The sequence below is a fragment of the Canis lupus genome, chromosome 2, assembly GCF_011100685.1.
Source record: "Canis lupus familiaris isolate Mischka breed German Shepherd chromosome 2, alternate assembly UU_Cfam_GSD_1.0, whole genome shotgun sequence".
NCBI classification, from domain to species: Eukaryota; Metazoa; Chordata; class Mammalia; order Carnivora; family Canidae; genus Canis; species Canis lupus.
The window spans coordinates 18,142,985-18,195,565 of record NC_049223.1 but is presented as its reverse complement, the minus strand read 5'-3'; the positions used below and the strand labels follow the sequence as shown (position 1 = coordinate 18,195,565).

At 36.6% G+C, this 52,581-nt stretch overlaps 1 protein-coding gene and 1 long non-coding RNA gene across 3 annotated transcripts; both read left to right on the top strand.

Moving 5' to 3' along the window:
• Positions 1–7,673: 7,673 nt before the first annotated feature.
• Positions 7,674–45,706, top strand: TMEM236 (transmembrane protein 236). 2 transcript variants are annotated; one of them, XM_038529989.1, is made up of 5 exons: positions 7,674–8,021; positions 8,494–8,597; positions 23,259–23,331; positions 27,311–27,449; positions 42,570–45,706. In XM_038529989.1, exons 2-5 carry the CDS (start codon positions 8,500–8,502, stop codon positions 43,151–43,153), a joined length of 894 nt encoding a protein of 297 aa, XP_038385917.1. In that variant the 5' UTR covers positions 7,674–8,021; positions 8,494–8,499; the 3' UTR covers positions 43,154–45,706. The 2 variants fall into 2 exon arrangements, with proteins under 2 accessions (XP_038385917.1, XP_038385916.1); XM_038529988.1 differs by lacking the exons at positions 7,674–8,021; positions 8,494–8,597 and adding an exon at positions 12,797–13,393.
• A 3,567-nt stretch (positions 45,707–49,273) lies between these two features.
• LOC111094515 lies at positions 49,274–50,126 on the top strand. The gene is made up of 4 exons (XR_005354940.1): positions 49,274–49,334; positions 49,461–49,597; positions 49,775–49,803; positions 50,068–50,126. It is a non-coding gene; the product is annotated as an uncharacterized LOC111094515 (long non-coding RNA).
• The last annotated feature ends 2,455 nt before the right edge of the window (positions 50,127–52,581 follow it).

The following is a 52,581-nucleotide window of genomic DNA, read 5'->3' as shown; positions in this document are numbered from 1 at the left end:
CATGAACTTCCCATATCTCTCTCCATGCCCTGATAACCACTATTCTACTTTCAACTTCTGTAATTTGACTATTTACTTATTACATTTTTCTGTTTTTAAATTGAAGTTTAACATGCAGTGTTGTATTAATTTAGGACATAAAACATAGTGATTTAACAATTCTGTACATTACTCAGTACTCACCACAATTGTAGTCACCATTTGTCACAGAATGTTGTTACAATATTATCATATTCCCTATACTGTTCTTTTCTGTGTACATATTTACAATATTTTATAACTAGAAGTTTGTACCTCTTAATCCCTTTTATCTATTTCACCCATCCCCACTACACTTACCCTCTGGCAACTACTAGTTTGGTCTCTGCATTTAAAAGTCTATTTTTTGGTTTGTTTTTGTTTTTTAGATTCTGCGTTAATGAAATTACGTGGTGTTTTGTCTTTCTCTGACTTATTTCATTTAGCATAGTGCCCTCTAGGTCTATCTATGTTGCTGTAAATGGCAAGATCTCATCTTTTTTTATGGCTGAGTAATGACGTAGGGGTGTGTGTGTGTATGTATATATATATTTATATACCACATTTTTATCCATTCATCTATTGATAGATACTTGGGTTGCTTCCATATTTTGGCTATTGTAAATAATCCTCCAATAAACATTGTAAGGGGATGGTCTAGTTTCATTCTTTAGCATATAGGTGTCCAGTTTTGCCCAACACCATTTGTTGAAGAGACTGTCCTTTCCCCTCGTGTATTTGTGCTCCTTTGTTGTGGATTAATGGACCATGTAAGGATAGGCTTATTGTGGGGTTCTCTATTCTGTCCCATTGACCTAAGTGTCTGCTTTTGTGCCAGTGCCATCTTGTTTTGATTACTACACCTTTGTAATGTATCTTGAAATCTGGGATTGTGATATTCCAGTACTATTCTTCTTTCTCAGGATTGCTTTAACTGCTCAGTCTTTTGTGCCTCCATACAAATTTTTGTCTTCTTGATTCTAGGTCTGTGAAAAATACTTTTGATGTTTTGATAGAGATGGCAATGAATCAGTAGATTGCTTTGGGTAGTGTGGACATTTTAACAAATTAATTCTTTTAACCCAAAGCATGGAATATCTTTCCACTTATTTGTGTCATCTTCAGTTTCTTTCATTAGCATCTTATAGTTTTTAGAGTACATGTCTTTCATTGCCTTGACTAAGTTTGTTCCTGTGGGGGGAAAAAAGTTTATTCCTATGGGTTTTTTTTTTTTTGGTATGATTGTAAATTGGATTGTTTTCTTAATTTCTCTTTCTGATACTTCATTTTTAGTCTATACAAACACAATAGATGTCTGTATATTAATTTCATACCCTGCACATATACTGAATTCATTTTGTAAGTTTTTTGGTGGAGTCTTTAGGATTTTCTTTATTCAAGTATCATGTCATCTGCAAATGCTGACAGTTTTACTTCTTCCTTACCAATTTGGATGCCTTTTATTTCATATTATTGTCTGACTGCTGCAGCTAGGACTTAAGTAGTCTGTTGAATAAAAAGTTATAAGAGCAGGCATCTTTGTCTTATTCCTAATCTTGGGGAAAATCTCTGTTTTTCACAATTGAGGATTATATTAGCTATGGGCTTTTCATAGACAGCCTTTATTATGTTGAGGTATGTTCCCTCTAAATCTATTTCATTGAGAGTTTTTATTATTAATAGATGTTGTACTTTGTCAAATGCTTTTTCTGCATCTATTGAGTTGATCTTATGACTTTTTGTTTTATTAATGTGGTGTATCACATTGATTTATGAATATTGAACTACCCTTGCATCTCAGGAATAAATACTACTTGATTATGATTAATGATTTTTTAAAGTATATTGTTGGATTCAGTTTGCTATTATTTTGTTGAGGACTTTTGCATCTATGTTCATCAGAGATACTGGCCTGCAGTTCTTGTCTTTTATACATCTTTAACTGGTTCTGGTATCAGGGTAATGCTAGCCTCATAGAAGGACTTTGGAAGTTTTCCCACTTTTCTGGGTTTTTTTTTGTTTTTGTTTTTGTTTTTTTTGGATATTTTAAGAAGAATAGGTATTACCTCTTTTTAAAATGTTTTGTAGAATTTGCCTGGTGAAGCCATCTGGTCCTGGACTTTTGTTTGTTGAGAGTTTTTTTGATAATTGATTCAATTTCATTGCTAGCAATCAGTTTGTTCAAATTTTCTGTTTCTTCTTGATTCAGTTTTGGAAGATTGTATGTTTCTAGGAATTTATCCATTTCTTGTCCAATTTGTGGGCATATATTCTTCATAATATTCTCTTACAATTCTTTGTATTTCTGTGGTATAGTTCTTTCTCATTCATTTCTGATTTTATTTATTTGAGTCCTCTCTCTTTTTCCTGATGAGTCTGGCTAAAGGTTTATCAATTTTGTTTATCTTTTTGAAGAACCAGCACCTGGTTTCATTGATCTGTTTTATTGATTTTCTTAGTTTCTGTTTCATTTATTTCTGCTCTAATCTTTGTTATTTCCTTCTTTCTGCTAGCTTTAGGCTTTGTTCTTCTTTTTTAGCTCCTTTAGGTATAAGGCCAGTCAGTTAATTTTGTTAGGAGCAGAGGTATGACAGACTGGACTGGAGTAGGAAAGAGAAAAGGCACCAGCTGGCACTTTTATTCTTTGAGAAATCTCCTGTAGATCTCTTCCCCTATAGGGCATGTTCTGAGATTAGTAAATAAATCTACTTCATTTTTCAAACTTCTCTTTCTATGCTGTCTCAGCAGGGTTATTTATTATTTTAGCTCTTTAAGGGCAGGGACTGTTTCCTCTTGCTCTCCCTGGTCTAAACACACTGGTTTTTAAAATGCCTGGAATTAAACTTCACCGATTGTAAAAGCTCAAGAGGTTAAGCTTCACTGGGTCTTAAACTAAATATGGGGACTTGTCTTCCCAGTGTAGGTCCCCAGTGCCTGGGGGTGTGTGGTCTGAACCTCTTCCTTCGCCTGGTTTGTAGGTTCCCTTCCATTTGTGGTTCTAAACTGTGCCTTCCCCTTCCTACTCTTTTACATGTGGAAGATTAATTGTGGAAGTTCTGTTCTGCCAGTTTTGCGGTTCTTTTCACTGTTAGTTGTACAGATGTAGCTGTTATATTTGTGTGTCCATGAAATAAAGTGGGCTCAGGATCCTTCTCCTCTGCCATTTTCCTCTGAACTCTCCTCTATATTTGATTGTTTTGATGCTTTCATGTAAGAGGAATCATTCAATATTTTTGTCCTTCTGCAATTGACTTATTTCACTTAGTATAAAATTCCAGGTCCACCCATGTGCTGAAAATAGTAGGATTTCCTTTTTTTTTAAACACCAAATAATATTCCATTGTATGTATACGTGTGTGTGTGTGTGTGTGTATCTATATCCATTCGTCTGTTAAGAACACTTGGGTTATTTTCACAACTTGTCTGTTGTGAGTAATGCTGTTGTAAGTAATTCATTCGGATGTATACCAGAAGTAGGATTGCCTATTCACATGGTGGCTCTATTTTTAATATTCTGAAGAACCTCCATAATATTTTCTATGGTGGCTACACCATTTTGCATCCCCACTAACTATACAAAGTTTCCAATTTCTTCATATCCATCATTATCAGCTGCATTATTTTTGGGCTGTGTGTGGAATAATAGCCATCCTAACAGGTGTTGTCATGTTCCAGATTTTAGGGGAAAAGATTTTGGCTTTTTACCATTAAGTGTGATGTGAGCTTTGGGCTTTTCATATATGGGTTTTATTGAATTCAGGCAAGTTCCTTCTATACCCCTTTTATTTATTTATTTTTTTAGAGTATCATGAAAAGTACTGAATTTTATCAAATAATTTTTGTACTTATATAAATGATCATGTAATTGTTTTTTGTCTTTCATTTCTGTTAATGTGATATGTCACATTGTTTGATCTGTGTATGTTAGTCCATCCTTGCATTCCAGGGATAAACCTCACTTGGTTATGGTGTGTGAATCCTTTTAATGTGCTGTTAATTTTGCTAACAATTTGTTGAGGATTTTTACATCCATGTTCATCAAGTATATTTGCCTATAGTTTTCTTGTGGTGTTTTGTCTGGTGGCATTATGAGGGTGATTGCTGGCCTATGAAATGAGTTTAGAAGTGTTCTCTGTATTTTTTGGAAGAACTTAAGATTACTATTAATTATTTTTAAGTGTTTGATAGAATTCACCTATGAAACCCAGGTCCTGGGCTTTTTTTTTTTTTTTTCTGGAAGTTCTTGATTATTGATCAATCTCTGTATTTGTTATTGATCTGTTTAGTCTTTCTGTTTCATCCTTTTTTTGAGAAAGAGAATGTGCACATGCATGTGAATAAGGGAAGGGTCAGAGAGAGAGAGAATCTTAGGCAGTTTTCCTGCCCAGTGCAGAGCGTGATGCAGGGCTTGATCTAATGACCCTGAAATCATGACCTGAGCCGAAATCAGGAGTTGGACACCTAACCAACTGAGTCTCCCATGTGCCCCTTTTTGTTTTATCTTGATTCATTCTTAGGTTTTATATTTTTTAAAATTTATCCATTTTTTCTCAGTTGTCCAACTTTTCATCATATAATTGTTCATGATAGTTTCTTATGATATTTTTATTTCTGTGGCATCAATGGTAATGTCTCATTCCTCTTTTCGGATTTTATTTATTTGAATCTTCTCTCTTTTTTTCATACTTAGTCTAGCTAAGGTTTTGTTGACTTTGTCTTTTAAACACCAACTCTTAGCTTTATTTTTGTATTTTTCTATTCTTTATTTCATCTATTCTCTGACGTTTACTATTTCCATCCTTCTAACTTTGGGTTTAGTTTGTTCTTTTGCTAGTGGCATGTATAAATTTAGGATGCATGTTTAAGATCTTTCTTATCACTATAACTCTTAGTACTTTTTTTTGCTATATCCCTTAAGCTTTGGTATGTTGTGCTTTTGTCTTCATTTGTCTCAAGATATTTTAAAATCTCCTTTGATCTTCATATTTGAGTATTGTATTTCTGTAGCTAGACTACTTTCTTGAGCACAGAAAATGTACTTCTTTATTCTGTCAGGAATCTTTACCTGAACCTCCATGTTGCTGTCCTCTTTGCTTCCATATGACTTGGGTATACATGTCTCCTTGCACTTCTGTTGAAATCACTTGTGGAAATGTCTGTCCATTCAAGTAGACTGTAAGCCTGTAAAGGCAGAGAGTGTGTCTTGGTCATCTTTTTACCCCAGCATAAGCACGAAAGCTAGCATAGAGAGTCCACTCAGTTCATTTGTGAATTCATTCTGCCACTCAGCAAATACTTATTGAGATCTTACCATATATCAAGCACTAGTCTAGGTTTGAATATATAACAGAGTCCAAAATTGGTAAGAGTTTCTGCCCTAAAGAAACCTAAGTTTCAGTTGAGAGAGCAGATAATTTATATAATAAGTCAAATAAATATTATGTTATTGTTAAGTAATAGGAAAAATAAAAGAGGGAGAAGAATAGGAAATTGAGGGGGTGGGTATGTCGAAATTTTGCATAAGCAATCTCACAGTGAAAGTGTAATTTATGTTAAGACCTAAGGAAAGTGAAGTAGTTGACTCTGTATGTTTTGGTGTGGGAGCGAAGAATAGGAAGGACAAAAGCTTCATAAAGGATGAAGCCTCCATATCTGGTATGTTTGGAAGACATTGAAGAAAGAGAGGAAGAGTAATAGGAAGTTAAGTTACAAAGGTGGTTGGGGGGATTGTGGGAAGCCTCAAAAATTTTGGTAAAGCCTTGGGCTTTTACTCTAAATGAGATATGAAGCCACTGGGGGGCTTTGGACAGAGAAGAGATAAGTAAACTTACTCATGAAATGTTTTTGGAACTAAATGGGACCAATAAGCATTGTACAGGAAGACATATAACTTGTATGCCTTTATAGTCTAGGTTTTAAAAGGAGTAATTTAGGGATCCCTGGGTGGCGCAGCGGTTTGGCGCCTGCCTTTGGCCCAGGGCGCGATCCTGGAGACCCAGGATTGAATCCCATATCAGGCTCCCGGTGCATGGAGCCTGCTTCTCCCTCTGCCTGTGTCTCTGCCTCTCTCTCTCTCTGTGACTATCATAAGTAAATAAATAAAAATTTAAAAAAATAAAAAAATAAAAAAATAAAAAAAATAAAAGGAGTAATTTAGGTTAGAAGACTCCAAACCTGTAATATCTTTAAAAATACTGACTTAAAATCTATGGTTGAAACAAAACAAAACTTCCACCACCCAGTGGAGTTAGGGAGCACTACATTTAAGCAAACCATTTGGAAATTTTATCCTTTATCTACATTAAGCAAAATAACTGAATAGTTGTCATTTCTGTGTACTTTGCAAAAATATGGCGATGTCTAGTTATTTTATCTTAAGTAAAAAAAAAAAAAATTGAAGAGCCGCAAACTTATCAAGTCCTTAGCCGCAAAGATTTAGGAAATATAGGTTAAATCATTTTTGTGAACTTTGGGATGAATATACAGTAATTAATTAGGGCTGCATCTACATTTAAATAGGATTATTTCTTGGCTGAAATTTGTTATTTTGGAATATTGAAAGGCTCGCCCAGATTGTTGTAGTCTCTTAAAATATAAAATCTGAGACTACGTTGTACAGAATGAAGTGACTTCCTCTTTTCTTTAATAGTCTATTTTTACTTACTAGCTCCCACTTATGCCACTACACACAATTTGTGTAATGGGAAATCTTAAATCATCTTCCTTCCTTCCTTCCTTCCATCCTTCCATCCTTCATTCCTTCAAAATTTTGAGATCTGGACAATTTTTTTTTTAAGATTTTATTTATTTATTCGTGAGAGAGGGAGAGGCAGAGACACAGGCAGAGGGAGAAGCAGGTTCCATGCAGGGAGCCTGATGTGGGACTCGATCCCGGGTCTCCAGGATCACGCCCTGGGCTGAAGGTGGCGCTAAACTACTGAGCCACCTGGGCTGCCGGAGATCTGGACAATTTTAATAGAAAAAAATATTGCAGGGGAGCATGATTGTTTTAAAAAGTAAGGACGTTCTCCCAATTTTGTTTATTTCAAGAATAGAGCACTAAATAAATACCAGATACTAAAGGGTTGCAGAAGTGAATATGTTATTGTCTTTGCTCTCTTACAAAGTTGTTTATTTAGTAGCCAGGAAGATGAAACTATACTTTTTTCCCTATAATATAAATTGAATGTTATCTGGACTATGATCGCATAGCATTGGTAAAAGGTAAAAGGGGCATAATCAGATGGTAACATAATCTTCCTGAATTCTTCTAGTTTGTTTGGTGACACTTGTTTATGAGGATCAGTACTGTATTTTGGAAATATTTTTTGGAAATTATAAATTAGGCCCAGGAACATGCTTTCACCTCTTCCCAAGAATCTCCGTAGATCCAGCTTGATCTGTAGAGCAGTTTTCTTGCCAGCAGCGCCGGCCTTTCTGCACATCAACCCCATACGATCACAGGAAACAAGCCACAGATATGCCAGAGCATTCCTGGCTGTCTGTACATTTTGTTTCACAGACCCTACACTGAAAACAATGAATAAGCCTTGAGATTACAAATGATCTTACTAACAATTTAGGAGACTTTCAATTTTTGACTTCCTGTGGGCAGGAAGGAAATGACAGTTGGAAGTGTGGAGAACAGGTGTTACCCTGAACAGCGTGATATCTTCTGCTTACTAAAATAAAAAACACTGCATCAACATTCCTACATGGAAGTGAGTTCTAACCACAAGACTCAGTCTTTCCACCACAGACCCAGCTCCAGAAAACCAGATCTGTTTCCTACCAGGAAGTTGTTAAACCCAGCATTAAAGAGCAGAGTAAGGGGCAGAGTTCTTTGAATCAGTCTTGGATGAATCCAAGTAAAGAATTTGGGGGTGTGAAAATGTCCCCTTCCTTGTCCTTTCAGTTACTGGCAGTGCAATTGCATGGAGGACTCGTCAGGGGACTTAGAAGGGAAAGAATCAGGATTGGCATAAACTGGTCTCAGCTGAAGGGTAGGTGATTTCAAACCCTCTCACATCTCTTTTTGTCTCTTTCTCCAAGTTGGGGGTCTAGCATTATTTCCTCCCAGTAGCTAAATGCTGCCATAATGGCATTCTTTTTCTTTGCCAAGCTAACTTGTTGCTCTATCCCTGGTGAAGGAATCTACCCTGCCTCCCAAACTGTTATGGACATTTTAGACAAATGGACACTTTAGAAGGGCTGAGGACTCTGAAATAATTGAAGGTTGTGCCTTGGTCCAGACAAAGAAACAGCCAGTTTTCTCCAGCCTCCTTTGTTAATGTTCAAATCCATGATGGAATATGCACTTTTGAGAGCATATGTACTAAAAAATGTTGGGAAAGATTATTTTTTAACACTGGAACTTGAGTCTTTGTGAATGCTTGGAAAGAGGTCTTTTCCTAACCTGCATCTTGAGATGAAGAAACTGCAATCCCCAGAGGCTTTGTTTCCTCTCTTCTCTAGAAAGCTATGGAACCATGGGTGCAGATGAAGGAGACCTGGTGGCTGTATTTGGGACCATACAAGGAAACTGAAGCTCATAGGCTGAGTGAACAGATTGTTTTGGGGTAGGTAATACATGATTTTTCCTTCTGAAAGATTAGTGTGAGAGCCAGGATTCCCTTGGAATAAAAGATGAGTTAGCTATTATCAAAGCTTAGTACATTCCCCCAACTGTCTACCACTTCTCTTACCCTTCATCTCCATCCATTCCTTCCACAAATTCCTATTTTTTGATAGATACTGTGCTGAGATATGATGATACAAGCAGTCTTTGCCTCCAGGGCGCTTCCAGTTTTGTAGAGGACCCAGTGCACAAACAATACAGGGAGGCAAGTGCTATGGTGTAAGTGTGGACAAATCCAGGAGGATTCAGAAGGTGTTTTGACTCAAAGGAGGAAATGCTTATTTCTGTTTTTCTCCTTCTCTAAAGGAGAGCAAGGAAGGGTTTCAGAGAGGAAGAAACTCTTAGAGTGGAGCCTGAAGGATAAAGGCTATGCTTTTCCCATTCTCTTGTGAGATCAGAAGGTAATAAAATTCTGCCCTCATAACCCATTTGGCAAACAGTTATTCAAGTTTCTCCTCATTTTCTCCTTGCCTCTTGGTTATTTCATTGCTCTTTAGTGCTGCCATTTAAGGGATAAGTAGAAGTGAGATTTATTTATGTTGCTTTTGCTCAGAAGTGAGGGAAAACAAACTGATGGAGGAAAGATTTAAAAAATATAACATAAAATTTTTATTAAGCCAGAATTGCTTTGCTTAATTGATTTTTATTAATCAAAAATTATTTCCTAATTTTTATACTGGTGAAATATTACAGCTTTGCAAATATTAATAAATCAAAAGTGAAAACCCCTTCAACCCATTCCCCAGGAGGAGCACTATTAACAGTTGATGAATGTATTCCTGATTTTTAATTTATGCTCCAATCTACAACTCTGATATTTTAAAACAAAAATGAGATTGTGCCATTCACATTGTTTTATGTAGCTTCTGCAACTTGCTTCTTTCCTACCCCTCTCTCTCTTTAGGTTCACTACATCATGAACATTCTTAGTACTAATTTCCAAAGAAAATGTCATTATATGACACAGAGAAGGTTGCTGTAGTAATATATGGATATCGCTCTGAGTCAAAAGAAAAATCAATTTGGCCAAAACTTAACTCCTTCGGGAAGCCCTCTCTGATCAACTCTACTTCGATTTTTCTCGATACTTTCTTCTGAATCATGTAGTCTTTACATATTCTTTTGGTATAATGTTTGGCTCCTGCTCATAAACATATTCCTTTCTTGTACTCAAGCCCTTTTGGTTGCCAAGAACAAAGAGCCCATTTGTAAGAATACACATGAACTGGAATGTTCAAGAACCGAGGGACTGGTGTCTCTCTGTGTGCTTACATCTCCCTGTTCATCCCTTCCAGTCTTCTCACTCTCTGGGTTGGCTTCTTTACTGACTTTTCTGTTCCCTCACCACTTGGCTTCCATTTGTTCATCCATTCATTCAGCAAATAAGTACTGAAAGTCTCAACATAACCAGGGTAGTTCCTGGGTTGCTTTAATCCTGACTCCAAATCATGGCTTCCTTTTGTTCCACTTACCAAATTCTCCTTGTGCTTCTCAGTTCAAGGTTCTAAGCTTGGGCAAGTGGCCCAGTTTATGGAGGGATATTCTGTGGCCCAGGGCCTATTCATCCAGATGTGGCTAGAGGGGGGTGTGGAGGACTGTGCTTAGGAGAGCCCTTCACAGCCCTGACATGCTCAGCTCATTCCCTCAGTGTTCTCAGGTCTTACCTGTGCATCTGTGACATCTCCCTAACCAGAATGTAAATCAATACTATATCTCTATCATGATCTGCTCATACAAAGTGTTCAATAAACAATGTTAACACAGGCACTCTTTCCTTTACACGGAGGCGGGCTTGTTGTGGATAGAGGGTGAGAATCACAACCTCCCTCCTATTTAGAGAAAGCACAGCTAATTTTCAGAGAATTCTGTGCTGTAAGAACTGTGGGTCACATCACACGAATGTTGTCTTTGAAGGTAAAGGTGAAGACATATTAGGAACTGCTGGCAAATTATATCTGAGAAATATAAAGCGAGTGCCGTTTTAAAATTCCCATATTTGGGGCAGCCTGGGTGGCTCAGCGGTTTAGCACCGCCTTCAGCCCAGGGCCTGATCCTGCAGTCCTGGGTTTGAGTCCCACATCGGGCTCCCTGCCTGCATGGAGCCTGTTTCTCCCTCTGCTTATGTCTCTGCCTCTCTCTCTCTCTCTCTCTCTCTCTCTCTCTCGTGTGTGTCTCATGAATAAATAATAATCTTAAAAAAATAAAATTCCCATATTTGGAAATAAAAATTGAGTACTTAAAATGGAATTAAAGACCCAGGCCAGAGTCCTTTTGCTTGGAGCCAGGCAATTTTATTCAACAACTATCTTCAACTGCCCAAGTCACAATTCCTATTAATACATAAAATTTGTAGAAGAAATTATAACACAACATAGCACTGATGACTCAAGACAGAGGGCTAGGAGGTTAGAGTATAATTTGTACCTAGCTTCTCTTAAATAGAAAATTTTGTCAGGGATGATGTGATATAGAGAATTAATGACAATTATATGGTATTAGAAGCAGTTGGTGATAGAACTGCTGCTCAGATGGTTTTTCTACCCTGTCCTTTCACATTCTTGTTACCTGTCTTCCAGGTCTCTTCTTTCATTTGAGAGGACTTCTGCTAAACACCATCAGAGTGGAGATTCTGGTTCAAGTAAAATAGATAGCTCGAGAAACAAACGGGCTAATTCTGTTGCAGTAGGAGGGCAGGAGGCATTAATCCTCAAGCCACTACCAGAGTCCCAAGTGCACCGAGGAGCCAGGCACACAGAGCCCCTTGTACAAAGGGCCTGCCTGGGGAGAGAGGAACCCAGGGAGATACTGGTGTGCCTCAGGCTGTCAGCAGGCACAGGAAAAGCCATCTAAAGAAGCAAGCATATGGAAGAGTCAGAATCCGTATCTGTTGATGCGGTGCTCCCCTCATTCCTCTTTTTTGGTTGTAGCCAAGGCTCTCCCTCCTGTCCAGGCAGCTCTGTAGCTCCTTTCACTGGCTTCCCCACTTCCAGGTTGACGTTACTCCTGTCCTTCCTCCACACCAGCACTCACTCCCCTTTCCAAAAGATCAAGTAAGTGGCTCTTCTGTCCAGAATACGTTGCTTTTTCACTGCCTGTCTCACACACTCACACACACACATACACTCACCCAAATCCTTCATGAAACGTTTATATTCTGACCCCAGCCAATTCTTATAACATCACCTGTCCCTACTTTCTGCCAATCAACAACACCAGATTCTCATTACCATCCAGCCTCCTGGCTTCTTTGTGTCTGGAATGTCACTGACACCCCAGAACCTGCCATCTGTCCTCCTCATCCTTATCTTTCCTTCCCCTTCCCACAGCACATAGAGGAAGTTGTCTGGGTTACCATAGCACTTAGATTTGTACTTCTGACCTCAGTGATTTTTGTTGTTCACAGGTTTGTTTTCTCCTTTGAACTTTGAGTATTTTTAGGACAGAAATCTTCTGTCCATTCACCTTCACACCCCAGAACCTAGCAAAAGCCAAGTGCTTGTTGTAGGTGCTCAAAGGTAGTTTTTGAGGAAGGATATTCATGGAGACGATTGTTGTGTTTTAAATATTTGATATGCTTTTGGACTAGATATAGACAGCTCTTAATGTGTCAATCATGATAACAGGTTTCTAACATATGTTGGTTTCCTCACCATCAAAATAAAAATGTTAATCTATGTTCTATAACAATTAATGTGTAAGAACAGATAGTTCAAGTACCAGGGAAAAATCTGGTTAGGAGATTGGCATGTGAATCCAAACACCCTTTTCAAGTGCTTTGAAGAAAAGTGAGGGGTAGTCTTCCTTGATAAAGACCCAGGTTTGGGGTATGTCTTTTTGCCTGAATTTGCTTAGATATAAAAATTGGGGATTGAATTACAGCTCTTCTCTCCTTTTTTTTTTTTTTTTTTTTTTTTTAAGATTTTACTTATTCATGAGACACACACACAGAGGCGGAGACATAGGCAGAGGGAGAAGCAGGCTCCCCACAGGGAACCCCATGTGGGGCTTGATCCCAGGGCCCCCAGCATCAAGACCTGAGCCAAAGGCAGATGCTCGACCACAGAACCACCCAGGTGCCCCTCTTCTTTAACTCTAAAATTATATGATTCTAGTGGTTCTACTTAACAAGTGTTGAATATTACATATGTTTCTGTATGTGCTCAAATTAGCAGTCCAAGCTACACGGAAAGACCAGCTTTTTGCCGGTGCTGCAAGGCATATTCAGAAGTTCATTTGACTTTGAATAATGAACACGCAAACACATTAAATGATCATTTCCACAACTGTTCTGTTTCTTTAAGAGACCTCGCTTGTTAAGTTGGAAGATCATTGAACCATATGAGGGTCAATAAAAGAATAAAAAGTCACTGGTTAGTGATTTCAGTACAAGGAACTTGATCCTAGTTCACTATCAGTGTCCATATGCTGCTCACAGTCAAAAGGGGAGTGTTGGATCCTCAGCAGCTTGAACTTCCTCAGGATGGTTTCTGGAAGAATAATCAAGCTCCTGGTTTTTGAGCTGCTTGAGTTTGCGGCTTTCTCCACACCCACGCTTGTGATTATGGAACAGTTTGCCTCTGCCTATCAGAGCCTAACAGGTACCCCCGGAAAAACGCATTATTGGCTGATTGTTTCCTGTTCCATTGCCTATGTGGCTTCAGTGACTCTACTGATTTGGGTTCCCATAAAAGTTCTCTTATACAAGAAGTACCGCCTTTACAAAAAAATTAAAGGATGGTAAGTAGAAGGGTTCTAAAGCAGGGAATCTCGGTGATGCTTTCAAAGATACTTTCTCAGGTATTATGTGTAAGGATATTAGCGTAGCATGAATGTACATAAGGTATATGCGTTATGATTAGTGAGAAGTCATTATCGCCATTTCTTTAAATGTGTTATTTTGGTGTCTTCCTTTTTTTTTTTTTTTTTTTTTTTTAATAGGGGCATTTTTCTGACTGGTAGCAACAAGTTACAGGTGTTCATTAGCTTATAGTTAGCATGAGTCTATGATATTCTGAGTACTAGATGTTGGACCTAATTCCTCTGTTCACTGAACTGCATAAAGTTATCACAGTGAATTTATAGAAATCAGAACTGTAAATTTATAACAGAATTTTACTTTTGTGTGAAACAAAGTAATGTCTGTTTTAAGATGTTTACATTGCATTGTTTTGCAGGTCTAAAGCATCCTTTGACCCTTAACCAACTGAGATTTTTAAGCACCTGATTTCTTTACTTAGATTTTAAAAAATGATACTTTACTATGTTAGTAAGTTCTTTTTCCCTTGTATGTGGTGGGGGGGGTTTACTTCAATAATAATTCAGAAATAATTTAAATAAATTAAGATTTAATGTTAATTCAGCAGTAATTTGATGACTGTATCACCTGTATTGACTGAGTACAAATAATGTCTGATACTAATTTATTTTAACTTTTAGATCTGCAGATCATATTTTTACTCATCTGAGAGTTTTTAGTTTTCTTTGCTAAGTTAAACCTTCTTTCATACGAATCTTTTATTTTAAAGTTAAACAACATCAACACATTTGAAAAGCAAGCAGCTGGGAATTTTAACAAGGGCAGGAATGTGAAAATTATAGAGACAGCGGTCTAGTTGTATCAGGAGGGTAAAGAAGAGGAGAACTGAAATGTGGAATTCATGAGCATTCTCTGGTGCCAATTCTAGATATAGCTCCACAAATCTTGCTGGGAGACTTTCAGTTCCTTGAGGGCAAAGATCTAGAAGGGTTTCGGGAATAAACCATTTGGTTGACACTGTGTTTATCGGTGGAGTTTAGGGATTTTCCAAGCCTTGCCCCAAAGTCTCATGATTACCTAAGGAGCAGGTTTAGAGCTGAGCTAGGCCCTTCACTCCTCATACCACCAGGAGTTGCTTTGACTGTCCAGGACTCCTTGCTTGACTGGGAGTTTTGAGGGAAGGGTGGAATATCCAAATGACTGTAGGAACCATTGGTTTACTCCCACCCAGGAAGGCACTTCTTGATTTTATTTAATTTTTTCACATTGACTCAAATCCCTAGGACTCTAGTTTCTGAATATCAGTCAGGCAACAAACCTTCCATATCAGTTATTATCATCATCTTAAGTTATAACTGCTTCTTTACTGATCACATATATGCTAAGAGATTTACATGTGGATTTCATTTCCTTTATACCACCTTGTGAATTAGGTATTTTCCTGAATTTTTCATTATTATTCCCAAGAGGAAACATGATTCGAGAGGCTTTGCAACTTCCCTGGTCATTTAACTAGTGAATGAAAGGACCAAACTTTGGACCTCCATCCATTTGACTCCATAATTGGTACTTCTAACCACTCTCCTAAACTGTCTTTGAATGACAAGATCCCAATCTGCTGGGTTTAGTTGAGGGCAAAGAGGAGAATAGTCTTTCATTTCTGTACTCTCCAGTACACATTTTGTTTTACAAATTTGGATCGTGTGCTCCCTTCTGCTAATGAGTCTTGGGCTTTTGCAGTTATAACTTCCAGTGAATTCTTTGGGGAAATACTCTTCTGGCCTTCATTTTCTTTTGTAGGTGTGGCTGACCTAGGTGTTCTAAATAGACACAGGTTATCTATAATTTCAGCACAACTGTGAAACTATTTCCTCATGGCCTCATTCATAAGCACTGTCATATTGCTATCTCTTACTGGCATAGAAGAGAAGAGTTACCCAGCACTATTCTAGGAGCTTTACACATTCTATACTATTAAATTTAAGCTTTATGACAGTCTGATGAGGTGTATGCCAGTGTTCTCATTTTATAGATAAAGAAGTGGAATCTCAAAGAAGTGATCAACTTTGTCAGGTAATAAAGTTCATAAGTGGTGGAGCTGGGATTTGTAAACCCAGATTGGTCTGAATCTATGCCATTTCCTTTAACTTGTATAATTTTTCCTTTATTTTTTTTCCTATCTTTGAGTGAGTGTATTTTAAGATCAGTGCAACTCTTTTGGTGTCATTAAGATCTATTCTCTCCAATGATGTATATTTGATTGTACATCAAATTGTACACTATATGATTCTCAACATTATATTTATGGATATTTTAATATATGTGGTAATGTAGAGTGTTGATCTTAATTGCTAGATAAAGATGATGCAGAAATAATTGGTATTATAAAAAGTAGGAATTGAAATAATGATTTCTGAAGAATGCTTAAATAGTTGTTTATGCAAAATTTTATAGATCCTTAGCATTCACAGATTGTTGATGAGCCTATTTGAGGACCTCCCTGTAGGTTCATGATGGCATTATTAGCCTCATGAATTTGGTATTCAGGAAAGAATGAGTCATCCAACTAGTAAAGAGTTTGCCCTGGCCATACAGCTGAGAGGTACAGACCTAAGTTGAAATCCCAGTTTTGACAGTGACTGTGAGGACTTCTGTGAGTTATTTAAATTCTTTGAATTTTAATTTTCTCATGAGCATTACAGGGACAACCTAGCTTTTTCACTTGAGTGTTGCTTTAAGAAATGGAATAAGATAATGAGTTCCAAGCATAATGCCTGGCACATAGTATGGATTCAATGAATATTATTGTTATTACCTCAGGCTGAGTTTAGTATTTCCACTTAAAATATGATCTTGTTTAGGAGCACCTAGGTGAATTAGTAGGTTAAGTATCTAACTCTTGATTTCAGCTCAGATCATGATCTCAGGGTTGTGGGACTGAATCTTGTTTTGAACTCTATGCTGAGCGTGGAGCCTTCTTAAGATTCTCTCCTCTGCTTCTCCTCACCCCATCCCCCCAATTAAAAACAAAACAAAAAAACAAAAAAAAAAACAAAAAAAAAAGACAACAAAAAACCCATGATCTTTTTAAATTTTCTGAATGACTCTGAGAAGTGGTAGAGGTAATGATCAAAAAATGATGAATACAATTATATGCCATAAATGATACCCTTTGAATTTGGAAAATCTTGTAGGTCTCTTTATTCTTTGAAAAAATGAAGACCAATATAATAATACCATGAGTATCTTGCAAAGTATTTGATAATACCATGAGTATCTTGCAAAGTATATTTGATAATACCATGAGTATCTTGCAAAGTATCTGTCCATTCATATAGTGCTTTTTGTGGTTTTTTTTCTTACTTAACCTGAATGCCAGTGTTGTGAAATTGACCAAGTGGATATAATTCCTATTTTGTAAGGGAGGGAACAATGCCAAAGAGCTTAAGACATGTACACTAAATCAACAGTAGAATCTGAACTTTAATCCAGTACTCTTTCCTTTACTCTTGTGAAACACTTCATTCTCTTTAGAATGATTGTTTCTTTTTAGGGATGCCTGTCATAATTCATAATAGACTAGGGAGATGATTTGAGGAATGAGGAAAAGCTATTTATATACACACCACATTGTATATCCCAGTAAATAAGAGAGATCCTGGGAATATCAGTGAATGTGTGAAACCATTGAGCTACAGGGCTAGTCTGCAACTGGAGAGATCGATCTCAATGAAGAGGGCACCTGGGGACAGGATAATAATGGAGGGCGTGTAGGGATTCCCAGAAAGCCTTGGGACCCAGGGATGCATTTCAGGAATTCTCTCCAATCTTTCAGAGTACAATTACCTTAGATTATGACATGTCAGGAATTCCGGGCAATGCCACATTTGAAATACATCAACATTTGGGACTACATTTTGCCTTGCTTAAGTCCTTAACCTATTTTTTTTTTATGATTTTATTTTTTTTATCAGGGAGTGAGAAAGAGGAAGAGAGCATAATCATGGGGAGCAGCAGGCAGAGGGAAAAGCACACTTTCTGCTGAGCAGGGAGCCCAATGTGGGACTTGATCCCAGGACTCTGGGATCATGACCTGAGCCAAAGGCAGATACCACCCAGGTATCCCAGTGCTTAACCTATTAGACAGGATTTGCTGTTGATTTGTGCTAGTAATAGTAGTAGTAATTGTACTTATAGTAAAATAAAAGAAGTACTTATCAAAAGCTGTTCAATAGTAGCACTATGTACCAAGCATAGTTGTAAACACATTGCCTATATTATTTTAGCTTATTTTCTAACCTTTATATGTGAGAACACTTAGAGCACCCATCTGACAAATGAGGAAACTGGGGCACAGAAGTTCCAAGACCATGCAGCCAGTGAGTGAGCTGTGGAGCCAACACTGACCACAGGATGCTCTGTCCCCAGAGCCTTGTCTCCTGAGCACCTTAATATTCCACAGCAGCACACGCAGGTCACATGCACCGTGGTAATAATACTTGGGCACTGCTGGACAGGCTGAATAAACTGAAGGAAGTAGAGCTTGCTCTTTTCAGGACTGGGAAGGTCATTAGTAAGTTACCATGAACTAAACGCTGGTGCTTCACAGTTACTTCTTTCGAGAGCACTCTTGTTTCTTTCAATGTATTTGTCCATCTTCTATTCACTGGCAGTAATTTTGTGATACTTGACTGTAGGCTTTTTCTTTCTTCCCCCATGATATCCAGTATATCAGGAGTATATTTACTTTTGCTTTTCTCTCCCACTTTGAGCAGTAAGTCACCAGATTCCATTAAATCTTCCTCTTTCATCTCTCTTGCATTACCTCTTTGTTCTCCATGACTGTTTTCCTCACCCGAGTTAGGCACTAACTTCCAGAGCCATCATCATACATGGGACATGGCTCCCCAAATTTTCATATATTCAAAACCAAGATCAGATCATTTGTCCTGGTTGTTTTGTTCAAGGAAGCATGAAGAACATTTTATTAACCAATGCTGGGGCTCTGATACCCTAGTTTTTGTGTCTTTATGAAAATAGTCTTCCTTATTTCCATATATGAAAATAAAATCTGCCATCATGAAAATTCCTCCCCATCTTTTCTGTAGACTTCATGTCCTCTGTCCTCCCTTTATATGCTAGTGAATTTGGCCATGTCCAGGAACTCTGCCCAATTACCCCCACTCCCAATTTTCTAGAACCCCCTAGAACCCCCTTTCTTTTTAAGTAGGCTCCATGTCTAACATGTCTAACATGGAGCCCATGGGGCTTGAACTCACGACCCTGAGATCCGACCTGAGCTGAGGTCAAGAATTGGATGCTTAACTGACTGAGCCACCTGGGTGTCCTCCAATTTCCCCCCTTTTATTGCTTTACAAGAACTCTAATTGTCTCATAATATAAAATGCCACTTATATGATGATTCCCAAAATTGTGTCTCCAGGGATGACTTAGAGGAAAGTGTGTATATTAAAGTTTTTCAAATATTTGAAAGTAGTGACATCACCCTGCCATCTCATGCACACCCCATGGCAGTCTCCTAAATCTTCTGTGGTGTGCAGGTTTCATCAGGTATTCTTGTCCTGTGATTTCTGGACCTTTTGCCCTTTTGGATATTTCCTTGGGATGATGACTGGCTTGTTAATTTTCAGATGATCTCACTGATAACCCTGATGTCCTGTTGATGCAACTCAGCTTCAGCCATTGGTGTGATGTATTGACTTCAACTAGAACTGTGTCACTTTTATAAGGAGTTTCAAAACTGAGGGTGTGACTTCTAGAAAAACTTGCTCTCATTGCAGTTACCTCATCTTGTGCTGAGGCAACTTCCATGGCCTTTAAGTGCTGCAAAGTCAGAGTGTGCCTTATGTATCTTTCCGTCCCGGGAACAGAGTGTAGTTCACATATTTAACAACAGTTTATATGAATGGATAAATGCAGAACTTGACTTATATTATGAGCTCACTGGGGATAGTGTCAAGTAGAAGTGTTATTTTTTGTTGGGAAGTTAATGACAGATCATGGGAAGTCTTGAAAGACAAGGAAGGAAACTTTGACTTGAAGAGCTAGGTGATAGAGAATGTGTACAAGTTTCTGAGCTTAGAGTGGTTTCCCAAGTTATTATCTGACCTGTTCCACTCACCATACTTTCTCTATGAGAAACCTCAGGGCCATAAGTCTTCCTTCCTGCACAAATAGGAATCTTTAGCTTACCATGGCTGAGGTCTTTCTATGTAGGCCTACTCCTGGGGGAGTCTCTTTCTAATTTACTCCAGATGCCCACAGAGCTCTACTGGTAGTGACCTAACTCATCCTTCCATCTGGAACTTACACCACATCCACAGGTCCTTCTCCTTAGGCATTCTACAGCCTTGCACTAGTCTTAGCATGAGTACACCTTCAAAGATGTGTCTGTGGGTTTTTCAACATAAATTTCATTGTATAAATTGCCTAGGATTGCTGTTACAATGTACCACAAACTTGGGAGCTTAAACAGTAGAAAGGTACTGTCTCCTAATTCTGGAGGCCAGAGATCTGAAGTCAAGGTGTTAGTTGATTCTTTCTGAGGGTTGTAAGGGAGAATCTGTCCCAGGCCTTTCTCCCAGCTTCTCACAGTGTGCTGGTACTCTTTAAAGATGCATCACACTGCTTGATCTCTGCCTTCCTCATCATGCAATGTCTTCCAGTGTTTCTTCACATATCTTCTGTCTATACATTCTCCAAGTTTTCCCTTTTTATAAGGACACCAGCCATGTGAGATTAAGGCCCACCCTAATGACCTCATTTTAACTTATTACCTCTGGAAAGACCCTATTTCCAGATTAGGTAACATTGTAAGGTACCAGGAGTTGGAACTTCAACATATCTTTTGGGGGGAACACAATTTAACCCACAACCCTTAGTAATAAATTATAAAAATATATTAGCAGTAAAGATTTTCAAATATAAATTATCATTATTTCTGGTTACATAAAACACAGAACTTGGATTAGGAACAGGTTACATCTTTATTTTTACTAACCTCTCTAAAATTGAAAGGTATAATTTTGAAGGTTGGTAACAAACCACAAGTACTATTACCAGAATCTGTAATTTCATTACATAGGTCTTTTCATATCACATTACTTCATTCTATGGTTTATGATCTTCACCACCTTGAAATTATGAGTAATTTCAGTTTCCACTAGATCTTGGGTACTCCAAAGAAAATAAGAAGAAAATGTGTTCATAGATAGGCACATGTATTACTATATCAGAATTTTTAAAAATTGGGATAACTGAATTTCAACATAATTGCTTTGTTTTTAAAAATTATATTTTGAGAAACATCCATAGGATTTATAAAATTCTCAGAAGTTTCACTGCACAAAAAAAGTTCTAGAATGTTGTTCTAGCCAGTGGAGATAACATAGTGAAACCACTCAGATAAGTTTCCTGCTCCCACGGAACTTGGTTTGTGGATTGGCAACAAGGAATGTGTAAAGAGTAAACAAGAAATAATCAGCAGAATTTCAGATAGTCATAAGGCTGTGACTATATACAATTTGGATGGCAATGGGTGTCAGACACAGAAGATCCAGGAATAGAGAGCCCCCGGCAAAGGGAGTAGCCAATGTACAACTTGAAGGTGGGGCAAGCTTGCTGTGATCATGAAATAAATGGAAGGTCAGTATGGCTGGAGTAAAAACAATTTTTGAGAGAGAGAAAAGTCATTCTAAATGAGAAAGAGAGTAGGAGGAAGAAGAGAAACCATGTATAGAACATGTAGCCTAGGGTAATAGGTTTCAATTTTATTCTAGTTACATTTTTCACATATTGGATATTTTTAAAAATATATAAAATACGTGTATATTTTATGAAAAATACACATAAAGTTTATCATCATAATCATTTGTAACTGTACAGATAGATCAGTGGCATTCAGAACATTCACACTGTCTCTGCCTCTCTCGTGAGTCAATAAATAAATAAATCTTTAAAAAAATAAAAAACACTGTTGTGCCATCACCACTATCAATCCACAGAACTCTTCGTCTTCTAAAACTGAAGCTTCATCTCCACAAAACACTAACTCTCCATTCACCCCACCCCCATCATTGGAGATTTTTGAGCAGGGCAGTGATATGTTTTTCATTTTAAAGATATAACAGTTTGCTCTATGGAGAAAACGTTGCTAGGCAAGAATAGAAGTACTAACAGGAAATCGGTTAGGAAGTCAGATGAGAGATGATAGCAGATGAGCTACAGTGTTAACAAAGGATGGAATGGAAATGTATTTTCAGTAAATCTACTTGCAGTCAACCAGACAGCGTTTGATGATAATCAGAACAAGTATGGAGAAGGATGTGGAGTCATTTTCAGGCCTGTTAAATCTGAGTGGCCTGTTAGACATCCCAGTGGGGGTACCAAATAGAATTGGGCATACAAGCCCAGAGCTCAGGAATATATAATATTATATATATAATACATATATATATATATATACATGTCATAAAAATATTATATTTGGAAGTCATGGGTAAGTGGGTGGTATTTAGGCCATAGGATTGGCTGAGATAATTGAGGGAGAAAATATACACAAAGAAGAAGAGCAGAAGTAAGCCTGGGGCACTCTCTGTTGTTGAACACAGGCTGAGAAGAGGATTCTGTGAAGGCTCTAGCCAGTTTTAGAGAGCTGGGTGCTACAAGATCCTGGATCTGGGATCAGGAAAGGAAGCAAAGCTACTCCTTAAGAACCTCATTGTACCTCTGAGTCTTACTAGGAAAGAGGTCTGTCCTGCCTCCTAATTTACATCTATATCCTGAACATCTAAGACCAGGCTGGCATAAATGGGACCAAGGAAAATCTGTAGTTATTTGAAAGAGTTCAATACTTTTTGTACTTAGAAACACATTATCATATAAATATAATTAGTAAAATGTATATTTAAGGAAAGAGTATTTCATTATACAGAAGCTTTGAATATATTTTATCTTCCCATAAATTAACTATGGTAAGTGTATATTTTAATTCTTTCTGTCATAAGACATTTTATGTATTATATATGTATTATATCTCAATAACTATTTGATTAATCATGCAAAGTTTAAGAAGTGGTCCAAAAACATGTGTGAAATATATATGCATACATATATCTGTGATTTTTTAAAAAAGATTTTATTTATTCATGGGGAGCCCAATGAGGACTCAATCCCAGGACCCCGGGATCACAATCTGAGCCAAAGGCAGACATTCAACCGCTGAGCTACTCAGGCATCACTATATGTGATTTTATATATATGTGACATACATAAAATTTTATATTTTTGTATGTATATTTTCTATATATGTGATATATATAACTTTTATATATCATATATATATATATATAATTTTTTTGGTTCAAGTACGAATTATCCAAATGTTTTCACTTGAAGTCATTCTTGATATATGATTTGTAAATGTCTTTTTTGAAAAAACAATTTTAGAGATAGGGTATAATATACCTTAATAAAGTCGTGTTCTTTTTTCTAGTTGGTCATCAGAGCTAGAACTTTGGGGCAAGATTCCAAATAATGAATAATGAAAATGTTGAATGTCTCTTGTCTTGCACTGAGATGCTCTTAGAAATCCATAGTTTGCTAGTTATTTGGAAATGTTTCACCCCTTTGTTCTAGAAAATATTCCGGTTATTGCATGTGTTGCCCTTTGTCATACTCAAACATTTGGGAAATGGAAATAGGGAAGCAGTTGTTTCTTAGAAAAACTATAGATGAATGGAACAGGAACTGCAAAATTAGCAAAATGTAACAGGAACTGTTGCTCTTGTACATTATTGCTTTTGCTTATTTTTTCTCCTTTGCTAGGAGACCTGTTATGGTGATGTGTGTTGTATTCACTACACTTCCCAGCTTCAGCTTTTCTATCGCAGTTACTGAGGTATGGAATTTTTATTTCTTCCAAGATTTTGAGATTTTGAAATTTCCCTTGTTACTGAATTTTGATAGAATAATATGCCTGAAAATTCTCTTAAAGTTTATTTTATTTAGGCTTCTTCCAAGTTACATTGTATATATTTAAAGTCCTAAGATCATCATTACCTCTGAGATTGTGAAGGAAGGTCTAGCAGCTAATTAAACAAACAAACAAACCCTTCTGTGTTTGTGTATGAGAGACAGGAACATTAATTTCAAAATAATAAAAAAGGAATCTGAAAGCAGATCCACCTTTATTTCTTTTAACTAGATGTCTTTTAAACTAGTGTCCTCAGTTCTAAACAATATCCAAAGGAAGAACTACTCACATTACAAGACCTTTGATAATATATCCATTGGCGAAGGATTTGTACATCATTTTTATGTGAAAGTAAATATGACTATATTTTGACTAAATGCAGCTTCAAAAGGACTCTGGTAGATGGGCATCTATAGGGCTTGGTTCTCAGCATTCAGTAGATTGTATATCTACCTCACATACACAACTCCTATGGATTGAGGGTCTAACTCCCTTATGTGAGAGGCTGGTTCAAAGCTGCCTTCCAGGAACTGTGGTGTTCCAGAGGGTTTTCAGTTCATTTTTCCCAAATATTATAGGCAAAATTTCCAGGTTGTGAGAAGTTTAGGTTAGAAGAATAATGCCCTATTAACCTTATTAATTTACATGATGCTATGAAAAATATAATTTTCACTTCTCCAAAGTGAACAACTTAAATTCTTTTATATTTCATAGATGAAATATGTTGAGTAGATACTTATCAAGTGCATATTACATCCCAGGCACTGTGTTAGGTACTGGGATAGAACACTCAGAAAATTTGACAGAGCCTCTGGCCTTCAGTAATTATTAAGAGTAGAGAGAAAAATAATAGGCAATTAGAATAGTTCTGATAGGCATTATGAGAGAAGTGAGTACTGGGTAGTATATGATATCATTAGAAATACATGGTTGGGGATCCCTGGGTGGCGCAGCGGTTTGGCGCGGGCCTTTGGCCCAGGGCGCGATCCTGGAGACCCGGGATCAAATCCCACGTCGGGCTCCCGGTGCATGGAGCCTGCTTCTCCCTCTGCCTATGTCTCTGCCCCCTTCTCTCTCTCTCTGTGACTATCATAAATAAATAAAAATTTAAAAAAATAGAAATACATGGTCATTAGAATATATCTTAGATGCTACATTAGGACAATGTATGAATGTGTTAGAGTGACCTCAGAAGAGCTCCACAAATGTACTTTGCATCAAACAGCAATATGTGAATATTCTTATCTAGATTTATCATTTCTTCCTCCCTCCTCCCCAAAGACTTTGTAAAGCACTTGAGAGGTTCCCAAGACCTTTAAAAATTCAGTTTACAACATTTTAAGGAAAGCTATTATCATAAAATGATTGTATATTTGTAGTTTTGATTGCCCTTTTTGCTTGTTTTCTATTATGCTCTTACCCACTGTTGCATTTTTCCTTCTTTCATTTAATTTTTCTCTGAAGTATAACACACAAATAGAAATGTGTATAAAACATAAGATATACACTATTAATGGATATCACAAAGTGAACCCCTGTGTAAACACTACTCAGGTCGAAAAGTAATACTTTGCCAGCTCCCTAAATGCAACCCCCATGTTTTTTGCAATGACCACCTTTCCGTCCTCCTCAAGTTACATTGTATATATTTAAAGTCCTAAGATCATCATTACCTCTGAGATTGTGAAGGAAGGTCTAGCAGCTAATTAAACAAACAAACAAACAAACCCTTCTGTGTTTGTGTATGAGAGACAGGAACATTAATTTCAAAAATAAAAAAGCAGGAATCTGAAAGCAGATCCACCTTTATTTCTTTTAACTAGATGTCTTTTAAACTAGTGTCCTCAGTTCTATCCAATATCCAAAGGTAATTTCTACCTTAACTTCTAATGCCACAGATTGGTTTCTCTGTTTTTGAATCTTTTTAAAGGGAAAGACAATTATATATCTGCCACTTATCTATTGTATATCTAATTATCTACCTAATATGTGTCAGGCTTCTTTTATTCAAAAGTGTGACTCATACAACCATAGTCCATTCGTTTTCATTCTGTAGAATATTTCATTTTGTGAATATGTTAGTTTATCATTTCTGCTTTTGATGCCTCCATTCAGTTGTGTCTGATTTTGGTTAGTACAAATAATGCTGCTGTGAATGTCTTTGAGTATGTCTACTGATGCACATATGCAAGAATTTTATTTGGTTAAATATGCAGGAGTATTAATTGATGGGTCTTAATATATTCAAATGTTAAACTGTAGTAGAAAATGCCAGTTTTCCAAAGAGATTCTACTAATTTAGACTTAACACTGGCAGAGAATGAGCATGCCTATTGGTCTATATCCTCACTAACCTTACCTTGTAAGTCTTTGAGCCCTTCTGGTGGGTATATTCTTGAATCTCATTGTAGTTTTATATTGCATTTCCCCAATAACTAATTGAGCATATTCTTACGTTTTCCTATTGTGTCACTTACCTTTTTAGAATTTATTCAGAAGTTATATATATATATATATATATATATATATATATATATATATATCTCATTTCAAGCTCTTTGTTGATTATATGTATTGCAAATATAGTCACACTCTGTGATTTATTACTTTTCATGCTATTTTTGGATAAATAGTTCATTTAAAAACAGCCCAATTTATCAGTTTCTTTTCTTCATAGATAGTAATTTTGATAACTTGAGAATCTTATGTCATACTGTGACTGAACCTCAAAGACCGGAAGATTTCCTCCTATACTTTATTTTGGAGCCTGTCTTGTTTTACATTCTCTTTTAGATTCACAATCCATTTGAAACTACTTTTTGCATATATTGTGCAGTCGGGAGTTCATTTTTCCTCCAATCAATGTCTAATGGATAGAGCACTATTTGTTAAAAAGTCTGTCTTTCCACATTTCTCTGCAGTGCTACTTTTGTTACAAATCACATGTGTGTGTGTCTATTTGATATATATGTGGGTGTGTGTGATATATATATGAATATACACACACATCTATTTCAAGACTTCTGTTTTGTCCACTGCCTGCTTTTATATACCTATGCCAACACCACACTGAATTCTTACAGCTTTATAATAGCTCTTTATATCCAAAAGAGTAAATCTTTATATCTTTTTTGTTTAAATGTCTTGCTGTTTGTATTTCTATGTGGATTTTGGAATCAGCTTATCATTTTCTGCAAAAACTTTGAATTTTGATTGAGGTTGCGTTGAATGGTATCATTTTTTAAAAATGTCATTTTCCCTTTATGGGTATTTAGAAATAATTTATCCATTTGGGGGAGGTTTTACCCATGTACAATTATGTAGTCTATGAATAATGATACATATTTCTTTTCTTTCCAATACTTACAGTGTTTATTTCTTTCTCTTGCCTCATTACACTGATTAGGACCCTCTAGTACAATGTTGAATAGACTTGGTCATGGTGGCACCTTGTCTTCTTCCTGGTCTCAGAGGGAAAACTCTCAACATATCACCACTAATATGATGTTTGCTATAGGTTTTTTTTGGTAGATACCTTAATCAGATGAAGGCAGTGTCCCAAAAGTTGGCTGGATTTACCAGGACTCTCCCTTCTTGGACGACACTGAACTCCATCCAACATCTATGCCCCTAATTCTTTGACCTTGGGACTTCCAAAGGCTCTGCTTAGCAGTACAGTTGGAGGAAATTACCCATCCCATCATTACCAGGAGCCTGCTGTTATATTTATGCCTGTATTTACCAAGTTTTATGGGGTTGAACACCTGAAAAGCTGTAAATCGAACTTCTAGTCTTTTAGGAAATATCTTTATAATTAATTTAGTGCTGCTTCAGACTATTAAAAAGAATTTTAAACAAAGAAAGTATGAAAATGTAATCCTTCCAAATGGTTTTCTGAAAACAGGTTAAAAAAAATAATGGTCCTGCGTCTCCCTTACCTGAAACATTACCTGACCTGCCAGTTTCTCTGGTTCTGACTTCCTTGATTGTGGTTGATATTATCGAAAAACTCAGGATATATCCTCTTAGAGGGCAGCAAAAGAGTAAGTATTCTTTTAAATATAAATATCTTTAGGAGTTTGACAGATTATTTGTATTTTGGTAGTACTGATAAAGAATAAACTTACAAATATTTAATATGAAAAATTTTGTTTACTCTAGTGAGAAAATTATCTAGGTAAATTATTATAGATTTATATTTTTTAGGAACTCTCCTAAAACCTTAAGTTTAGGTAAATAAGTAGCTTAATTTGGGACACCTTTGTGGGTTTTTTTGTTTTGTTTTGCTTTTTTGTGGGTGGACATCTTTGATACAGAAATCAATGTGACTACTGCAATTATGTCCTAGAGAATTATGTGTTTTTAATTGTGGATTGTCAAAAAGCTAAATATCACACTAACAAAATCAAGATATACTGCAAATAATCCTGCAAAAAAGATCAATCAAACCTAATTTAGGTTGGCCTTTAAAAAAAAGGTATTTTGCTAATTGAATATTATGTTTGTTCTTAAATTTTCTCAACTTTCAGTTAATTTTGTGTGATAATATCTGTGTTTAATTTATAAGTGTATGCTCTAGTTCTTATATGGCTAAGATTTTATATTTGGAGTGGGTAAGTTTTGTCTATTCACTTCCTGCCTGGTAGGGTGGTTGGGTTAAATTGAGTGAGTCACTAGGGAATTTTTTAGAGTAATAGGGATGACTACTACAGCCAGGAAGGAAAAGACCAGAGAATCATTTATGGCACATGAGCCACCAGCCTTCCAGGAATTGAGAAATTAAACTGAGTTGGGAGGCCATCAGGAAATCTGAGACTCTGAGCTTCATGTTCTGTACTTTGTCCTTGGTAGGAGATGATGGTTGTTAGTTTAACATAACATAGGGTATGATAAGGTAGGTAAGATGGTAGCTAGTGGCCATCTGTTGAGGAAAAGGTATCCTTAAGTTACATCTGCCCTCCAGAGTCAAGAGTATTTGTCTGAATCTGATGGGATTTGGAATTTGGGAATTGTCTGAATTGTCATATCCTTTGCTACTTCTCTAGACTCCTGATGCAAACCTATTTTGAAATTGGATTGTTTTTAATAATGCTATAACTTCCATTCTAATGTGGACTTTCTGTTTAAGCTCTTAGTGAAAGTTCTCTTTCTAAAAAACGTATGGGCATTTTTGGAAATAAATTATTGGCATTTTATATTTTAAGTGATGAGTTGGATTGTTAAAGGGGAATTTTCCCTGTATCCAGTAATTACACTGAGAATTGAAATGAGAAAACTCCAAAGAAGTCAGTCTTGGAGACAACACTTGATAACATATTGCACAACTGCTTTTTCTTGTTTGAAGACCCTTCTTCTTGAGCTCTTGTCTGACCAACCTTGGGAGGGTTAATGTCTGGTTTAATAGCTCCACCATTTAACAAAATCATGCTTTAAAAAACAAGCATTCACTCAAAATACCTTTGCAAATATGAATATATGTTAATTTAACTGTTATGCAAGCTTTTGAACTCAAATAGTCCGCCATACGCATTCCGACATGCATACTAATAAAATAAATTATGTGAATTTTGAATTTATGGGGAATTCTCATTTATTCTCTGGAATTTAATACATAAATTCATAAACATAGAAGTTGTAATTCATAAATCTGAACATAAGCCGGTATGCTAAAATATGCTGTCACTGCATGTGGCACTTCAGAATCCAAGAGGTAGGGTAGGGGTGGGTGGTGAACAAGCTTTAGAAACATTTGGCTTCCTTTGGAAAATGTTTGGGAAAGGGAGTATATTCTGTTCTGTGCTTTATTCAGAGAGTTTGAAATACCTACCCATCTATGAGCTTGTAGCAGTTATGACCTTATGTGAGATGAAAATAAAATAATCTACAACGCTTTCTGGACACTTTCATGCCATCTCAACCATCTCAATTACAAGCTAGAAAAGCTTGATCTTTGTGTAGCTTTTCCTTTTCTATAATTTTAAATAAAAGTTATTCAATATAGAAAAATATGCTTATGCTTAAAGCAGTCTTCACTGAATCAAGGAGTCCATTCTGCTAACTTTCCATTACCAGTTGAAATATCTCAGTATCAAGTGATTATCAGGTCACAACATCCAGGCTCATCATTTCACATATCCTGAGCCTCACATGGGAATATTTTTTGATACACAGATCTTTGAGGCACAGCTGTCTCACAGATGTATGCCATACCTAATAATGTCAGTCCCAGTCATGGGATCAAATAATAAGTATACAGCCTGAATGTCCCCAGCTCTTACTAGGATGAGGGTACAGATGAGCACACTTTGATATTTCTATTTGAATTTTACTAGCTCAATCCCAACCAATGAATGACTAGACATCCATTCCCCTTCTTCCATATTGTTCCCTTTCCCATTTTTTAAGCCAGACCGAAGGTGAGTCTCTTGTAGTCTCATTTGTTGGTCCAGACTGCTAAATATTCCATTGTTCCTGCTTTTTTTCAGTTATCATGGACAAACAACTTGTCATGCTATTTTTCCACCACTCTTGACTGACTCTGCTCTAAATGCTTTTAGTACTGCTATTACTTGCCTCTGGGATATTATTTGATGTTCCGCTGATGCTTTAGACTGATTGCTTTTCTTTTGACAGTTGGAAGACTGACTTCCTTCACTGAGTTCTACTTGTTTAGAGACATTCCAAACAGAGCAATAGATTTTCATTTGGGAACACAAGTCTTTTATGCCCAGAATGTATAAGTACCAAGAGATTGGCTGTGATTTAACAACTTCAAGTAATGGTCATTCCACTCCACTGGAAACCATCATTTCCCCTCCTATCACTAGATCTTGTGGCTGATTCTGGTAGAGCCAGATTCCTTTTCTTGAGGTAGTTTTTTTCCATGGGATCTCATAGTTTCTCCTTTATCAGTTTTACTTGTATTTTCTGAACCCCAAATCATGGTCACCCTTAGATTCTCTTTGCCCCCATGTAGATTCCTTAACCTCCATAAAAGCCAGCAATGCAAACAGACACACAAAGAAGTCTGTGGTTAGGATGCATATTTTCAGTTCTACCTGCAAGGACTCATTTGAATAGTATAATCCTAGCTCAGGCACCGTGTTACATGAGGAATAATAGAGTGTCATAGTTAAAGTACTATGCGGTGACATGTGAAGGAGTACTTCATTTAATGTAGGGTTTTGGAAATCAGAAAAAAACTAAAGGGAATATCTGGGATTTGTAGGAATTCAAGCAGGCATAGTGAGGAAAGTTTTCTACATAGAAGGAAGATTGGGTCTCAAGAAAGTCAGGTATACATGTAATACACAGGCAAAAATAACCAGTTGAATTTCACTCCCTAAATGGAAAACCTATTGGTGGAATGAAAGTTGTCTTCTTAAAACTAGCTACTGTTTGATTCTCAAATAATCCATTTGGAAACCTGTACAACATTGCTTATCAGGGGCTGTGGGCAGAAAGGGTGGCTTAACTGGAGTCATTGGTTGCCCCAAATCCCACTTGAACCAAATCAATACAACTTTTGTTTGTTTAGGAGTTGATATTTTATGTAAGATTTCATTTGGAAAGAAAATGGTTTTCCTGCAAAATGTCTGTTAACCATTAACCTCAGACCTCATTTAGATTCTAAGGCAATACCATAACTCAGGTGGCCAGTTCTCTACCTCTCCAGCCCATGCATCTCTGGGCATCATGGCACTGAACCACCAAAGGACAAAGTGCATCCTTATCCAATATCTTGTGACTGCTGTTGCTCTGGGATAGGATACAATACAATACTATACAACATACTAAAATCCACTACAATATAGCATTGCTGGGTGAGCAGGTCCATCCCACCAGAGCATACATAGGTTTTGAGGCCCAACACATATAAAAAACAGATGCATTTTTTGAACATTCTACTTCAAATTGTTTTATTTCCAATGTTTTCCCAAAATAATACATATTAATTTTAAAAGATCGTCAAATAAACATAAACAAAAAAGAAGAAAATGGGGGACACCTGGGTGGCTCAGTGGTTGAGTGTCTGCCTTCGGCTCAGGGCATGATCCCGGAGTTCCAGGATCAAGTGCCGCACTGGGTTCCCCTTCGGGATCCTGCTTCTCCTTCTGCCTATGTCTCTGCTTCTCTCTCTCTTAGTGTCTGTCATGAATAAATAAATAAATAAAATCTTTTTTTAAAAAAAAGAAGAAAATGGAAGTCAACCATGATCCTGTAGACTAGAGATTTATAACTGATAATAACATCTTCATGGACGTTTTTCATTTAAGGAAACCTATTTTGCATCTTTTTTCTTAACAATATGTGGTGGGTATCATTCTTATTATTGTATCTTCTTCAGCTACATAGTTTTGATTGGTTGAATAATATCCATTATATTAATGAACCCCAACATATTTAACTGTGATTAACTAACTCCTGTTGTTGGATGACTAGATTATTTTCTAGTTTTTAACTACTAAAAACACTATTGTTATGACTGTTATTCAGAAGTAAAAAGGGTTGCAGGAAAAAGCAAAAAGCAAAAGGATGTGGTGAGAATGAGCAGGGTGACATGGTTGGAGTTAAGCAGGGGAGGCAAGCCATGTGTGGAGAGTGCACATGCATTGATGGCGCAGGTGATCAGTGTCTGGAGGACCCTGGCTGTATATGAGAGTTAGAAGCCACTTGTAGGTGACTGGCCAAGCAGTGGCTGGGGACAGAGAGAGTTAACTGCCACTGGATCACAGCCGAATGATATCAGGAGGATGACCACAGAGTGTCCTCAGAAGACCCTGAGCATCTGCACATGCCCAGACTCCTTGGCAATGACACTTGCCAGAGAAAATGGGACTATTATGGACTGGCTGCACATGCAGACAAATACACAGGGGGTCGTTTGTAGGGGATTGTACCAACGGGATAGCAAGATGGTTTGGCTGCATTAGGGATATCTGCACAGTCAGAGACGGCTTGCTTGAGGTGAGATCAACAGGCTATTTGAGTGGAAAACATCAGAGCTCTGCAGAGGAGGTGGTTTCCACTGTCACATCAGTAAGAAGTGCCAGGTACGATGTTGGCAGTGTAAGGTTTTCAAATAAATCTGCTCTCAGTGGACCTAGTCCAGTTCCTACTGTGTAGACTCTTTAATACCCAGAGATTGGGGCCAAGGGCTGCAGGATCTCAGAAGTATAGATGATTACTTTTTTAGGTTAAATGCCTAGAAGAACAGTTTCTGTCTCAAAGTATATACAAGGTTTTAAGGTTTTTGATGTGTCAGTAAATCAAATGGCCCCCTCCAATGAATGCCCTAATTTACCATCTAAACAGTAGTGTAAGGAAACACCTATCTCTCCTCAACCCTGTAACTTCAGGTAACGTATTCCTTTTCATCTTTGCCAGTTTCATTGGTGAAAATAGTATCTTATTATTTTAATAATGTGCTTAAGGCAGTAGTTGTGTTGTGCATTTTCTCATAGGTTTCTTGGCTAATTGTATTTTTTTTAAATCATATATTTATGTTCTCGATTTGTTTTTCTGTTGCTATGTCCATTCTTTTGTTGTTGTTTACTACTGATTCATGAGTTCTGTAAATAGTAAGGACATTAAACTTTGCCTGTCAGAAATATATATTACAGAGTTATTTGCCTTCTAATTTTACTATAGTGTTTTTGATATAGGAATTTTCTAACTGTGACATAATACAATCTGTAAATATTTCCTCTCTGGACTCTGTCTACAGTGTTATGCTTTAAAAAATTTTTTTTCACTCCACTCCAATGTGATATAAATATTCACTAATTATTTTCTCAAAAGTTTTGTACATATAAATGTTTCTTGAAGGGGCACCTGGGTGGCTCAGAGTTGAGCGTATACCTTTGGCTCAGGGCATGATCCCGGGGTCCTGGGATTGAGTCTCCCCTGCAGGGAGCCTGCTTCTCCCTCTACCTATGTCTTTGCCTCTCTCTCCATGTCTCTCATGAATAAATAAATAAAATCTTAAAAATATATATTTCCTGAAGAGAAGAAGTTGGAATCTCTGTAGGGTATAAACTCACTAATTATAGGTAACCAATAGATCAGAAATGATAATTAGTATATTTATTTACTTGATCTTATACAGCTTTTTTTTTTTAAAGGGATTTTTATTTACTTATGAGAAAGAGAAAAAGAGCACCCAAGCAGGGCAGAGGCAGAGAGAAAAGCAGACTCCCCATTGAGCAGGGAGCCCAGTGCAGGGCTCAATCACAGGACCCCAGGATCAGGACCTGACCCATAAGGCAAACACTTAACTGACTGAGCCACGCAGGCGCCCCAAGGCAAAGCTTTTAGACTCCTGCCTCTATTGTATTTCTGTCCATTTCTCCTGGTATTTCCAACATTTAAAAAAAGGACTTAATAGAGCGCTTTAAAAATGTGTCAGTCACAGCAACCCCCGATATAGTGAATCAGGATCTCTGAGGATATATTTAAATTTTTATTTTTATTTTTTTTTAAGATTTTATTTATTTATTCATAGAGACAAAGAGAGAGAGAGAAAGGCAGAGACACAGGCAGAGGGAGAAGCAGGCACCATACAGAGAGCCCGACGTGGGACTCGATCCCGGGCCTCCAGGATCACGCCCTGGGCTGCAGGCGGCGCTAAACCGCTGCACCACCGGGGCTGCCCCTATATTTAAATTTTTAAAAACAAAACCTCACTGGATTCTGATTTGTATCCCTAATTAAGAGCAGTCATTCTCACTTCTGACTGCACATTCAGAACACCTAAGGGACTTGAAGTTTTTTTGACTCCCAGACTTAACCCTAGATAAGTAAATCATCATTTTGGTGGAGGATAGGACCAGGCACAAGTAATTTTTAAAGCCCCCTAGGTGATTTACACTTGTGAATGCGTTTCAAGGGGATGCACAGAAAGCAAGCAGGGGCAGTTTACACCTATTAAAACCCCAGTGCATTTGTGAAATAGAAAGCAAAGTTACCTGTAGAGAGCACTGGGGATGGATGGAAGGGAGAGAATCTGTAACAGGATGGGTAAGGTTTGGAATAACTGCTGAGGGTCAAAGGCAAGGAGATGGATGCATGAGAGATGCATAGGGTTTGGTCTAGAATGGAAACCAGGAATTTGTCCTGGGACCAATCAAGATTATGAGCCCTTACTTCAACGATACTGAGAAATCTGGGCATTGATTGTAGAAAAGATAGAACTGGAGGCCTGATCCAGGTTTAGGAGTTCGCAGAGCAGGAATGGAAGAAGGAAAATGATCTGTTACTTTACTACTTATTTCTTCTTATTGAATTCTACAGTTTCTTAAATGAATGACAATGATGATTTTTATTGAGCGTGTAAGCTATTTCCAGTGAATCATGGACCATCCCATGAATATGTATGCAGGGACTCACCCATGGGTACTCACCAGAGTTATCTTTGCAAAATACATATGCATGAGCACCATCTACTGATCAGTACACCAGGGGACAGTTGTTAGGGTCTCAGCATCTACAATTACTTCTTCGGGTTACATGCCTAGACCAGCAATTTCTGGCTTGAAGTATATGCCAGGCTTTAAGGCCTGGCATCCACAATTTTTAAAAATTCCAAACAGTTCTGGTACCCACCCTGACTAAGGGCCCCTGGTAATAGGCCCACGTATCAGGAACTGTGACATATACCAAGTTAAAGGCTGAAAGCCCAAATCCAAATTCCTGAAGCTACTAGCTTTCCATATTTCCTTGAAAGGGAATGCCACACACTTTAACCAAATAGAAGGTAAAAGCTACCACAGACAATAAAGGGGAGATAAAAACCAGACATTGCTTTTTCTCTGAATAAAATGAATGGCACTTTGAGTTCCCCTTTGTTTCTTTTTAAGAAAAAGCTTATTATACAATATGAGCCCAGCGTGTGAGCTGGGTTTCCATAATGTGTTTTGCAATATGTGTTTAGAGAGTACATATGAGGAACACTGTGTTCGTGGCCATGCCAAAAAGGAGGGGTGTATTTCCTTCACACACAACCCCCTTTGCTATTTAAAAGAAGGAAGTTTTAGAAAAGTGTGTTAGTTTTAGGATTTTCTTCCCCCTTCTCAAGAAATAAGTATCTTTTTACCAGAACAGGATGAGAGAAGGGTAGGATTTCTGATTTACACCTTCTAATGAAGTACCAGCTTTCAGGATTAGGTCAGTGTATATTGGGCCAGAAACTATATTGTAGCAATACTCCTGCCAATAGATGTAGGAGCTCAGGTGCTATCAAATTGTGACCCTTTGATTAGGACAGCTTTACATGACTGTAACAATTTGGCACTTAATTGTTACTTTTTTCCTACATGGGGAAAAATTATGAACAGCTTTAGCAGATAAAGTGAAATTCTTGAGAGTTGCAGGTTATTTTCAAAGTAAATATTTTAGGGCGACGGATAGAAATAAGGGAACACAAAGGATTCAGCATGCATTTACTTTGTGATACTACCAGGGCTTGTTCTTCCTCTCATTATTAATCAGCAAAGATTATGGTCCCAGGTTGAAAGTAAAGGCATAGGTCATTGATTTTCCATGTCTAGATTTTCTGGTCTTGGAGTGGAGAGAGTAAAAAAGGTTGTTGAGCTGATGGTCTGCATAATGTATGGACCTTCTTGGTCATTCTGTGTTTCACGTGGTAGGGTCTTTTTTTTATGGAGCACCATTTTGCTGTGGCTCTGCTTCCACCTGCTATTTTAGAAACCCATGTCCGCCTATTTCTGGATGGGGTGTGGTATTCTAAGTGTTTCCTATGAACTCACAAACGCTGGCTTCTCGGAATCACACGTGGGCATTTTTGTTCCCTGACTGGGTGACTCCTGACATGGCCAATGCCTGGGAAGCCTTTGAAATGTCTGCTGTTAGTGGATCTCCCGTTGATGGCTGTCCCAGTCCTGCTGGGCAATGCAGGGGACACGTGGCACTGGCTCCTCTCCTGGGCCTCTAGCCGTGTGTGACGTCTCCTCTCACCATTGAGCTGCAAGGGGCCGGGCTGTGCTGCCAGGACCTCCTTACGTCCTCCAGGGCTTGTTCACTGAAGCAGTCGCATGGTCTTACTCCAGGATCTGGGCTACGTGGCAATCTTAGTGGCAGATCCCGTGCTGCGGGACTCCAGAGTCATCCTTCCTCTTGAACAGAGGGGGAGGGGGAGGTGCATTGTTATTCTGCTGGTATTCATGCTTTGGCTTACTTGCCTTTGTGTGCATTTCCCCCCCAAGATGCCCATTGCTCCTTTATGCAAACAGACCCCAGAACAGGAACATTTCCCATCTTTTACACAGCATCTTTACCAGACCCTCTGCTAGGTCCTGGGCGTACAGTGGTGAGTGAAAATGGGCAGAGTCCCCCTTTTTTTGAGCTCTCAGTTTAGTGGACATGATAGCACACTAAACTACACTAGCAAATGTGTATAATTAAAGCTGGGGCAAGTGCTCTGAAGGCCCAAAACAGGCTCATTTCCCTATGTGTCCATTTTTGTCAACCAGTTTGGGTTCCTGCTGGGATTCCAAGCTTTGCTCTATATCCAAGCACTTACCAGTAAAGACGTTTCAAACCTTTTCAAAGTCTAGTATTATTTATATTTGGAAATAAGATAACCACATGCTTTTCAACATTTTACTTTATGATTTATGTTTTATTTAAATATATATTCAATATATATTCAATATAATATATTCAATATTATATAATAGATAATGATAATATATTAATGTATATTATATATTTATAATTGACCATATTATATATGTAATATATTATAATTATTAATTGTTGCATTATTATATATAATATCCGGGAAGATGGTCTTTAAATCATCCAGCCTTCAAGCTACATCAGACAAAAGAATTTTCTTAATATTTTACATTGCCTAAAATTCAGAAATGATACATTTATTTATTCTCATGCCTGGCAGGGAACTGGCAGTGAATAGGCTTTTGAACGTACTGGAAAACAGGATAATGCTTTTTCTAAAGAAAGTCCATGAGCTCTTGCAGCATTGATGGTGGGTTGAATATTTGTCTTGAAGTCATTATTGTTATGAATTATTATCTGGTGAGAACTTGCGTACCGTTTTGAACACAGGCAGTAGTATTCTGGTCAACGTGTAAACAGCCATTTCTGCAGGAGGTCCATGGAAAAACCCTGATTTGTAGCCTTCCACCATTTCTCTGGTGTCATTACTCCTTCTGTGACCATTTTAAAGCTACCAGGGCGATGATGTCACTGAACACTGATTATGGAATTGGGAAGAGATGCACATGATAGACTCCTCTGTTAGCTGTTGCAAGTTGTCTTGCACCTGCACCTGCTAGTATTATTTATATTTGGAAGGAGGGAGCATTTTTCTGCGTGGTATGAACAGGCAAATATAAGAATTAAAGTCATGACCTCCTGAAGGCTCTGTAGTATGACACAGTTTCTCAAACTTGTCCTCCTTCCCCCCCATAAATGGGATAGTGGGTAACAGTGTAACTATAACCAAAGTTTAACAGACTGATCCCTTTTACTATTTATTGCACTTTGATATTTAGGGATTGCTCTGTTTGATTTGTTTAACACATATGTCTGTTTCTGTGTGTCAGGCGCTATTTAAATGTTCTACACATATTGACCTGTTCATTCCTCATAACCACCCTGTGAGGGAGGTCCTGGTTTCATCATTTATTATTTGGCAGTGAAGTTAGTGGTTTTCCCTGACCTCAGATGTGCTGCTCAAAGGAAACAACTGATACCATAGTCCAGTTGAGTTTAGTTAGTAGATACCTTCAAAATAACAATGTAGATAAGTGCCCTGCAGTGTATTTTATTACATTTTTTTGTAGTCACCAAGATTATGACCCCGTGTTTTGTGTGCTTAACATACTTTATATGTAATGACAATTAATTTTCTTCTCTTCCAGATTTTTTTCTCATAATGTTATTTCTAATTTATTAGCATTTCACTTTCTCTAGAACATTTTATTTTTCCTGAATAATTCTCTGATCTGATCCGGTTGCTGTGAATTGGGTACCAGTCTCATTTCACAGCAGCTGCCTCTGTGGCCTTGAGAACCTCTTTGCTGATGTCTCCATATCCTTTCTGGTTCCTCTGCCTTCCAGTTTCCATCTTTAGCAGCTTTCCACTGAGCTTAGAAGAAAGCCCAAGGACTTTACCATGGCCTGTTAGGTGCCACACACTTTATGCCTGACTCTGCCACCTATAATGTGATCTAGGGGCAAAGGGTTTGAGGTTCAAGTTCTGGTTGCTCTTTTTGCTAGCTGTGTGACCTTAGAAACAATTGTTAATCTCTCTGTGCCTCAGTTTATTCATCTTCCAGGTGGGAAAATAAAAGTATCTATACTATAGAGTTTTTCTAAGGATTCAATGAATTAAACAGTGCCTGGTATATAGAGAGCACTTACTAGGTTTTGGCTCTTCTGCTCTTCTTCCCTTTTTGCCTCCCCAACTCCTTATAAAACTTTCCCTCTTTCAATCACTCTGGCTGGAAGATCTTTACACATGCCTTTTCTACCACCTAGAAAGTTCCTTCCTCCTTACTCTTCAGGTTTCTGCTTAACTGTTACTTCTCAGATGAGCCGTCCTGACCTCCAGTCTCAGACCCATTCAATAGAACTGACCTTCCTTTTATTTATTTTTATTTTTTAAAAAATTATTTATTCATGAGAGACACAAAGAGAGAGGCAGAGACATAGGCAGAGGGAGAAGCAGGCTCCTTGCAGGACTGATGTGGGACTGATCCTGATGCGGGACTTGATCCCAGGACCCTGGGATCACAACCTGAGCTGAAGGCAGATGATCAACCACTGAGCCACCCATGTACCCCCTAACCTTCCTTTTAAAGTCCCACCACTTTTTATTCTTCTGTATTTATTGATGTGATCACAGGTGACAGGATGGTGAGGTTAGGACTGCTGTTTCCACAGTATCTGCTACCATCCTCTATCCCCAGTTGAGCTTGGTATGGCACTCTAAAATCTGTCTGCTACTGACAGACATTGGGAGCCTAACCAGTGTATTTTTAGTGTTAGTTCCATTTGTGTCTTGGTTTTAGGCACCTTTCCTTATGATTCTCTCTTTTTCTCTTGTATATAAATATCTTTTATTTTTTTCCTATTCTCTCGCCAGAGGAATACATGCTCACTTTAGAAAATTCTCCACTACTGATATGTTATTGTTGTTCTTAGGTTTTCCCTGTGAGCTATCTAAAACTTTGGGGGACAAGTTAAAGATAAAAATACATCAAAATAGAGAAATAATCAAGGGGTGCCTGGGTGGCTCAGTTGCTTGAGTGTCCAACTCTTGGTTTCGGCTCACGTCATGATCTTGGAGTGGTGGGACAGCCCCTCATTGGGCTCCATGCTGGGTGCACAGTCTGCTTGTCCCTCTCTGTCTGCCCTCCATCCCCGGTCATGCTCTATCTTTCTCACTCTCAAATAAATAAATAATTAAAAAAATCAAGTAAAATAGATGTGAGTTACCTACTTAAACTTTTATCTGTGATTTAAATGATATTTTCTTATTCTTTAGCTTTCACAATGAAGACAAAAAGTTGTTTGGACACCTGGCATTAGATGTAGGGAACTCCACAGAATGCCTGCTACTTTTGCTTTATGTAGGGACTCTAAGGAAGTGAGTAGATCTCTTTCTTCATGCTTATATTTTTTATGGATTTTGCACAAATAAATATCATTTTACCCCAATAGAACACTAACAACAACAAAAGAACAAAGTGGAAATTAAAAAAATAATAATTTGAAGGGGAACTAGTTATTGACTCAAATGGAATAGTATTGAATACATGAAAGTTTACATTGCTTGAGGATAAATTTGTGACCAGTTTCTTGGCTTCTTCAACACTACGTTGCCCTCTGGCAGGCCAGCAGAACTTTCTAGCTGATAGTTCTAGTACTTCTCAGTTGGAAAGGGGACAACAGAATCCCTCAGTCTCTATTGAGCTATAGAGAGATATGAAGCTTCCAGCCCCAATTTCACCAATACACATGGATTAGGACTTTATTATTTTATTAAAAATGAACTCTAGCCAAGAATTCATTGTTCATCTCACGGCTCTTATCCACAGATATTAAGATTTTTACTGACTGTTTAAAAATGTTAATGTGTTGGGATGCCTGTGGGTCAACAGTTGAGCATCTGCCTTTGGCTCAGGGTGTGATCTCGGGGTCCTGAGATTGAGTCTGCATCAGGCTCCCTTCGAGGAGCCTGCTTCTTCCTCTGTCTCTGCCTCTCTCTCTGTGTCTCTCATGACTAAATAAATAAAATCTTTAAAAAAGATGTTAATGTGTCACTTCTTAAGATTGCTGCTTCCTGGCCTTGAAACAGTGCTGAATTTGCAATCATCCTCCAAAGCCCAAATTATGCACTGCATTATTTATGTTGACAAAGAAATTTGGATTTCCATTCAAACGGCTTTATCTATTAAGACAGGTGAAGGAGAGTTCTCCAGGACATGACATACTCTAAGAAACATGATTTCCATGTTTTTTTTTTCTCTTTTGTAAAATGAGAGATATAATTGATGCCAGTAAGCATCTGAGTTTAAAAAGAGATGGTTTTATGAATGTTAAAATAATAGTGTATAATTTTCTTTCTTACTTGACTATTATATATAAAAATGATATTCATCCATGCTATGTCATCTAAGGTTGGTAAAGAAGTTTCTATATATATAGTAGGACCCTTAAAAACTATGTATACAAATGATTCATATCAGAAGTAAGTAATATTTCATCAAGAATTTAAATTATCGTTTTAGTTTATTGGTAAACTCAATTCACACTTAAAACTTTACAGCAGTTCATTATATAAAAAAAACAGGTTTGTTCTTTAAACAGCTCCTATTTATAGTAATCAAGTATTAATCATTAATCATAATTTATTTATTTTAAAATGTTTTCACATCAGTTCAATATAGTTCAAACTTTTATTGACTTCGTGTCTTTAACCTTTAGAGCTATTCAGCATAATGACTCCTTTAAATTTTGTCTTATCAAGTAATATGACAGCTCAGCATGTTTGCTGAATAAATAAACTTTGTTAAGACCTAAAAATTCTTAGCAAAAAATGGTGCTTAACTAGATGAATGTTTGAGAAATAATGTGCTATACTTTTCATGTATGAAAACCAGACTATTAACATTGGTAGTAAGTTTTGAAATTTGAGGATCCCTTCATACTCTCCCAACCTCAACACCCATGTGTGCACAGAGAGACCCATGTGTGAGCACATACACAATGTGATACTCATGAGAAGTTATCTCCCTTATTCAGAAGATTGTCATGTTTTTCAGGGATAGCCTTATGGCCACAAACAAGTTGCATTAGTCTAATTAATTGTACTGAGTGGTTCAAAATTACAGCTTAAAAAAATTACAGCTTAAAAAAATCTCGGATTCGAGTGGCACCCTTCACTAAGATTTTCTCATGGTCAAACAGATTCCCTCTTAAGACCAAGCTCCGAGCCTGGAGATCTGGGTTGTAGTGATCCTTGTGGACTTCTTATTAAAAAGGACGAGATTGGACCATTGGACTTTTGGAGTCATTTGATTTCATGTTTTTTTTTATGTTTTATAATTAGCACATGATGTATTGCCTCCAGATGGTAATAGCAGTCATAAAGTTAAGAGATTGTCAATTGGGGTCAAATAAAGCTGGGTGGGAATTCCAGCTCTGATCATTACTGTGTATTTGAATTAGGGTGTCATTTCATCTCTTGGGCTGCAGTTTCTATATTTATAAAATGGGATAGTAATCCCCATCTATCAGATTTTTTCTGAGGATTAAATGAGGTAATATGTGAAAGTGCTTAGCTCACTAGCCAGTAGGGCTAGTACTGTGAAGTGGTAGAAATGACTTGAGATCCATATCTAGAAAAAACTAAAAATATGAAGAACCTTCTCTGCCTCTGTTCTTTTGGAGGTTTTTTTTTTTGTGTGTGGGGGGGGTCTTTTTGGTCATCATGCTTCCCACTTTTGTCTGAATTTCCATGTGTAAAACAGACATCAAATAAGATAACACAATTTTATCTTTAAATTTTACATTAAAATTTAAAAATCTGGAATTTACATAAATTTGAAATAAAATGTTAACTTACATAAATTTTTTAAAATTACAAATTCGAATAAATCAATTTTTTGCAGGTAATGAAGACAGGCACATTCATACAACTACTTTGCAACAAATAAAAACTGTGACAGACCAAGTGAAACAAAAGGAAGAAAACACTTCACCTCCCCAGCTAGCCTGGACGACCCAGGCATCACAGCCATCAGCAACAAGGACACAGATCTCCACTCCAGTGCTGAGGGTACCCCAAGAGCCTGTCTTTCACTCGAGAGTCCTGAAAGCAATGTCCCTGCAAGATGATCGAGCCCAAATCTTCCTGTGGAGCTTCGTGCTATGGTCTGACACCATAGAAATGGTGCGCGTGGCTGGCCACCCCTCGGTGTATAAGTCAGGCTGGCTATTCCCAGTCTACATTTTCAGTTTTATTTCTATCCTTCGAATTATATTAACTCCTCAGAACCCTCTTCTGAATTTCCTGAGCATTCTTCTCCAGGATTTACCCTTTATTTTTGTTAGACTTGGTTTAATCATTGCCCTGGGAACTGTCACACCTGTATTGGGCCTTTGTAAAAACGTACTAGTGACTTTCTCTTACATTTACTTCAATTACTTAACCAAAATCTGGGCTTTCTCTACCTTTGAAACGTCTTCGTTTTAAAGAGAAAATGTCATGTAGTCAAACCTCTTCATTATGCATGTGTACATTACAAAATAATTGTAATTTTTTTCTGGGGTGTAAGTTTTTGTAATATATAATGAAATAGGAATAGATTGTAGAGAGAACACTATTTTTAATAACTGTAGCATATCACTTTTTAAAAAATATATTCAAATGCTGTTAAATTTAAGCAACATTTATTTCTTATAAGTTAGCTCCCCGGGATCTCTAGAAAATGTTAGCTATTTTCATTAGTTATATACATATATATATATATATACACACACCACTCTTTTTCTAAAAACACTCTTCGTTAAAGCCTTAAAAAAATTAGAACATGTTTTCCCACTAAGTCCAAGAATGAGATTTTTATCATTTATGTAAATTAAAGAGCATTACAAGAATTAAACTATTTTTTTTTTTAGAAAATGCGCCTAAAGTTCTTGAATCATTTTTAAATTATACTTTTTAAAAATTTGAATTACGGTTTTAAGGTCTTCTTCAAGCATGGGATTATGTTCTTTAATCCGTGTGGCAAATGACTTTTATGTAATTGAACTGATTTTAGCATAAGCGGCAATTCAGTGTAATAGATGTTTGGTTCAGTTTAAGGCACGGTTCTTTTACTAGTACTGAAGTACTAATATAAATACTATTTAATATAATGAAGTCTAGGTACATCAGTAATACCTAGATAAGGTTTTATAATTGGAAGGAGCCATAAATTGAAGATGTGGATTTCAAATAATATTTTGGTTGTAGAATTTCAGATCATCCTAAAAATAATTGCAAGCCCTGTTTAGAATTAGAAGTTCAGTTTATGACCATACTAGTAAATGCATTAGTGTTTTATGTAAGAATGTATAATGAATATCTTGATGTTAAGTGATTAGATACATAATTACAGAATTTGCTTTCACTGTGTTGGGACAGACACTCTTGGATATTCAGCTGCTAGAAAAATTTGAGAGGCTTCTGTGTAATGTGCTGAACTAATGAGTCTCTTCAGTGATCTGTGGCAATAAATAGCTTAAGGATGGATAACTGAACTTGCATGCCACCCCTACTGTCCACCAAATTCCTCAGTCTCACTGGCCCCCTATGCTTTATGGCTTTTCCTCACACTATAAGAAAAGATCTATTCACAGTTATTAAAAGCTTAGCTTCTGGCTTTATGGCTTGGGGCTAGTTCTTTGACCATGCAAAGCCCTAGTTTCCACATCTAAAACGTGAGACTAATAATAGTATCTCAATAGGTTGGAATTGTACTTTAAGAGGGTTGAGAGGATTGAGACAGGAAATGCTCTCATGACATTGTCTGGCAAACAATAATAACCAGATAAATTCTAAATATTTCAAATGTACCAAATCCCAGAGAAACAAGTAGCTAAATGTATTGTTTTAATTTGTCTGTCTCATTTTTTTGCTGCATACCCTGCTTACTGTCTGGGAATAACAATTTTAACCATGCATTTGTAAAGAATAATATGTAAAATCTTAAGGTTACCTCAGATAGTAATTTTTCATCAAGCAGCATTAAGTACAAAAATGAGCAACCTACTGAATATACACATTAAATTTATTGTGAATTCATCAGGCATTTGACCATCCCTCCTGAGTTCTCATTGACCCTAAATTATAATACTCTATTAAGACTTTCATTATGAATTTACTTTTCTGAGTTCCCCATTATTGTTTAAATTCCCTAAATCTTGTTTAACAATGCATCTCTTACTTCATCTGCCAGTCCAACAGGAAGTTATATAATACTTATAACTCTTAAAAGATGAGAATTCAAATAATTTCTTTCAAATTATGCTATGATAATCTTTTTTAAGGAACCTATAGTGAAGTAGTTGCTTTGTAATATTCTTAGATAATATATTTTACATACATTATATTTATATTGGAATTTATAGAGTGAACAGTGCTCAAACTAAAGTATTACTTATTTGAGTTTAGAATGCATCTCGCATCTAATATTTGAAAATGGATGTACCTGATATATTGGGAAGTCACAACACTATACAAATAGTAAAGTCATGTACATATAGGAGGAGAATTATTGAGTAACTAATTTAATATTTTATTTCGAGAGTATACAAGTTTATAAAGTTCAAGTCTATGTTTTTTTCATTTCAATGCTTTTCAGTATTTTGTTTAATTAAAAAAATTTAAATTGTTGACATACAATATTAATTTTAGGTATATAGTATAGTAATTTGATATACATACATTACAAAATGATCACTGTAATGAGTCTATAATCATGAGTCTATGATCACTTTAATGATCACCTGTCACCATACATAGTTATTACAATATTATTGACTACATTCCCTATGCTGTACTTTATATTCCCATGACTTATTTATTTTATAACTGGAAATTTGTACCTTTTAATCCTCTTCACCAATTTCACTCATTTACCCACTCCCCTCCCCTCTGGCAACCACCAGTCTGTTCTCTGTATCTAAGAGTCTGATTCTGTTTTTTGTTTGTTTTTTTGTTCATTTGTCCTGTTTTTGAGATTTGACATATAAATAAAATCATGTGGCATTTGTCTTTGTCTGGCTTATTTCACTTAACATGTATGGTCAAGAACCATCCATGTTGTTGCAGATGGCAAAATTTCATTCTTTTAATGACTGAGCAATATTCCATGACTAATATTCCATTGTATATCTATCACATTTTTAGATTTATCCATGTGTTGATGGACACTTAGGCTGCTTCTGTATCTTGGTTATCATAAACAGTACTGCAATGAACATAGGGACACACATTATCTTTTTGATATATTTTCATTTTCTTTTGATAAATACCCAGACGTGGAATCGGAGGATTGTATGGTAGTTCTATTTTTAATTTTTTGAGGAACCTCCATACTGTTTTCCATAATGGCTGCACAAGGTTACATTCCCACCAACAGGTGTAGGTTCTCATTTCTGCGCATTCTTATCAACGCTTATTTCTCATCCTTCTGATTGGTATGAGGTGATATCTTATTGTAGTTTTTATTTGCATTTCCCTAGTTATTAGTGATGTTAAGCATCTTTTTGTGTGTCTGTTGGCCATCTGTACATCTTCTTTGGAAGATGCCTCTTCACTTCCCTCCTCTGCCCATTTTTAAAGTAAATTGTTTATTATTTATTTACTTTTGGTGTTGAGTTCTATTAGTTTCTTATATATTTTGGATATTAATACCTTATCAGATTTATCATTTGCAGATATCTTCTCCCATTTGGTAAGTTGCCTTTTCATTTTGTTGTTGGTTTTGTGCAAAAACATTTTAGTTTGATGTAGTCCCATTTGTTTAGTTTTGCTTCTGTTGCCCTTGCCTGGGGAGATAGGTACAAAAAATATATTGCTAAGACCCATGTGCTATGCCTACTGACTATATTTTCTTTTAAGAATATTAAGACTTCAGGTCTTAAATTAATGTCTTTAATTCATTTTGACTTTATTTTTGTATGTGGATTGAAAAACTGGTCCAGTTTCATTCTTTTCCATGTAACTGTCCAGTTTTCCCAACATCATTCACTGAAGAGACTTTTTCTCACATCACATATTCTTGTCTCCTTTGTCATAGATTAACTGCCCATATAATTGTGGGTTTTTTCCTGGGCTCTGTATTCTATTGATTTTTATGTCCATTTTGTGTGTGTGTGTGTGTGTGTGTGTGTGTGTGTATCATCTGTTTTGATTATTAAAGCTTTGTAGTATACTTTAAAGTCAAAGAGTATGATGGTCTCCATCTTTGTTCTTCTTTTTCAACATTGCTTTGGTTATTCAGGGTTGTTTTTACTTCCATACGAATTTTAGGACTATTTGTTCTAGTTCTTTGAAAAATGGCTTTGGTATTTTGATAGGATTATATTGAATCTATAGACTGCTTCGGGTAGTATGGATATCTTAACAATATTACTTGTTCCAATTCATAAGCATGGCATATCTTTCTATTTGTGTTATCCAGTTGCTTTCATCAATATCATATAGTTTCCAGTGTACAAGTATTTCACTTCCTTGGTTAAATAGGTATTTTAAAATATCTTTTCCTAGGTATTTTATTCTTCTTGGTGCAATTGTAAATGGGATTGTTTTCTTAATTTCTCTTTCTGACAATTCATTATTAGAGTATAGAAATGCAACAGATATGTGTATATTAATTTTATATCCTGCATCTTGACTGCAATTCACTTATTCTAGCAATTTTTTGGTAGAGTCTTTAGCATTTTATATATATATATACAATTATGTCATCTGCAAATAGTGACAATTATACTTCTTACCAGTTTGGATGCCTTTTATTTCTTTTCTTGTCTGATTGCTGTGACTAGGACTTCTAGTGCTAATATTGAATATAAGTTCCAAAAGTGGGCATCCTTGTCTTGTTTCTAATCTTAGAGGACAAGCTGCAACTTTTCACTATAGAATATGATGTTTTAACCATGGGTTTGTCATATATGGCCTCTATTATGTTGAGATATGTTCTCCGCATAAATGGATGTTGAATTTTGTCAAATGTTTTTTAAGTATTATTGAGATGATATGATTTTTTTAAAAGTTTCTATCCATTTATTCATAGAGACATAGGCAGAGGGAGAAGCAGGCTCCCTACAGGGAGCCCAATGTAGGACTCGATCCGAGAACCCCAGGATCATACCCTGAGCCAAAGGCAGATGCTCAACCCCTGAGCCACCCAGATGTCCTGAGATGATATGATTTTTATCTTCATTTTGTTAATATGGTATATCATGTTGATTGACTTGCAAATATTGACCTATCCTTGCATCTTGGGAAAAATACCACCTGATCATGGTATAGAATCCTTTTAATTTATTCTTGAATTCAGTGTGCTAATATTTTGTTGAGGATGTTTGCATCTACATTCATTTGGAATATTTGGCCTGTAATTATTTTGTAACATCTTTGCCTGGTTTTGATATCAGGGTGATGCTGGACTCCTGAATGTGGAAGCATTCCTTTCTCTTCAATTTTTTGTAGCAGTTTCAGGAAGATGTCAATTCCTCTTTCAATGTTCAGTAGAATTCATCTATTAAGCCATCTGGTCCTGGATTTTGATTTGTTGGGAGTTATTTTTTTATTATTAATTCAATTTCCTTATTAGTACTCAGTATCTTTCAGATTTTCTATTTCCTTCTGATTCAGTCTTGAAAAATTGTATATTTCTAGGGATTCATTCATTTTCTCTGTATTGTCCAATTTGTTTTACCCTAGTTGCTCATATTTTTCTCTTATAATCTTTTGTATTTCTGTGGTGTCTGCTGTAACTTCTCTTTCTGATTTTTATTTGAGTCCTTTTTTTTTATGAGTCTGGCTAAATGTTTATCAATTTTATTTATCTTTTCAAAGAACCAACTCTTGTTTCATTAATCTTTTCTATTGTTATTTAGTCTCTGTTTCATTTATTGTTGCTCTTGTCTTTATTCTGCTAACTTTGGCTTTGTTTGTTTTTCTTTATCCAGTTCCTTTAGGTTTAAGGTTAGATTGTTTATTTGAGATTTTTGAGGTAGGCCCCTGTCACTGTAAACTTCCTCTTAGAACTGCTTTAGCTGTATCCCATGGATGTTGGTACATTTTATTTTCATTTGTTTCAAGGTATTTTTTTATTTCCTCCTTGACTTCTTAATTGACCCATCGGTTGTTTAGCAACATGTTGTTTAGTTTTCATGTGCTTGTGTTTTGCTGGTTTATTTTCTTGTAATTGATTTTTAATTCCATACCATTGTGATCACAAAGATGCTGATATGATTATAATCATTTTAAATATATTGAGATTTGTGTTGTGGCCTAATATGTAATATATCCTGGAAAATGTTTCATGTGTACCTAAAGAGAATGCGTATTCTGATGTTTTTGGATGGATTGTTCTGTATTTATCTGGTAAGTATAGTCAAATGTGTCTAATGTGTCATTTGATCTAATGTGTCATTTAAGGATGCTGTTTTCTTTCTTTATTTCTTTTTTTTTAAGATTTTATTTATTTATTCATGAGAGACACAGAGAGAAAGAGAGAGAGAGAGAGAGGCAGAGACAAGGCAGAGAGAGAAGCAGGCTCCATAGAGGGAGCCTGACGTGGGACTCGACCCCGGGTCTCCAGGATCATGTCCTGGGCCGAAGGCATCACTAAACCGCTGAGCCACCGGGCTGCCCTAAGGTCACTGTTTTCTTAATGATTTTTTTTTTGTCCAGATGAACTATTCATTGATGTAAATGGGGTGTTAAATTTTTTTACTATTATGTATTAATGTCTCCTTTTTATATTTACTTTTATATATTTTAGTGCTCCTACTTGGAGAAGCCTAACATGTGATGGCCTAACATGTGATCTATCCTGGAAAAATGTTTCATGTGTACCTAAAGAGAATGTACACATGATGTATTTTGATGTTTTTGGATGGATTGTTCTGTATTTATCTGGTAAGTATGGTCTAATGTGTCATCTGGTCTAATGTGTCATTTAAGGCCACTGTTTTCTTAATGATTTTTTTGTCCAGATGAACTATTCATTGATATAAATGGGGTGTTAAATTTTTTTACTATTATTGTATTAATGTCTCCTTTTGATCTGTTACCATTTTCTTTTGTATATTTTAGTGCTCCAACTTGGAGGAGTATACATATTGGTAAGTGTTATATCATCTTGTTGGGCTGATCTCTTTGTCATTATGTAAGTGTCCATCTTTATCTCTTGATACAGTCTTTCTTTTAAAGTTTATTTTGTCTGATACAAGTATTGTTACTCCAGCTTTCTTTTGGTTTTATTTGCATGGAATCTTTTCCTGTCCCTTCACTTTAGTCTGTATGTGTCTGTTGGTCTGAATGAGTCTCTTATAGGTAGTATATTGATGGGTTTTATTTATTTATTTGCTTACTTACTTACTGCACAGCATGGAGTCCAATGTGGAGCTTGAAATCACGACCCTGAGATCAAGATCTGAGATGAGATCAAGAGTCAAATGGCCTAATCAACTGAGCCACTCAAAAAATAAGCTCTGGTCTTTTTTATTTATTTTTTATTTGATCAGTCACCCTGTGTCTTTTGATTGGAATATTCAGTCCATTTACCATTAAAGTAATTATTGCCATTTTCAAAATTGTTCCTGGTTGTTTTTGTAGTTAGTCTCTGTTCTTGCTTAATCTTTTCTCTTTGTTTTGATGATTTTCTATGGTGTTATATTTGAAATTCTTTCTCTTTACTTTATTTTTGGTATCATACCTATTATGGGGTTTTGGTTTATTGTTATCATGAAATTTATATTTAGCACCCTTTGTATGTACAAGTCTATTTAAGTTGATGGACACTTAAGTTTGAACATGTTCTAAAGGAGCTACATTTTTATGCTTTCCCCAATGTTTTATGATTTGATGGTGTACTTTATATCTTTTTATTTTGTGTATCCCTTAACTAATTACTATAACTATAGTTGGTTTTATTACTTTGGGTCTTTTAACATTCATACCAGTTTTATAAGTGGTTTATCCACTACCTTAACTATGTGTTTGCTTTAACCAGCAAGATTTTTCCTTTCATAGTTTTCTTACTTGTAGTTATGGCCTTTTCTTTTCCATCTAAAGAATTTCCTTTAACATTACTTGAAAGTCCAGTGGTGATAAACTTTAACTTTTGTTTCTTTGGAACCCTTTATCTTTCTTTCAATTCTGAATGATAACCTTACTGGGTAAAGTAGTTTTGGTTGTCTATTTTTTTTCCTTTTCAGAACTTTGACTATATCATGTCAGTCCCTTTTGGACTGTAAAGTTTCTGCTGAAATATCAACTGATAGTCTTATATGGGTTCCTTTATACATGACAAGATGTTTTTCTCTTGCTGTTTTTAAGAGTCTTTCTTTATCCTTAACTTTTGACATTTTGATTATTATGTGTCTTTTTTTTAAGATTTTATTTATTCATGAGAGACACACAGAGGCAGAGACACAGACAGAGGGAGAAGCAGGCTCCTCAAAGGGAGCCCAATGCAAGACTATATCTCAGGATCACTTCCTGAGCCAAAGGCAGATGCTTAACTGCTGAGCCACCCAGTTGTCCCCTTAATTATTATGTGTCTTGGTGTGAACTTCTTTGGGCTCATCTTGTTTGTAACTCCCTGTGCTCTATGGACTTGGATATCTGTTTCCTTTCCCATATTTGGGAAGTTTTCAGCTACTATTTCTTCAAAAGAGTTTTCTAATCTTTCTCTCTTCTTTTTTCCAAAATCCCTATAATAAAATGTTAGTATGGTTGATGTTGTTCCAGAGGTTACTGAAACTATCCTCATTCTTATTTTTTTCTTTTTGCTGTTCACTTTGGATTTTAACTATCTTGTCTTCTAGATTACTGATCTTTTTTTCTGTATTCTCTAATGTTGATTCCCTTTAGTGTATTTTTCATTTCAGTTATTATATTCTTCAGCTTTGATTGGTTCCTTTTTGCATTTTTTATCTCTTCATTGACATTTTCACGTGTTCATTCATTTTCTCCTGAGTTCAATGACCATGTTTATGACCATTACCTCCAATTCTTTATCAGGTAGATTGCTTATCTTCATTTTACTTTTCCTGTAGCTTTTTTTTTTTTTTTTGGAACATATTCCTCTATTTCCTCATTTTGCCTGCTTGCTGTGTTTGTTTCTATGTGTTCGGTAGGTCAGCCTCATCTCCTGGCTTTGAAGAAGTGGCCTTTATGCAGATATCCTGTGAGTCTCAGAAGTATAATCCTCCAGTCACCAGAACTAAGTGCTCCAGAGGTATCCCCTGTGTGGTTTGTGTGTGCCCTTCTGTTATGGCTATGCTGTGACTGGTGGGCAGAACTGGCCCATTGTGGTTGATTAAGAGGCCAACTGTGGCTACCATGGGTATGCTTGTGTTTGAAGCTAGTCCATGGTACTGCTGTCTGCAAGATCCAGCTGCAACTATTGGGGACATATTGGTGGGTGGGTCCCTCTGCTGTACCTGCATTGGGAAGGTGTTTCAGTGTCTCACTAAGAGACATTAATTCATGAACTCTAAATCATGCTGCTTCATGTATTTTTCAGAACTGCCATGTATGACTGGGGTAGCCAATTGGAAGGGCATCCCTTTCGGTTTAACAATGAACAATCTGAACATCTTTATGCAGTGGCCTTCAAAAAAAGAAACTTACTCCAAAATGGGTTCCCCTCTTGGTCAGTGTTGAGCCAAAAGATACAATCAAGTGAAAGAATAGGAAACGGAAGGGTTTCACCTTCAACAAGTAAGAATAACATCAGGGATATTTCCAAGATTGGAGAGACAGATAGGAAGTCGCAGCTGCCTGAAGGAGATACTCACCAGCACCAGGTAGGAAAACCTCAACTGTAATTGATGAATTGTTGGAGGCTCTGTGTTAATAACTGAGTTAAAACCTCCAGAAGGACCATGTCATAG

Bases quoted from the DNA above. Each gene is read 5' to 3' on its own strand.
- TMEM236 (XM_038529988.1), top strand. From the start codon at position 13,137: ATGGTTTCTGGAAGAATAATCAAGCTCCTGGTTTTTGAGCTGCTTGAG. The intron at 13,394-23,258 runs GTAAGTAGAAGG...CTCCTTTGCTAG, and splicing joins TACAAAAAAATTAAAGGATG to GAGACCTGTTATGGTGATGT. The intron at 23,332-27,310 runs GTATGGAATTTT...TTCTGAAAACAG, and splicing joins TTTCTATCGCAGTTACTGAG to GTTAAAAAAAATAATGGTCC.